Below are 72,089 nucleotides of genomic sequence, written 5' to 3'. Positions count from 1 at the left end.
GGGCAGGGATTAGAAGAATGGGGGACCTGTTCATCGATGGGACGTTTGCGAGCCTAGGGGCACTGGAGGAGAAGTTTGGGCTACCCCCGGGAAACGCTTTCAGGTACATGCAAGTGAGGGCGTTTGTGAGGCGGCAGGTGAGGGAATGGGTCTTCGTCTTGTTGAGGGATCAGCGATATCGAGGTCTGTGGGTGGCAGGGTCCCTCTTGCTAGCGAGTCATTGAACACCTCCCGCAGGTGCGGGGTAGTGCTGCCGCACATTTTTTATGGCCACCAACGTCCTGCTTAATGGAGTCACTGTGCTTTTGGAGGAGCTCCATCCACTGCTCTGTCAAAGGGTGGGTCGGCGTCCGCGATGGTGAACCCACTCTGTCCACCATGCTCTGCTCCGTCTCGTTCGCATGTTTGAAGTCTGGGTCTTCCTTCCCCAGACTTCACTATTGATGTTTTTTCGGGTCCATGGCTGATTTGCAGGCATTTCCTCGGTTGGCTGTTAGTTTAGGATGAGGGTGTTTCTTTTTGTTAATTTGATGTCTGCTCTGCGGGATAAAAGAGCCTGAGTTCAGGATCCCAAGAGAGAGCCACCTTTAATGCTGCTGTTCAGCACATCACCACTACTGGAAGTCAAAATAGATGCAAATAAGGGAAATGTTAGTGAGTTTATTTTTAATTCGTTCTTGGGATGTGGGAGCCACTGGGCTGGGCCAGCATTTGTTGCCCATCCTTAATTGCACTTGAACTGAGTGACTTGCTCGGCCATTTCAGTGGGGGGGCAGTTAAAAGTCAACCACATGGCTTTGTGGATCTGGAGTCACATGTAGACCAGACTGGGTAGAACAAAGTCTTGCTCAATGGAATACTGCTTCCGGAGAGTATTTAACTTGTGAATATGACGAGTGCCGGGATTTGGCGAAGTGAGGGAAGAAATTCTCTTCTGGTGCTTTACAAAACAAGGAGACAGCGGGACCTGAGAACGGAAGCCTGGAGATGCAAATTCGATGAACAGGCAGATGATTGGTTGGTGAGTTTTAGCATTTTAAACGAAGGCAGTTGCTTAAACTAGGACCACGAAAATATAAGAACTGTATTAGTTTAACTAGTTAAACTATTTAATGCAACCACAAATGAAGAGTTTAACTAAGTCTTTGGTCTGAGAAATGGCAGAGTAGGTTTTTCCGTAGGTTGTCAATCAAGGTCATCATCTAAGTCCCCTGTCACAGAACTTGTTGTGACCTCTCCCTCTGATGAGCTGTCACACATACCACGCTTTCATTCTGACGTGGGCTGCAGCCACTTGTTGCCCAGCAACTTCCCACATGCAGAGCGCCAGTCGACACTGGTCTCTCCAGCACCCTATGGCTGAGATTGTGGGATAAATTCCCAGTGCTTCTTCATTACAGATGCCGTGTTGCTCTCTTCCCCCTGGGTGCACTGTCTAGAACGGTGACAGTTCCTGGATATCTGAAAGCCCCAAATCAGAAGGGGAAGAGTTTGGGTGAGGGGGAGGTGGTGGGGAAGAATGAAAGATACCCATGGTCACCATGGATATCTTGTTCATTATGTCAGATAGAAGGAGGCTGAGGAGGGAGTTGTGAAATGCACTTAGACAGTAACATATTGCCATCCTGAAAGGTCTTTTCATAGAATTTACAGTGCAGAAGGAGGCCATTCGGCCCATTGAGTCTGCACCGGCTCTTTGAAAGAGCACCCTACCCAAGGTCCACACCTCCACCCTATCCCCATAACCCAGTAACCCCACCCAACACTAAGGGCAATTTTGGACACTAAGGGCAATTTATCATGGCCAATCCACCTAACCTGCATATCTTTGGACTGTGGGAGGAAACCGGGGCACCTGGAGGAAACCCACGCACACACGGGGAGGATGTGCAGACTCCGCACAGACAGTGACCCAAGCCAGAATCGAACCTGGGACCCTGGAGCTGTGAAGCAATTGTGCTATCCACAATGCTACCGTGCTGCCCCTGTCTGAGTGTTGCTGGATGCAATGAGTTCTGTTGCCGTCAGCACCATCTCCTATGTCAGGTTCAGTGAATGACGGTCACTGCTGGTTCTCTGCGGCTCCCTGCTATTGTGCACCACTTTACTCTGCAAGAGAGAGGGAGGAATGTCCGTTGTTGTGTTGGACTATGTTTGAGTGATATGCCTGCTGTAACTGAATATCTGGAGCAACGAGAAGGAGGTGCGAGACTGGTATCAGTGGAAGCTGTGTGAGTTGGAGCCTTTGAATGTTAAGTGGCATGGAGTGCTGATGTGTGAGTAATTGAGGTATGCAAGCAAGCAGCTTGCGAGATTGGTGGTGCGGTGGAGAGGAAATGTCATGTGAAGGTGCATTCTCTGACTTTGATCGTCAGGGTGAAGTCTTGAAATGTCACGCAACAATGCTGCCAGGTGCTCAGGGCCAGACTCTAGGAATTGACCTGCCTAGAAATCTGCTCCCATTCCCTCTGGAGAGGCCTGTCTTTTGTACTCCATGGCTCCTTAAGGAAACACCATCTCTATCCTCCTGTTACTAAGCCTCCAGCACTGCATCAGTGAACCACTGTGCCTACTCTTCCCTGGTGTCCCATTTCCCTGGTGTAGGATTGCAGCACTGTCAGTGAGCAGCAGCCTTTTGTAATTAATTGCAGCTCTCCTTAAGGGGGGCAGACTGCCTTTAAGAGCTGGAGGCTAACTGCATCCATGCTAGCTTGTTAGGCAGCAGCCCCCTTCCCCCCCTTGTGCATTCAGCCATGCAGGGATTTGAATCACAGTGGGCTGCATAGTGGGTGGGGGCATAGTGGTTGTATTACTGGACTAGTGATCCAGGGATCTGGAGATATAAGCTCAGATCCCACCATCGTAGGTGGGGAATTTAAATGCAGTTAATTAAATAAATCTGGAATGAAAGCCATTATTTGTAATAGTGGCCAAGAAACCTCCAGAGCCCAACTAATGTTCTTTAGGGAAGGAAATCTGCCATGCTTACCAGTCTAACATCTATGCGACCCCAGACCCACAACAATGTCGTTGACACTCAATTGCCCTCGTACGCCACTCAGTTGATTCAAAAAGGTGGCTCGCTGAAGGAATCTTTAATTTATAAGGATCTTAACCTGTCGAGCTACGCCAAGTTTGGGGGAAGCTTAGTTGATTAATCAAGTCCTGGCGCAATACGACAAGTTGTAAGATTTGTACTATTTGTAGACTGTGTTAAGTTGTTCGATTCCTTGTATTATTCGACTGTGTATAGTTGAAGGAATTTGTATCATCTCTGCTATTTGGTTATCAGTAGCACTTTGCGAATACTGGAACTCAGCAGAAATTTGCAGTATAAACTTCTCAGGTGCCAAAAAGAATTGTTTTATTTGTAGTCGCTTGATTACAATTTGAAAGTCATTTAAAAGGCAATTCGTAGACAATTCGAAGCTTTCAGAGAATTACAGACATTATCTTTCTTTGCTTAGGCAGACAGCTCGAAAGTAACTTTTAAAAGGTCAAAGTCTGGCAATGAAACATGAAGAGAGAGAGAAAGCTAATCTTCAGCTAAACTCAAACTCAAATTCAAAAGTGGACTAACATCACTGACACAGACTGTTAAACTGACAGAACCCCCAAAAGACATCTCTAAAATGGAGACTATAAAGGACAAAACTGACTAAACTAACAGAAAGACAACACAAAGACATCTTCGCACAACACACACCCCCAAAGACAATACACCCAAAGACAACACACTTTCAAAGACAATACACTTTCAAAGACAACAAAACCTAAAATGGCGGGGAGAAACTTTTCAGTTATACACTTTCATATCTGTCTTAAGTCGTCTAATTACACCCCAATATAATCCTAATTGGTTTGGGTTAGACTCAAACACATTTGATTTGATGGCAAGCCGTCCATCTTCAATGTGCAACATCAGCTTTTCTGACCCAGCTGTTATCTGCATTGTGAACAATGTTGCTGTGTATTCAGTCCCTGTCCTTGACAATTAGCACAAGCAGTGTCAAATTATCTTGCAACTGTGCTGTTTTAATGTCACACTGTCTTTGAAAATATGCATTTGCCAGAACAACGGACCTCAGTAAAAGTGAATTATGCTGTATAAATGGGTATTTAAAACTGGGGTTCAACATTTATGCTTAAACAGCTATCTTTTACCTATACTAGTTGTATTTGAAATACTTGGCTTCTACAGTCGGCCCTTTGATAAATTGAAAAATTGAGATATATCAGAAAATATTAAAATACATCATTAATGCGATAGGATAGGTAAAAGCGCAAAGAATCATTGCAGTTTTAAACAATAAAATGGAATTAACATTGCAACAGGCATTTCAAAATAATTATTATAATTAATAAATTAATCAAATTTAATCACATTGATAATTAATAATAACTTCATGTAAAATTATTATACCATAAAAGTTGAACATATGATCTAGTAATAAATGGTAAAATGATTGTCAAAATGGACATCCTCTGGATTATGCACAAAAGCTTGTTGAAAGGGTTAATTTTCTTAGAGACAAAAAGAGGCGTATAGCTTGGAATGATTCCATTTGCATCTTTAAACTTTTTTTTTTGTCACTCAAATGGACTGGGAGTAAAAGTTGGATTGCTGCCAAATTCCCGTTATCAAATTTCTTTGAACGATATGTTCTTTTGGCTTTTAATCAAAGATTGTTGTTTTTTTTTTTAAACCAGCTTCCACATTGTTTGAAGTTTTAATTTCCAGGCTAATTCCAAACATTTATTTTAAAATATCAAATACAATAACTTATTAAATATATAACTGAACAAATCTTGTGCTGTATCTTGATTTTCTGTAGATGAATTTGTCGATTCTGTTAAAGGAAACACAGCTAACAAGATATGTTAATTTCTTTAAATTAATAAAGCAACGTTCAGAATAATGACAGTTTTCTTAAGTTGACAGTTCTTGGCAACTTTTTAGCGATACATTGAGGTTTCTTTAGCTGCTTTGCTGGCAGCCGTTCTCTTCTGAGTAAGTTCTCTTTTTCGTTTGGAAATTTTCTGTCCCAAGTAAACATCTTTCTGGGCAATTTGTGCTTTGTGAAAGCTAGCTTTGTGACTGTTAGTACTGAGGTGGTTCAAGACCACCTGTAAGTCTTTGTCATGATCATCTTTATTGATGGAGGTTATCAGAACATCATCTTCATATTGGATAATGGTGGAAGGCCGAACAGGCAGTTGCCTGAGATGATTCTGTAAAGCCATGTGGTAAACAGTTGGGCTATTATGATACTGTTGTTGATTAACTGTAAAAGCAAACCATGGTTGTAGTTGCTTAGCCAGTGTTGCTGACCAGAAGCCATACTGGGTGTGTCTTGTTGGTACGTGTTACATGGTTGACCACGAGGTGGAGATGTATTGTAGTGAACATTGTCTACTTCATTATAATCTCTTGAATCCATCCGTTGTTTTTGATAGCATTTTGCCATCCAGTGTCCTACTCTACCACAGGAAAGACATTGTGGTATTTTCTTACGTGATTTTAATGGAGCAAGGGTACATGTTTGCTCTGGCGCTGGTGGTGAAATTGTAGTTACTGCTGATATTCCTGCAGGTGCTGCAACAGCCGCCACTGGAGCAGCAGGTAACATGGGCTGGATTTGAGCAATAGGCTGCATTTGAGCAGCTGCAGTGTTAAAAGTTGCCTGATTGTGCAAACCACGATCTATCTGAATGCATCGGTCAACTATGTCTCGGTATGTGCCAGCTGTGGCCCAAGCTGGTAAAACCAAATTCAAGGCAGCAGAAACTCCAGGTTTAACACCGGCTATAAAAGCCGTTTTTAATGGACTTAAAGTGCTTGCATCCCATGTGTCATTTTCCTGGTCGAGTGTCATCCCTGAATATTCCATCCAAGTACGTAAAAATCTTTCCTCAAAATCCTGAATATCTTCATCATTTTTTTGAAAGCAAGCTGTGATCTTAGACCAATTGGTCCTCGGGGGGCGAAATTGTAACAGCCAATTCTTGATTGTTCGCCAACCAGCTTCTAAATTTTGCAAATCGTCTCCAAGGGCAACTTCTACTTCATTTCTAAGGGTTGAACTTATACGAGTACCTAGCATGATAGTCAGAATTTGTACTCCATCAAATGGGTGGAGACTGTAAATGGCTTGTAATCTGTGAATTCCATCCCATGTGGTCTTACCACCCTTTTTAGGGTGTGGAAGACCCTTGGACCATTCGTCAATTTTAGAAGGATCAATTTGTTCATGAACCCATTGGTGGTCAAATATGTTTCTAGTGATAGTTTCACCATCTTCTTCTATTTTTTTGCTTCCAACTCTAACCCGTTTGCGTTTTAAAGGGGCTAGTCGAATTGCTTTAGTATTTTGTATTGTAGGAACACTATCTTCGTCTGATTCATCCGACAGAGAAAATGATTTATTTTTAACAATTGATCTCGGCTGTGCAATTGCCGATTGTGCCACTAGGTGGGTGGCTTGGACTGCTTTCTGAGTTTGTTCAATCTTTTGTACAGAAAGCATGTTTGTCAAAGAATTGCAATGTTCAGTCACGCTGGTTATATTTCTTTCTAAAACACATCTTTCTTTCACTAACTTGCAATTTTCAAGTTCAATTCGCTCAGTTTTTAATTGCAATTGTCGGTATTTTGACTCCACTTCAAAGACTTGATTTTGGAATTCTGTTATTTGAAAAGATAACTGCTGGAGTTCAGAGGTTTTATTTTGCAAATCTGTTCTAATTTCATCATAATACTCAAGTTTGGATTTTGCATCTTGCAAATCTTCAAGAACTGCACTTAGTTGGTCTTTAGTGGACTGAAGCTGATGATCACTTTTATTTTTAACAATGATCTCTTGCTGACTGTGTATCTGTCCCGTAATTACCAGGGACCATTTTACACGTTCTGCACCGTGTAATCGTGTGCATTTCCCCATGCTCTCTTGATATTATTGAAGGACCACTGTCCTCTGGGGATATCATACTTTGATTCAATTTTTTTTGAGGTTTCACATAGGCTAAAATGTCTACGAGTGAAAGATCTCCAACCCCCAACATATCTTCAACAGAAACATCTGGTATTCCAGCACCCCCCCCTTGGATGTAGTGGGGAGTAATTTTCTGTCTGCTAAAGGCTCTGAATCTACACTTTGATTTGGATCAGCCATAACTTTTCTTGATCGCTGACTGCCGTTTTATTTTAGTTACTGCAGTGACTAATCTTCCAGTCACGTCTGATAGTCTGACCGACTGGCACTTGATTTATTTAACACAGTCTATAAAAAATGTTCTTTTCAAGGGTCGAAGTACTGATTGATGCGGCTTTAAGACTTTTAATGGGTGAAAAAGATATTTCTTACCCCAGTCTAGCCGTGGGTTCCGGCTGTCTTCTGGGCCTCCTCCGATTATCTCCGAAGCTTCCCGAAGGTTCCCGACCTCCTCCGATTATCTTCTAAGCTTTCCGTCGTCACCTGGGCCTCCGAAGGTCGTTCAGTACTTCCCCCCTCCTGCCTGACTCGCCAAAATGAAGGAATCTTTAATTTATAAGGATCTTAACCTGTCGAACTACGCCAAGTTTGGGGGAAGCTTAGTTGATTAATCAAGTCCTGGCGCAATACGACAAGTTGTAAGATTTGTACTATTTGTAGACTGTGTTAAGTTGTTCGATTCCTTGTATTATTCGACTGTGTATAGTTGAAGGAATTTGTATCATCTCTGCTATTTGGTTATCAGTAGCACTTTGCGAATACTGGAACTCAGCAGAAATTTGCAGTATAAACTTCTCAGGTGCCAAAAAGAATTGTTTTATTTGTAGTCGCTTGATTACAATTTGAAAGTCATTTAAAAGGCAATTCGTAGACAATTCGAAGCTTTCAGAGAATTACAGACATTGTCTTTCTTTGCTTAGGCAGACAGCTCGAAAGTAACTTTTAAAAGGTCAAAGTCTGGCAATGAAACATGAAGAGAGAGAGAAAGCTAATCTTCAGCTAAACTCAAACTCAAAGTCAAAAGTGGACTAACACCACTGACACAGACTGTTAAACTGACAGAACCCCCAAAAGACATCTCTAAAATGGAGACTATAAAGGACAAAACTGACTAAACTAACAGAAAGACAACACAAAGACATCTTCGCACAACACACACCCCCAAAGACAATACACCCAAAGACAACACACTTTCAAAGACAATACACTTTCAAAGACAACAAAACCTAAAATGGCGGGGAGAAACTTTTCAGTTATACACTTTCATATCTGTCTTAAGTCGTCTAATTACACCCCAATATAATCCTAATTGGTTTGGGTTAGACTCAAACACATTTGAGTTGATGGCAAGCCGTCCATCTTCAATGTGCAACATCAGCTTTTCTGACCCAGCTGTTATCTGCACTGTGAACAATGTTGCTGTGTATTCAGTCCCTGTCCTTGACAATTAGCACAAGCAGTGTCAAATTATCTTGCAACTGTGCTGTTTTAATGTCACACTGTCTTTGAAAATATGCATTTGCCAGAACAACGGACCTCAGTAAAAGTGAATTATGCTGTATAAATGGGTAATTAAAACTGGGGCTCAACATTTATGCTTAAACAGCTATCTTTTACCTATACTAGTTGTATTTGAAATACTTGGCTTCTACACTCGCCACTATCTTCTCAGGGCAATTAGAATGGGTCAGCAATGAATGAGTGGATAAAATGTAGACATCATGGAAATGATGTGTTGCCAATCTCAAAAGGAGCAACAGTGGACAGGTTATGGGTTGTGACCTCCCTGTAGAAAAATGGGTGCATACCAATTTTTGACCCCTCAAAGTTCCAATCAATGCCCCATTTTTAATCTCCCCGCCCTTTCCAAACTCTTTATATGTGTTGTCTCCATTCATCTCTTTAACAAGACGTAGGAGCAGAAGTAGACCATTCGGCCCATTGAGCCTGCTCTGCCATTCAATGAGATCAGGCATGACTGATCTGATATGATAATCCTCAACTTCACTTGACCCCCTTATCCTCATAGCCCTTGATTCCCTTACCGATTAAAACTCTGTCTATCTCAGCCTTGAACACACTTAACGACCCAGCCTCTACAACTCTCTGCAGTTAAATATTCCAGAGATTCACGTGCCTCCGAGAGACGAAATTATTCCTCATCTCTGTCTTAAATGGGCTACCCCTGACTCTTGAGATTATGCCCTCTGGTCTTAGACTCTCCCACAAGGGGATATCTATCCTATCAAACCCCCTGAAAATCCTATATATCTCAATAAGGCTGCCTCTCATTCTTCTAAACTCCAATGAGTACAGGTCCAAAGTTCTGTTCTTGTTGAGTATAGAGACTTAACAAGCCAAAGTCCAGAATGCTATCTTCTGTGATTGTGAATGTGAAACATTATCCCTCATTGTACTCCGCAGTCTCCCTGTGATGTTCAGTAGAGTTTATAATACACTCTCCTCCATTTATATTTCAGTGAGTCTGCCCTTACTTGGGTGCAACCTGTTACAACAAGTGAAAGAATCCTATCTTCTGGAGTTTCTTATTTCTAAAAAACAACTCTTGTGGAGGGGAAAGGAGTAGTGATTTGAACCAAATCCACCTAGCAGGATTGGATGGGCCACCATACCTTGGTAAGTCTGTAACAAACCCAATGAATGAAGAGACAATCCCCTTCTGTTTAGTTTGGCCATTATGTTTAACCTGTGCTTTAACGCGATCTTCCCTCTTTGGAAGATGCCAGAATAATTCACTGCTAAACTTTGATTTAGGCTTTAATTGCCCAGTAGATTTATTGGACTAAAAGAACAAGTGAATAGTCAGTGACAGGACATATATCCTTACAGTTTTTATTGAGCTTAGCTAGCTTTCTGTCTCATAATAAATACCTGATATATGCTGTGCTAAACTATAATTTTCCTACATAAGCAAGTCCCTTTTTTTCTACCAAGACTATCTGGGCTGCCTATCATTCTGATGGTTACAGACAGATTCACTGATTTGAGCAGGATAAGCTAATAACTTTTGAAAACTAGTCACTGGGAACGTCACAAGAATGACTTTAAATTCAGGAAAGCTACCAATAAAACGCTAATGGTTTCAATATATTAATTAACAAAGGTACTTTTACCCAGTCACTGTTCTATTGTCAGTTGTACGTTGCAGTTTAATAGAGCCATTCCGATCCTTGAACCTGTTCCATCGTTCAGTAAGATCATCGCTGATCTGATCTTAACCTCAACTTCGCATTCCCACCTACCCCTCATAACCTTGCACCCCTTTCTGACCAAGAGTCTATCTACTTCTGCCTTAAAGATATTCAAGCACTCTTTTGAGGAAGAGAATTCCACAACCCCCTGAGAGAAAATGTTTTTCTTCATCCCTGCCCGAAGTGGGCTACACTTATTTTGAAACAGTGGATGGGATTTTCCGGCCCCCTCCACCACCGGGTTTGTATGGTCCTGCCGAAAGTCGATGGAATTTGGCTGCACCACCAAAACCCCCACGGAGGGTCCTGCCACGACGAGGCCAGAAACGCCAGGCCAGCCGCTCTGAGTTCTAGATTCTCCCACCTGAGGAGACATCCTTTCCACATCCACACTGCCAGGCATTTCAAGATCCTAAATGCTGTATTTACGAAGGCTCAAGGCTTGATTCCTGATCTCTGCTGAGCCGGTGAATGTCAGCTGTGCTGGAGGCATTTAGCCAGAATATCCAATCCAAATTACGAGTGCCAAGTGTGTGTGTGTGTGTTAGAACCGTGGAACCATAGAAATCCTACAGTGCAAAAGGAGGCTATTTGGCACATTGCGTCTGCACCGACCCTCTGAAAGAGCACCCTACCTAGGCCTAGTCACCTGGCCCTATCCCCGTAACCCCCAGTACCTCACCTAACCTGCTCATAATAATAATCTTTATTAGTAACACTGCAATGAAGTTACTGTGAAAATCCCCTAGTCGCCACATTCCGGCGCCTGTTAGGGGAGGCAGGTACAGGAATTGAACCCGCGTGGCTGGCATTGTTCTGCATTACTAGCCAGCTATTTAGCCCACTGTGCTAAATCGGGACAGATTTCTGTGAACAATAGCACAACTATTTATTATCTGATAACTAAATGCCATAGCATGGTCATAATTAATGATCTGGAGTTCTGGGGCGCGATTCTCCGATCCCCCGCCGGGTCGGAGAATCGCCGGGGGCTGGCGTGGATCCTGCCCCCGCCGTGTCCCGAAGCCGCCGCCACCAGAGATTCGGTGGGGGCAGGAATCGCGCCGCAACGGACGGCAGAGGCGGGAATCGCACTGCGCCGGTCGGCGTGCCCCCGCCGATTCTCCGGCCCGTGATGGGCTGAAGTCCCGCTGCTGAAATGCCTGTCCTGCCAGCGTGGATTAAACCACCTTTTGAACGGTGGCGCGGGCGGGCTCCTGGGGGGGGGGGCGCGGGGTGATCTGGCCCCGGGGGTCCCCCCACGGTGGCCTGGCCCGCAATCGGGGCCCACCAATCCGCGGGCGGGCCTGTGCCGTGGGGGCACTCTTTTTCTTCCGTTTTCGCCATGGTCTTCACTATGGCGGAGGCGGAAGAGCCCTCCTCCCCTGCGCATGCATGGGGATGACATCAGCAGCCGCTGACGCTCCCGCGCGGACCCGCGTCGCCCAGCGAAGACCTTTTGGCCCCGGCTGGCGTGGCGCCAAAGGCCTTTCCCGCCAGCCGGTGGAGCGGAAACCGCTCCGGCGCGGGCCTTGCCCCTCTAGGTGAGGGGCTAGGCCCGCACCTTTGGGGCGGCCCAATGCTGGAGTGGTTCCCGCCACTCCATTACGCCGGAACCCCCCGCCCCGCAGGTAGGGGAGAATCCTGCCCCTGATTTGTATTTCCAGTGCAGCAAGCTGAGCGGTAGTGTGATAATGAGTGTTCGCAGTTTATCATTGTCCAAGGTTTGTGACCTTTTGTGTTTTTCTACACATGGTATCTTATGATCTGACTTGATGAAGCAGATACATTAGTTTCTACTTTAAAACTTGGCACTAAACATTTTAAACAGTATAAATTGTGCATAAATGCTAAAAACAAGACTCGTTCTTATTTAAAAAATACTTTGCAGGGCAATTTTCCTGCAGCCCATCTGGTATAATTAATATAAACCCAAAGAATGATCTGTAATATTATTACGCTGTTAGTTTCAGGGTGGTTAGTACTTTATTCTCATTATCAGATAATGACCCCCTATTGCCCCTCAAAGTTCTGTATCTTGTGTAACATTTTGATTCCAACATGCTTCCTACATAAATCCAAAATAACAGAGGAGGCATATTTTGCGAAACACAACAGTTAATTTACAGGCTGTCAAGTGTGTGATATGAACAGTGCACATCTGCATCAAACTTGCAAGTTTTTACAATGGAACAGACCAAATCTGTAAATCAGAAGAGCCATCTGCTCATCAGTATAAAACCAATTTGATCTACGATCGGACATTAAAGTCACGGAAGCCAATAATTCCATCATAATGCCACAATATTAAAATGAGGAAAGAACGAGACTGTGAAATAGGAACACGCCAATCTTATAGTAAAATAAATGTTCCCCATTCTTAATATTTTCCAAAATTGAGCATGTTTCTGTTTTCTCTATTCCTGGCCTTTTAACGTTGTCTGCAAAAGTCACTGGATTTTGTTGGGATATGGTTCATGATTTTAGATACCCTTGAGTTCCACTTTCTAACCTAAGTTGCTGATTTTCATGTCTGAATCTGGAAGGTGTTTGCTGATGTCTATTTAGCCATGGAGGATATTCAGCATCCAAATTCCCTCATGCACGAGTCACTGGAGTAGTGAGCAGTAGTGGTAGCCCAGTCCGATTACCCCCTAGCTCCCAATATAGAGTTCAGTTGTAACAGCCCAATAGCTCATGTAGTTTATGAATTACTGACCAGTTTGAGATTATGTTGTTGTTTGGGCAAATGGTTAATTCATGATCTATCATAAAGAGTGAATTCAATTTGTTAATGAATGACTATGACTTGCATATGTACATGCATAGAGATTGTCTGGCTACAGTTTGCTGTATTGGTTCACATATGCAGATTTTACCTGCTTCATTTGGCAGGTTCTTTGCTGCTTCATCCATATAGCCATGTTGTTTAGTTTGCTATGATCTTGACCAGTGTATTCAGCTTTATTTGGCTGGGTTTATATTCTGGAGGTTGGTAGCAGGAGTCGGGAAATTTCCCAGTTCGACCTGCCCACCTTGGGAGAAAGTGCCTGCAAATGTGATATTTTCGTTCTGGGGAGGGGTGGGAGGGGTGCACCCCCCCCCCCCCCCAAAACTCCCCATGCCCTCTTTATACAAACTTGCACCCTTTCACCAATCCCCCCACTGGCTCCTCACACCCCCATACTGAGCTACGCTCCTCAACCAACCCCCGATGGCCCCTCATATCTCCATGCCGACTTATGCACCTCCACCCAGACCCATCGGCCCTCCACCCACCCCCAAAGACACTCCATTCCAAATGATGAAACTCCCATGCCCATTCACCCAATATACATTCTGTAAAGTAAAAGTAAAGTATAGTCACCATGGTCCGAAATGACCAGAGGCTGCTTTCCCATTTGAGGGGGAGAGCTGACTGGTGGTGATTTAACCTGAGGATCACTGTACCTCAGGTGAGGGGCAAGGTTAAGAAGGCGGATCCTTCATTAACAACCTCCGCCAATAGTGGAATTGAACCCACTCTGTTGGCCTTGTTCTTGATCACAAACCAGATGTCCAGCCAACTGAGCTAAACTGACCCAAGGACCAATGAAACTTATAGTAACAATGTCATGTGTGAAATAGCTTTTAAAAAGACAATCATCCACAACTTTCTTAATAAAATTTATTTTACTACAGCCCTATAAAAGTAAAAATCAATCAGTATCAGTAGCAGAAACTGCAAGCACTTGAAACCTCTTTATCTTGTGTAAATAAACATTGAGCAATTGAGAAGTAGATCTGGGAGAGAAAGCTATCAATAAAGCAATGTGTTCCATTGAGTAAAGTTATTTCAACAGACAAATGGATATCTGGGCTTTCAGTCAAGAATACATAATGAGGCTGTCTCTACAAGGCACAAGTCAGAAGTGTGAGTGAATACTGTCCACTTGCCTGGATGAATGCAGCTCTAGAAACACTCAAGAAGCTCGACACCATCCAGGACAAAGCAGTCCACTTGATTGCCACAAAATCCACAAAGTTTGCACTCTCCACCACCGACACATGGTGGCAGCATTGAGTATCCTACAGGATACACTGAAGGAACTCACCAATGCTCCTTAGACACACTTTCCAAACCCACAACCTCTGAGATTCAAGAGGGCAGCTCACCACCACCTCCTCAAGGGCAATTAGGGATGGGCAATAAATGCTGGCCTAGCCAGTGACACCCACATCCCATGAATGAATTTAAAAAAGAATCTCTGAGGGCTTGTGAACCATGATTCTATAAAATGCTGGCCCGATTCCACGAGAATTTCAGGGGAATAGAAGATGCCTATCTCCTGGTCACCGTGGGAGTTCAGGGCGCAAGCTCGCTGGTTTCACCACCCGCACCCTTATCCCATGCTGATGAAAATTGGGGGTGCTGGGAATGGGATCCTGGAATCGGGTCCCGGCCACCATTTTTAAAGGATCGCATAGTTTTCAAGGTTCACGCAGCCTATTGGCTTCGCCAATTATGTAAATTAACAACAGTAGGTTTCCAGGGCCAAACCCTGGAAATGGCTGTCCCACTTCATGGGCGGAATTTAATGTTGCCAACTCGGATTGCACCTGAGGCGAAATGGTGGGAACCCCATATTGTTTTCTCCAGGAGGCCCAATGCTATTGAAATTAAGTCCAGCATTTATTTACCTGGACAGCGAGGGCTTCCCACTCATTTAAGACGTCAGGCGGACAGAACCCTGACCCTGAGATCTGCCAGCCTATCAAACTCGGCAGATCTCCAGTACTGACAGTGCCACCTGAAGCAGTGGCTATTGCCAGTAATTTCTATTTGAAATATTTTTATTAAGATCTTTACAATTTGTACACTGTACACTCATTTAAGATAGATGCAACGGTTACAATTTACAAGTTATTTTTTGGTGTTGCCCCCTCCCTTGCCCTTCCTCCTCCCCCTCCCCCCTCCTGCCTGCCTTCTTTTGCTGCTTCAGGTTCTTTCCTTTACCGTGGGTAGTTGTCTGGTGCTTATGTTTGGGTCGTGCCCTCCTTCTCGTTCCTCCCCCCCCTCCCTAATGTTTGGCCTCCCCTCTCTTCTTCTTCCCTCATCCCTTCCTGTTGTCGGCCTGTTTTTGAGGGTCCTCTTTCATGTGGCCTTGTGTTGGGCTCTCTGGACACGTCGCCTTCTGGCCACCCTTGTTGTTTCCTCTGGTCCTCCCACCCCCCTTTATTCCGCTCCCATTTCTGGCTGGTCCCGTGGAACCCATGCATTCTCCCCCTCCCCCGCTCTATTGGTTGTTGGCTTTGAACAGGTCTTGGAACAAGTTGGTGAATGACCCCCATGCTTTGTGGAAGCCATCCTCTGACCCTCGAATGGTGAACTTGATCTTCTCCAGGTGGACAAATTCCGACAGGCCTGCAAGCCATTCTGCAGGTGGGTGGTGCTGCTGATCGCCAGCCGAGCAGGATTCTCAAGCAGGAAATTAGGGAAGAAAAGGCATGGGTGCCAGCCCTCTTTCCCATATGTAGTTCTGGCAGGCCTGATACCCTGAAGATTGCCACTCTAGGGCACGGCTTCACCCTTACCCCCACAACCTTGGACATTGCTTCGAAGAAGGCTGTCCAGAACCTGACTAGTCTGGGGCAGGCCCAGAACATGTCGGCGTGGTTGGCCCAGCCTCCCTGGCACCGTTCACATTTGTCCTCCACCTCCGGGAAGAACCTGTTCATTTGGGTTCTTGTCCGGTGTGCTCTATGCACTACTTTCAGCTGCATGAGGCTTAATTTTGCACAGTAGGGGGTGGAGTTGGCCCTGCACAGTGCTTCGCTCCAGATTCCCCACCCTATTTCAGTCCCTAGCTCTTCCTCCCATTTTTCCTTTGTTTCATCCAGTGGGGAGTGTGTCCTTTCTAAAAGTCACCTGTATATGTCCCCGCAGTTCACCCTCACTAGACCCCCCACACACAAACACCATGATCATTTCGTCTATGGCCTGGATAAAAGCCTTGGGGATGAAGATCGGTATGGATCTGAACAAGAAGAGGAACCCGCAAAGTACGTTCATCTTGGTCGTCTGCACCCTCCCCGCCAGGGAAAGCGGGCGTACATCCCATCTTATTAGGTCTTTTTTACTTCCTCCGCCAGACTGGTCAGGTTCCACTTGTAGATCCGGATCCCCAAGTAGCGGAATTTGCTTTGGGCTATTTTAAACGATACACCCTCCAGCTCTGTCCCTCTCCCACTCGTCCCGTAGCAGGAATGGTTGGTCTGTCCCACCCAGCCTTCCTTACCCACAGTCGGCCCTTCTCCCTCAGGTGTATCTCTTGGAGGAAGACTATGTCGGCTTTCATACTTTTCAGGTGGGTGAAGATTCTGGATATTTCACTGGGTCGTTAAGTCCCCTAACATTCCAGGTGACTATCCTGATGGGGGTTTCTGTCCCCCCTTTCCTGTGGGATCAACCATACTTACTTTGTGGATGTGCCCCTGCACTCCAGGGTTTCCATTTGTAAGGGATCCATCCAAAATGGTGTCAGTCATCATTTTCACCATGAGGCTGGACCCCTGAACTCCGTGGTTTCCCTTCGTTTAGGGCCACTCCAAAGTGGTAGCTTACGGTGCCATATTGTTCCATCTTTCCAAACTTGACCTATTGAAGCCAGTCTAGAGCCCTACCCCCCTTATTGCTGTGTTCCTTCCCCCCGGTTTTGATTTCCCCTACTGTCCCCCTCTCTGCCGCCTCTCAAGCACCATCCCTGTGTCTCCCCCTTCCTGCCAGATGCTCTCTTCCTGTTGGGAGATGCGTCGTGGCCCCCCCTCTCTCTCATGCTTCCTGGCTCTAGCTTTTCCCGCTAGTGTGATGGCCCCTCCTCCTGGAGTTGATCTGACTCCCTCCCACGCCCACTCTGTCGGTATCCTCTCTGTCTCCTCCTCACTCTCCCCTGCGATCTGCTGCATTCGCCCTTTCCTTCGTATGAGCTAGTTCCTTTAATCATAGCAAGGGAGTGCTGTCCTGTGCAAAATTGGCCATTTCAATCGCATTCTGTGTCTTCCGCACCGCTGCCTCGTTTGCTGTTTAGCTAATCTGTTCATGTGGACGAACCTCGTCCGCCTCTGCTGGGGTCATAAAATAGTGCTCTTTGTTCTGATATGTCACCCAAAGCCTGGCTGGGAATAATATTCCAAATCTTACATTGTTTTTGTAGAGGTTGACTTTGCGTGTTTGAGCTCGGCCCTGCGCTTCGCCAGGTCCGCCCCAATATCCTGGTATACCCTTATCTTGCGTCCCTCCCAGCTGCTTGCCTTTGACTGCTGAGCCCAGGGCAGCTTGGCTATTATCGCCCTCGGCTACTCCCCGGCCCTGGGCTTTGGTTGGAGAGACCTGTGGGCTTTGTCGATTTCTGGCAGCTTGGGGAAGCTGTCCTTTCCAACCAGGTTGCCCAGCATCTGGGACACTTAATTGGTTGGGTCTCTGCCCTCAATTCCCTCTGGCAGGCCCACCATCCGAATATTTTTTCACCTGGATTGATTCTACTGGTCCTCGACTTTCCCTTTCAGGCTCCCCTGGGTTGCCACCAACCCTGTCCGGGTCGCTGGTTTCCCACAATCTGTGGCGGCCGTGGACCTCTTGCCTTGTGGGTCCTCTGACCCTCTTGCCCGCTGCTCCTGCCCCTTTTTCACAGGTTCTGGCTTCCCTGTGGCCTCTCGAGTTACTGCTTCCTGGCATTCTTTTATTCTCTGTTGTCTTTGTGGGTGAGGGGTGAATTCAGCCGGCCTAAATTCAGCCAAAAGTTCCTATTTTACTGTTTTCTGGAAGAGAGCCACCTGATCTGCGATTGCTCAGCACATCTCTATCATCGGAAGTCCCCGCTGTTACCAGTAATGCACTGAAGCGTTCACCAGTGATCAACTTTGGATTCCTGGAGATAAGTAAGTGTGGAAGGGATGGGGATTGCAGGGAAGTGGTGAGAGGGGAAGGATATCAGATATCAGATTCAAAGGTGGGATTTTTACATGCGCACCCCCCCCCCCCCCCCCCCCCCCCCAACCAAACCCCCTATTATTGATGATTGATGTCAGGTCCCTTGTTTGGGAACTTGGTGCATGCAAATGATTGCCTCCCTCACTATGAGACCTTGCCGGTGCCTAACTGGCCGGCTTTATGTACCCTACAACTACACATTGTTTAGAGGTCCCCCAAACCCTTAACAGAGGCGCTCATATTCTGCAAGGTCCATGGGGAAGTTAATTGTTCCCACCCCATAAGGTACTTGCAGGATCTAACACATGAGCAAGATGTGTATGAAAGGGAAAGGAACTTCCGAAGTGATACCTTGCAGGAATAACCACTATTAGAAGACGCACCTGGGACCAGGATCCAGACGGGATGCACCAAGAGGGAGCCTGATCACCTCGACTCCTTATGGGTGGTATGTAGGTCCAAGCCGTGAGTATTGATACCCTTTGAAGAACAGAATTTTGATACTCTGTGTAACAGAACTTCTGATACCCTTTATAGTGGTGTTTTGATACTTTGCAGTTGTGGTGAACGTATTATGGCAACCATTCACCACTGTATTGCAGTGTACTATGTTGTTGCCCTTGTGGGCTCCACCTATGGACCATTGTATTGTATTACACCGTTTGCATCATGTTGGTGCCCTTGTGGGCTCCGCCCCCTTGAGGGGAGGTATATAGAGCAGCTGCCTGTCGGCGGCTCTCAGTGCAGAGCAGTATCAGGCAGGCACTGTTCTAGTTGATTAAAGCCACTGCACACTTCAACTCTCTGTCTTGTGGGAATTGATGGTCGCATCAGCAGTAACCTGGTCAGGTACAAAAAAGGGATTGTTGTATGATAATTTAAGAGTTTTGTCTGTCACGCTAGTTGACCCAAGTTTGAGGTGCAAAACACTTCAGTATCTTTCCTTTGTATTCTAGAATTCCCACCCGTTCAATTTAAAGGCTCCAATGACATATGTCCAAATGTTCACTTTTTTGTCCCCTGATATTTGAACTCGTCATTATATTGAACAATTTGCCGAGATCAATGTTGCCATTTAAAAAAAATCTGTCAATACTAGGTTACTGCGGTATTGATCTGTGTTAGAACTGGTGAACAAAGCTCCTCAGCACAAACTCAGAATCACATCTGCTTTTTAAACTTGTGTCCTCAGTTAGCCGCGCAATGATTGATCTTGTGGTCTCATTACAAGCCTGAAGTCCATTTGATCTGATTTGTGGTTAGGTACACACCATTTCATCTACTCTGTGGTTAGTTGCCTGGGTAGAGTTAGAATCTGTGCATTCTTAAAAGCAGAAAGTAGTGATGAGAGAGACATGATGATATCTCTCCATGTCTCCGATATCGCTGTGGTCTGCCCGTCGCAGCTAGGGGCCGGTTTCGCTCAGTTGGCTGGACAGCTGGTTTGTGATGCAGAGCCACAACAGCAGTGTGGTTCAATCCCCGTACTGGCTGAGGTTATTCATGAAGGCCCCGCTTTCTCAATCTTGTCTTTCACCTGAGGTGTGGTGATCCTCAGATTAAATAATCACCATTCAGCTCTCCCCCTCAAAGGGGAAAGCAGCCTGTGGTCATCTGGGACTATGGTAACTTTACCTTTTTTTTTTACTTATGATAAAAATAAATAGGTAAATGGGGTTGCACTATCACAGTGATTGATTTCAGCATTTGTTGGCCTTTACCCCTTCCTCCAATGTATCTAATTTGGCCATTACTTGCTAATGAATATTTTCCACTTGTGCAAATTAATAGAAGCATATTAGGAATTTAAGTTTACGTTTTTCTCTGAATGAACCTAATTTAATCCTATTTGCTCTTTAAAATGTTTCTCATGAACTATGGTAAGTCCCATGCATCATGTCCCATGCCACCTAATGACTTGCTGCACATTTGGATCTTTGTTAGTAATTTGCTATTGAGTGAGCTTCTGTCAAGCCTTTGGAGCAACTACCCAAAGGATTCCAGGCATTTTCCCACAGGAGGTGGTAGGAACTACAGATCCATTGGAAAATCTAATGGTCCTATTGTTTCATGAGAACTATTTCACTTAATCTTTGGATTGTGCTAACTTGTGGATTGTGCTATTCCTGATTGGACAGCTCTGATGGTATCCCAAGCTTGTGGGATAATGAATAGAGATTGAAGGAAAAATGGAAAAGCTCTGTGCGAGAGGCATTTGAATGTGAAAAGGCTCCCAGATCTACTACTCATCTGGGGAAAACAAACAGGCTGTCATTGCTCCATGAACTTGCTAAAATGCCAAATGACTCCTCTTAATTCCAGGATAAAAGCAATGCTGGAATCTGAAACAAAAAATGAAAATTCTGGACAATCTCAGCAGGTCTGACAGCATCTGTGGTGAGAAAGTGGAGCTAACGTTTTGAGTCCGGATGATTCTTTGTCAAGGGTAGAGAGAACTGCAAATAGGATAAGATTTATACTGTTCTGGGGTGGTGTGGCGGGGGTGGGGGGGGGGGGGGGGGGGTGGGGTGGGAGTGGTGGTGGTGTTGTGGAACAGTGGGGCTGAATAAAGGGCTCTCGATAGGTGGAGATTGACGAAGATGTCATGGACAAAAAGGGAATGTAACTGGTGGTGATAATGACCAAGAAGGGTGCTGAGAGTGGCGCATTGAGATCAGAATGTGTCAATGGCAGAACAAATGTAAGCACTGTGTCAAAGAAAACTTGGAGCAGGGAAAAGATGGCCCTAGTTGTCTGGGGTGGGAGGAGAGGGAAAAATGGATCGATGGAAGAAATGGACATAAATTGATAAAAATATAAATGGGGTGAAGGTGGAGGAGAGAGTTAGCAATCTGAAGTTGTTGAACTCAATGTTAAGTCTGGATGGCTGTAATGTGCCTAATCGGAAGATGAGGTGCTGTTCCTCCAGTTTGCGTTGGGCTTCACTGGAACATTGCAGCAGGCCAAGGATGAACATGTGGACATGAGAACATGCCTCTTAATTCCAGCTCAACTATGATGATGTGCCTACAAACTGGTTCAAGTTGAAACAAGTCAACTGGTACAAGTCAAAGTCTGCTGATTGAATACCAGTTCCCACAGGACAAGTGAAAAATCCCAACCAGTTTCCAGTTATAATCACCGCTCACCTTTAAATCAGCTGAGATCATTTACTCCCGATTCACACCAAGTAAGACTGGTTGACATTTTCAACTGGTTTGCATGAAGCCAGGCTGAGCAATGAGCTGTGGATAGATATCATGGCACATGTACATAGCTGCAGCCATGAATGCCATTTTCCAGGTGTCTGCATTGAAAATATATAATTCTTGCTGTCCAAGTTTTAATTATGAAGATTTCTGGGTGGCCTCCCTGCAATAGGTAGGCAATCCAGTTCAAAGCTTGATTCCAAATATTAGACCTGACTCCAATTGGGCACAGTTAACCTCTCAAAAGGACACAATATGTGATGAAGTAATGATGTTTTGTTGGCAAATCTCTGTAATCGGGCTTTTAAATTGATCTTCTTACATTTTTCAAATCGTAACGTTAATGTTGAGTACATTTTAAGTGTGTACTGAATGCCCGAGCAGATAGGGTCTCAGTGATAATCAGATAAAATACATGAAATAAGAAACATCTTTTCTTATGCAGTGGCCCCACAATTTACTGCGACATATTGTGAGAACGAGGCAGGGAAGGAGCTTTTGCATCAGTGCACCACAGCGCGAGTCGTTTTTTTTCTCCAAACACGGGAGGGATTCTCCCCAACCCGGTGGGGCGGGGGGTTCTGGCGTAATGGAGTGGCGGGAACCACTCCGGCGTCGGGCCGCCCCAAAGGTGCGGAGGTCTCCGCACCTTTAGGGGCCAAGCCCTCACCTTGAGGGGCTAGGCCCGCACCGGAGTGGTTTGCACTCCACCGGCTGGCGGGAAAGGCCTTTGGCGCCACGCCAGCCGGGGGCGAAAGGTCTACGCCGGGCAACACGGGTCAGCACATGCGCGGGAGCGTCAGCGGCTGCTGACGTCATCCCCGCGCATGCGCAGGGGAGGGGGGTCTCTTCCGCCTCCGTCATAGTGAAGACCATGGCGAATGCGGAAGAAAAAGAGTGCCCCCACGGCACAGGCCTGCCTGCGAATCGGTGGGCCCCAATCGCGGGCCAGGCCACCCCAGGACCCCGGAGCCTGCCCGCGCCGTCATGTCCCGCTGTTCAAAAGGTGGTTTAATCCACGCTGGCGGGACAGGCATTCCAGCAGCGGCACTTCGGCCCATCGCGGGCCGGAGAATCGACCGGCGCGGCGCGATTCCCGCCCCCGCCGAATCTCTGGTGGCGGAGAATTCGGGACACGGCGGGGGCGGGATTCACGCCAGCCCCCGGCGATTCTCCGACCTGGCGGGGGGTCGGAGAATCCCGCCCCACATTCCTGATCGGAAGCCAGCCTGATTGACAGGTTTGGCTCCGTGTTGTGCACTATTATAGTGAAGGCAGCCTCACTATAATAAACAACCAATCCACCACCTGGGAGTGGTCAGCTGACTACCAGCCTCCCGCCCCTGGAAATTCCCTGTTTTTCCTCCGTTAAACCCAGAAATATCCTGTTGGATGTGGGTCAGAGTTGGGCTTGAGATGTTCAAAATGTTAACATCTTGCCTGACTCCAAACGACCCATTTCATGGGGTTAAATTTACTCCTCCTCCTCCCCCCATACTCCCCACAGCTTTGTTTTCAACAACATACAGTGCAGTTGCTTTCAAAATCCTCTCTTTCAGGCAGTAATACAATTAACAAGAAACTGCCAGACAATACATTGATATTTAGTCTTCAAATTGTCCTGCTTAGTCAACTTTAGAGCATCTTAATGCAATTAGAATGGTAAAATCAATCTGTGCTGTTCACAAGTTGAATTTAACAAAGAGGTCATTGATGCATTAAACAGTGTTTAGCACTTACACAACAGGATGCAGTATTGAGAATGTCAAAGCAAGGTTTTAGAATTCTGAGAAGGAAGAATTGTCAGGCATTGTGTTGGTCTTCCGAAACCTATTAATTTTCTTGGAATGCCAGAAAGACTTTGTGTTTTCAGTCTTGACACATATAGACTGACATACACCGAGGAATAGATTCTTGGGCTGATTCCAACATAAAACCAAAATGTTGCTTGTGCTCCTGGGCACTCTGGTGCTGGTTGAATGAAAAGCCAAGCCCATTGAATTCTGAGTGGTCAGCTCATTAAAAAAAAAACTCCATTGTGTGGTTCTTCCATGCATGGGGGACATTATTATACGCGGAGGTGCAGAATCAAAAGGGCCAAATTTGATAAAAGTTCTGTTGCACTTTTAAAGCCGGCAACTTTTTGTTGGAGATTTTGTTGGGAGTTTTTGAAAGCAACTGCACTGTAATGAATGTGATTGGAGAGACTCCCAGAACTGTTTTCTCCACAAAAAGAACCATGAGGTTTTATTGAAGGCCCTGTCCCTGAAAAGAGTGCCAATTTCTTCGAGAAATTGAGGCAGTATAAAGTAAGCAGAGGTTACAAATTGGGTAAATACTACCTCCTCCATGTGCTGCTCATGGCAGCGAATGAGATGAAACCTCTTCCAACTGAGCATTGGGAAGATCAAAGCAATTGTTTTTGGGCTTCACAAGAAACTCTAATCCCTTATCTCTGATGCCGTTCATTTGTTGAGTCTGCGTAAAATGTTGTCATTTTTGTTCAACCTGGAATTGAGCTTTGAATATCACTTCCAATCCATCTCCGCATTATTGGACACCATCTCTACTTCAGCCCCTCTGCTGCTGAAACCCAATCCGTAGTTTTGTTAACTTTCTAGGGTCAAGAGTCCAAAGATGCACAGCCTTTCTGATGCATCATCATAAGTACGATGGAAGGGGCAGCATGGTGGCACAGTGGTTAGCATTGCTGCCTACGGCGCTGAGGACCTGGGTTCGAATCCCGGCCCTGGGTCACTGCCCGTATGGAGTTGCACATTCTTCCCGTGTCTGCGTGGATTTTGCCCCCACAACCCCAAAAAGATGAGCAGGTTAGGTGGATTGGCCACGCTAAATTGCCCCTTTATTGGAAAAAAAAATAATTGGGTACTCTAAATTTATTTAAAAAAAATATATTTTAAAAAAAATAAGTACGATGGAAGGAGTTGGTGTTCGGACATGTAGCCTGGAGTATATCATCCCTCCAAGTCGCTAAGGCATAAAACTTGAGTTTGGAACTGGGTACCCGGATCCCTGGTGCTGTGAGGCAGCAGTGTCGCCACGGTAGCATAAACATAAGATGCAAGATAGTGTAACGGTGTTCCTTTTGATTCCCTTATTTTCCCTTCCTTTATTTTTTACTGTATTCATTTTGATCCATGGTTGCTTAATTGACATGTATCTTTAAGTCAAGCAGCAAAGAGAATGAGGAATCCAAAAAGTTGCAACACAGTAAATGATGCTAGTTTTCGAGCAACAGAACTCAGACTTTGTGGCACCCGAGAGAGGTGCCAGAGGAGAGGTGCCAGAGGACTGGAGGATAGCTGATGTGGTACCATTATCCAAGAAGGGAGGAAGGGATAAACCAGGAAACTACAGGCCACTCAGTCTAATCTCAGTGGTGGGGAAACTATTGGAAATAATTCTGAGGGACAGAATTGATTTGCATTTGGAAAGGCAGGGATTAATCAAGAGCAGTCAGCAGGGTTTTGTTAAAGGGAGGTCATATCTGACCAACCTGACTGAAATTTTCAAAGAGGTGACCAGGTGTGTAGATGAGGGAAATGCATTTAACGTAGTCTATTTGGACTTCAGCAAGGTTTTTGAATAGGTCTCTCATGGGAGACTGATAGCAAAGGTGAGAGCCCATGGGATCCAAGAAAACTTGCTAAATTGGATCCAAAATTGGCTGAGTGGCAGGAAATAGAGGTGTTGAGGTGGTGTTTCTCTGACTGGAAGCCTGTGTCCAGTGGGGATCAGTGTTGGGGCTCTTGCTGTTTGTGGTTTATATAAATGATTTAGAAATGAGTGTAGGAGGGTTGATCAGTAAGTTTGCGGATGATACGAAAATTGGTGGGGTGGTAAATAGTGAGGAGAATAGCCTTCAATTACAGGAGGATAGAGATGGGCTGATCAGATCTTCTCTCTCTCTCTCTCTCGCTATGTCTCTCGCTCTCATGCTCTCACTCTCTCGCTCCCTCTCCTGAAATGCTGTGAGCAGCCATATTTCTGAAACTACAGAGACCTGAATGAATCTACAGTGAAAAACATTACAGACTGAATTTGAAGGAAGGTGTACTTAAAGGCAACCACCTGAAATAAAAACTCTTCATGCTTTTACTTGTTATTTTCATCCCTCTCTTCCCCTCTGTCTTTGTTTGTCTTGTGTGTTAGTTTGCCTTGTGTATTAGTATATGTGTGTATGTTGAGGGTGAGGGGCAAGTTAAAGTGGGGGGGGGGGGGAACTAGGAATTAGATAATAATTAACGAGTTGTATTTGCTGCATATTTCATTATAGCTCTTGTTATAAATAACCAGCAATTGTGTTTAAATTTACAAACCTTGTGACTGTAATTATTGGGCAGCCAAGGGCCAAAGACTTCAGGTAATTTTCTAAGAATTATTGGTTAATTCAATTGTGTTGCAACTGCGGGTCAAGGGGGGCTGAAATTGACCGCGTCTTAGCCCAAGATGTCGTAATAATAGCCACTATCAGATCAAAGAAAAATAAGTATGAGGATTTTTTATAGAGGAGAGTAATAATTATGCATAATATCTGTGAAGAGCTGTTAGAGGGAATCAGTGAATAAAAATTCATATCGATCATTGATGAAAACATTGGATTATCTCTCTGAATATGTATTGAAATGCCTTATGATGCAACATCCGCAGACATGCAGAAGAATTCTGATAAGCCTTTTGCACAAAAAAATGCTCCATGGTTTAAAAACCAGGATGAGGGCAAAGATTTGAATGCAAGAGAGAATGCAGCAGTTATTATACAGAGAACTGGTGCTGTGGGTGGGTGGGGAGAATGGTGTGTGGATTTAAGTGACATTAAGCGACTACATCAACTACAGTAAGAGGTCTTACAACATAGGTTGAAGTCCAACAGGTTTGTTTGCAATCACTAGCTTTCGGAGTGCAGCTCCTTCATCAGGTGAGTGAAGAGATGGGTTCCACAAACACATATATTAGACAAAGTCAATGATGCAGGATGATATTTTGAATGTGAGTCTTTGCAGGTAATTAAGTCTTTACAAGTCCAGATGGTGTGACTGGAGAGAGGGATAATCACAGGTTAAAGAGTTGTGAATTGTCTCAAAGCAGGACAGTTGGTAGGATTTTGCAAGCCCAGGCCAGATGGAGGGGGGGTGGGGGGGTGAATGTAGTGAGGCATGAATTCAAGGTCCTGGTTGAGGCCGCACTCACGCGTGTGGAACCTGGCTATCAGTTTCAACTATCAGCGTTGACAATCAGTGTTATAAGGCCTCTTACTGTGCCCACCCCAGTCCAATGCCAACATCTCCACATTACATCAACTACAGTTGATGTAGTTTATAGTTTAAAAAATAAAAAAAAGGGCAGCACGGTAGCACAAGTGAATAGCACTGTGGCTTCACAGTGCCAGGGTCCCAGGTTCGATTCCTCGCTGGATCACTGTCTGTGCGGAGTCTGCAAGTTCCCCCCGTGTCTGCGTGGGTTTCCTCCGGGTGCTCTGGTTTCCTCCCACAGTCCAAAGATGTGCAGGTTAGGTGGATTGGCCATGCTAAATTGCCCTTGGTGTCCAAAATGGTTAGGCGGGGTTATTTGGTTACGGGGATAGGGTGGAAGTGAGGGCTTAATGTGGGTCGGTGCAGACTCGATGGGCCGAATGGCCTCCTTCTGCACTGTATGACTATGTTCTATGTTCTATATGGATTTCAGCAAAGCCTTTGACAAGGTCCCACATGCGAGACCTGTAAAGAAGGAAAATGCACATGGGATGCAGGCTAATTTGATAAGGTAGATTCAAAATTGGCTTAGTTGTAGGAGACAAAGGGTGATCACACAAGGCTGTTTTAATGACTGGAACCACTGTCCAATGGCGTACCACAGGGATCTATGCTGGGTCCCCTATTATTCGTCATTTATATAAACAACATAAATAACTGTGGGGGGCAGGATCAGTAACGTTTGCAAATGACACAAAGATTGGCAGGGCGGTTAACAGTGAGGTCGAATGCCTTGGGTTACAGAAAGATATAGATGGGATGGTCAAATGGGCAGAAGTGTGGCAGATGGAATTTAACCCTGGAAAGTGTGAGATAATACATTTTGGAAGAGGAATTTGACAAGGAAGTATTCAATGAGCAGCATGACACCAGGAAGTTCTGTGGAACAAAGGGACCGTGGCGTGTTTGTCGAGAGATCTCTGGAGGCAGAAGGGCAGGTTAGTAGGGTGGTGAAAAAGGCATACAGGACACTTGCCTTTATCAATCAAGGCATAGATTACAAAAGCAAGGACTTCATGTTGGAGTTTTATAGAACTTTGGTGAGGCCACAGCTGGAGTACTGTGTGCTGTTCTGGTCACCACATTATAGGAAGGATGTGATTGCACTGGAGGGATGCAGAGGTGATTCACCAGGATGTTGCCTGGGATGGAACATTTAAATTAGGAAGAGAGGTTGGATAGGCTTGCGTTATTTTCGTTGGAGCAGAGAAGACTGAGGGGGCGAACTGATTGAGCTGTGCAAGATTGTGGGGGGCATGGACAGGGTGGATAGTGAGCAGTTGTTCCCCTTAGTTGAAGGTTCAGTCACGAGGGGACACAAGTTCATAGTGAGGGGTGGGAGGTTTGGGGGGATTTGAGGAAAAGTTTTTTTACCCAGAGGGTGGTGACGGTCTGGAATACACTGCCTGGGAGGGTGGTAGGTTGTCTAACATCCTTTAAAAAGTACCAGGATGAGCACTTGGCATGTCTTAATATTCAAAGATATGGGCCAAGTGCTGGTAAATGGGATTAGGTAGTAGGTAAGGTCTTTTCATATTTTGGCGCAGACTCGATGGGCCAAAGGGCCCCTTCTGCATTGTGTGATTTTGTCAAGTGCATCAGAGAGCAGTGTTGAAGCTACTACTTGTTTCTCATTTACAAAGCGGCCTGGATTCAGAGATGATTTTTCAGGCTAGTTAGATGCTTAGCTGACACCAATACCCTGTTGCATCATAAGGCATTTCAACACTGTTACAATCCTAGTTGATGCTATAATTGGAGGAGAAAATTCCAGAATGGAACTTTAGTTCAAAAAACCATCTGCGGGATTCTCTGTTGGCGGGACCCTCTGCCCCGCCGGGAGTGCACGCACACCCGCACAATTCCCGACAGCGTGGGGTGGCCCACAATGGGAAACCCCATTGGCTGCGGGAACGGAGAATCCCTCTGCTGGTGAGGGTGCGCCGTGCAGGAAAATGGGACTGGCGGGACAGGGTATCCCACCCCATAACTTTTAAAAAATAAAACATGGAGGAACAGAGTTGCAGGACCACTAATTAGTTTCAAAAACAAGAAAAAACATTTTTTAAACATGAAAAAATTGGATTATGATACAATACTCTTTTACCCCTCCCTTATTTTCACAAACACACACAGATTTTAAGATTAACACAGATTACAAAGAACATTTTATGCTACAATGGTCCTATTAACACAAAGTCCCTTTAAGTACACAGACTGTCATCAAATACGCACACTCCGCTTTTCACCCAAGTTAGTGACTGAGGATTTCTCCTCAGAATCCCCCAGATGATTGTGACATGGAGATTCCAAACTCCGCCCCTAAACATGGTTTTGAATCTTCTTTCACAAGAATGCTTTCCACTTGTGATTTGCATTCCGAATTCCAATCCAGGTTTTGTAAATGACTCTTTTAAACAAAGTTTCACTCTACTTTTAACAGTGAATCCAGTATCCAGGTTTTACAGCACCCCTTTTCCGATTGCTTTATCTTGACTGCTGTACAAACTGTTCATAATTGCTTTACCTCTCTATTCCCAGGGCACGATCAAACCGAAAAGGGAAAGGTTTCTAAGTGTGGTACCGGGAGGTAACAGCCGAGTGTTTCCCAATGGCTGACCTGATGAGGCCGTCACCAGTAACTAACATTAATTTGGGCACTTAATGATGCCCCACAAGCTTCACATCTGAAATGACTGTCCCGCCAGCTGATTCGCCAGGACCATGCTCGGCAGCTCTCCGCTAATGAGGCGGAGCAGATCTTAAATCGATTCCACAGAGCAAACACCGGACAGCCGGCAGCCATGCCAGCGTGCAGACCCGCTCCACGATTCGGTGATGCTGACCTGGCCTGACTGTTGGACGCGGTGGAGTCCAGACGGGATATCCTGTTCGCCCCGAGGGGCTCGGAGGGTCAGCCACAGGGCAGCCAGCGCCGCCTGGGAGGCTGTGGCAGTCAGTCCGGGGAGTGTCACCAGGAGGACCGCCACCCAGTGCCGCCAAAAGCTCAACAACATCCATCGGCTGCAGGGGTGAGTTGGAACCGGCCCACAGCACTGGTCCTGCCTGCCATTCCCCCCTTCCACCCCCCGATGGCCCTCTCCACAGCCCTGCGGTTACGCAGCACCACCACTGCCCCCCACACACCCAGCACAATATCGCACCTGTGCCCTGGCACACCCTCTCACCCATCTACAAACCCCACCTATGCCCAACAGCGGTGCCTAAAGCCCCCGCCATAGCCCCAGCGCCAAGACGCAATGCCCTCTCTCTGTCCCCGCAGGAGAACCTGTCCCACAGCAGATGTGAACGGGCTCAGATGGTGGCGGAATGCCGAGCATTGGACTCCTCACCCCCTATGTGGAACAGGCGTTGGAGGTTGCAGGGATAGCCGAGGGCAGAGTGGTCACTGACATCGAGCTTTGTCTCTGCCGCAGAGGTGAGTATCCAGCGGCCCCACCCATAATCACCTGTCACACGTGAGCTGTTCATGCCAGAATAATGATGCTTCCCTCCCCCTGACCACATTTTCATTCTCCCACAGGATCTCCACCTGATGGCGCTGACCCATTCGGGGCTGCAACACCCCCTCCATCCAAGGAGAGCTGCGAGGATGTCACTGCCGAGTCACACCTGTCATCCCCACCTTCCACCAGTGCAGAGACACACAGCTCGGTGCGCGAAAGTAGTGGACAGGCTTTTGGGGCAAAAATAGTGAGCACTGCACAGCTGTTGATGCCCATCAGCTGGAGGCAGGAATGTCCAGGGGACAGCAGTCGGAGGGCTGCTGGATCCCAGGACCCAGTTGAGACCCATTCAGATGCTGAGCCTCTGGACCAGATTATCCCGGAGCTGATGCAGAAGGCCATGATATTCAGAGGGGGATGTTAGCGACATTGCAGCAGGTCCATAGCTGATTGAAGGAGTCACAAAGGTTACGGCCGCAGAAGATGGTGCGCAGAAATGTGTGGCACCGAGGGTGGCGACCCTGGTGGAGAGACTGGAGCATGACGTCAGCATCATGAGCGGTGGCGTCCAAAGTGTTGTTCAGTCAGTGACAGCCACGGCTGAGGGTTTCGACTGCATGCCTCAGTCACTGGGAGACCTGTCCCACTCACAGGTGGACCTTGCCAGTGAGCTGTGGAGCATGTCCCAGTCTTAGGTGGACCTTGCTGGTGCACTGTGGAGCATGTCCCAGACACAGGTGTGCATTTCCGGGGTGCTGCGGAGAATGTCCCAAACACAGGTGGCCATTGGCGAGGCAGTGCAGAGCATGGCCCGTTCAGAGCGAGACATTGCTAAGCACATCGACACCATGGTGGAGACAATGGGGAGCTGCCAGGGTTGGCAGAGCCAGGTGATGCAGAGACCTCTGGAGCTCAATACAGCTGCCACTCTGCCCCAAGGTGACCGCCAGCATCCTATGAGCTCACCTCATAGCAGGTTAACATCACCCTCCTGCCTGTATGTGGACCTGCTGACAGTGCCAACACAGGTCCAGCCCCCTGGAACGGTTAAGGACTCGTTGGAGTTTAGAAGGATGAGGGGGGATCTTATTGAAACTTACAGGATACTGCGAGGCCTGGATAGAGTGGATGTGGAGAGGATGTTTCCACTTGTAGGAAAAACTAGAACCAGAGGACACAATCTCAGACTAAAGGGACGATCCTTTAAAACAGAGATGAGGAGGAATATTTTCAGCCAGAGGGTGGTGAATCTGTGGAACTCTTTGCTGCAGAAGTCTATGGAGGCCAAATTACTGAGTGTCTTTAAGACAGAGATAGATAGGTTCTTGATTAATAAGGAGATCAGGGGTTATGGTGAGAAGGCAGGAGAATGGGGATGAGAAAATTATCAGCCATGATTGAATGGCGGAGCAGACTCAATGGGCCGAGTGGCCTGATTCTGCTCCTATGTCTTATGGTCTTATGGATTGATATAATGCATAACCTGATAGGGTGGAACATGTTGATTGGGTGGGGTTGGGTAATTGGTGGGAGGGTGGGTGCAGAGGGAGGGGAGCAGGAAGAGACAGGTCGGTTGGGGGGCGGGGGGAAATGGGTGGTGGGAGAGAAGGGGGCAAGGATGAGGTCCTCCCTGGCCCTCCGAGCATGCCGTACCTCGCCGCTGCCGCCTATCCTCCATCCTCTGGCAACTCCCATCGGTCCTCTTCAGGCTCGCCCTTCAGCCCGTCCTGGTCATGCTCCTCCTCGACCTCCTCCTCTGATGAGACCACATGTTCCTCCTCCTCCACTTCCAGCACATTTCACCACTGCTGTGCCAGGTTGTGGAGGACATGGCAGACCACCCCAAATCCCTTGGGGGTGTCTTGCAATGCACCACCAGAGTGGTCATGGCCTCGGAACCAATGCACCGCTCAATGACAGCCTTGGTGACCACATCAGCCTCGTTATATCGGGTCTTCGCATCGGTCACCGGCCTCCGTACACATAGAATCACAGAATCATAGAATTTACAGTTCATTAGCCACGTCTAAGCCTTATTCCCCAAGAGCCAACTGGTCATCCTAGGATGTCCTTCAAGAACGCTCCAACTGCCTCAGGGTGTAGCTGTCGTGCATACTCCCTGGGAAATGTGCACACACGTGAATGATCTTGAGGTGCTGGTCGCACACAAGTTGCATGTTCAGGGAGTAGAATCCCTTCCTGTTAATGAAGGGCGTTCCCGGACTGTCCAGTGCATGCAAGGCACCATGCGTGCCACTATTACCCCCTGGACCTGGGGCATCCCAGCGATTGCAAAGAATCCTGCTGCCTGGCCATCTTGATGGGCCTGGTCCATGTCATAGTTTATATAGTCAGCTACCGGGCAAAAAAGGCATCCATGACTTCACGGATGCACTTGTGGGCTGTTGGTTGGGTTATGCTGCACAAATCCCTGTTCGAGCCTTCGAATGAACCTGAGGTGTAAAGGTTCATAGAATTTTACAGTGCAGAAGGAGGCCATGGGCCAATCGAGTCTACTCCGGTCCTTGAAAGAGCACCCTACCTAAGCTCACAACTCCACCCTCTTCCCGTAACCCAGTAACCCCACCTAACCTTTAGACATTAAGGGGCAATTTAGCATGGCCAATTCAGCTAAACTGTACGCCTTCGGACTGCGAGAGGAAACCGGGGTACCCGGAGGAAACCCATGGGGATAAAGTGCAAACTCCACATGGTCAGTCACCCGAGGCTGGAATTGAACCCGGTTACAGGAGCTGTGAGGCAGCAGTGCCAACCACTGTGCCACCGTGCCATCCTCAGGGCTATAGTGACCTTGACGGTTACCCGGAGCGGGTATCCTCCTCCACTTGGTGCCAAGTCTGCAAGGACTGTAATACCTTATATACCAATACCTTATAACTACTTTTGTTTTCCTAACAACACCCGTTTCATATGTTATTCTCAAATAAAATGTCAATGGAATTGATTAGGATAGATCTCCTCTCTTGAGACGATACTTACAGAGAGTTATTCCAAGTTTTTTATCAATGATCAAATCCATTATTTTGGTAGGTCTTAATTTCAGGTTAATGGGCTGGGTTGTTTTGATATTTTTTTAAAAACAGGGACATGCAGGCTTATTTCCAATCCACCAGGAACACTTTTGAATTCACTGATGATTGCAGGATGGTTGGAACTGGGAACTAAATATACGTGGTTATAAAGTTTACAGGAGGGTCATGGAAGATGGAAGAGGGGGTGGAGTAGCTTTACTGATCGGAAATACGATCACTTCAATGGTGAGGGAGGATATAATGAGGGGAAAGCATCCAGTGCAAACCATGTGGGTGGGACTGAGGAACAGAAAATAATCCAAAACTGTAATAGGTATAGACCCCTGGTGGCAGTTCTGAGGTGTTAGATTGTAGAAATGCAGACATTAGGCAAATGTGCCACAAAGGAAGAGGCGTATTAATGGGGAATTTTAACTTACACGTAGGTTGGGAGAGGCAGACAAGCACCTGTCAGAAATCTAGTGAATATCTGGAATGTGTCCGCAATAGGTTCCTGCAGCAATATGTTCTGAATGCAACAAGGGGACAGGCAATATTAGATTTAGTTATGAGTAATGAGCCCAATTTAATTAGTAGTCTAATTGTGCGGGAACATATATCAAATTGTGATCACAACATGGCCAAATTGAATATACTGTTTGAAAGTGGAAATCATGATTCAAGTACTAAAATTTTGGAATTGTGTAAGGCTGACTTTAACAGGATGAGACAGAGACTGTCCACGGTAAACTGGGAAGATCTGTTAATGGGTCTAATGACTGCAGATCAGTGGGGAATATTGAAACATTTAACAAGATACAGAGCAAGCATTTTCCCCTGGAAGGAAAAAGCTCCACCACAAAAAAATACCATGGACATCTGAAGAGGTTAGGGACAGCATACAACTAATAGAAAGGGCTTACAAAAATGCAAAACACAGCACTGATCCGGATGAATGGGATAGATACAAAGATCAGTAAAGGGTCACAAAGCAGCTCATAAGAGCTACTAAAAGGGATTATGAAAAGAAACTTGCAAGGGACATCCAAGTCAATAAGAAGAAATGTTATCGTTATATAAAGGGAAAACGGGTGGTAAAGAGCAACGTAGACCCATTAAAAGCTGAAAATTGAGATATTGTCAATGATGATGGAGAAATGACAGAAATGTGGAACAATTATTTTGCCTCCGTATTTACAGTTGAAAAGGAGGATAACTTGCTCGAAGTCCCGAAAGAATTAATAGTTGATAGAGGACAGGGACTTAATACAATTAACGTTAAGTACAGCACCAGTAACTAGGAAATTAATGGAACAAGCGTTGCAAATCCCCAGGATCTGACGGTTTACACCCGAGAGTGTTAAAGGAAGTAGGGGAGCATATTGTAGATGCCCTAACTATAATCTTTCAGAGTTCCCAAGGTTCTGGAGTAGTCCCTCTGGATTGGAAAATTGCACATGTCGCTTCACTTTTTAAGAAGGGTGAAAAGGGGAAACCAGGGTATTATAGACCGGTTAGTCTAATATCTGTGATGGGGAAATTGCTGGAGTCTATAATCAGGGATGGGATAACTGAACACCTCAAACAATTTTGGTTGATCAAGGTGAGCCAACATGGATTTGTGAAGGGAAGGTCATGCCTGACAAAGCTCACTGAATTTTTTGAAGAGGTGACTAAGTGGGCAGGGGACTGTTTATAGATGTTACTTCTACAGAAGTGTGGGGTTATCCATTTTGGACCAAAAAAGGTTAAAGCAGGGTACTTTCTAAATGGGTAGAGGTTAAGTACAGTGGATGTCCAAAGAGACTTTGGACTTTGCATAGATCTATAAATTGCCATGAACAAATGCAGAAAATAATCAAAGAAGCTAATGGAATGCTAGCTTTATATCTGGAGGATTGTTGTATAAAGACACAGAAGTTATGCTGTAGCTATACAAAACCCTGGTTAGACCCCATTTGGAGTACTGTGAGCAGTACTGTGAGCAGTTCTGGGCACCACACTCTAGGAAGGATGTATTGACCTTGGAGGGAGTGCAACGTAGGTCTACAAATATGATACCTGGACTGCAGGGGTTAAGTTACGAGATGAGATCACACAAAATAGGCCTGTTTTTGCTGGAATTTATGCGGTTAAGGGATGACCTGATCGAAGTCTTCTACACATTAACAGGAAAAGACAGGGTAGATGAAGATAACCTATTTCCACTGGTTAGAAATTTAAAAAGAGGGCATTGTCTAAACATTCGGGCCAGACCGTTCAGGAGAGATGTTAGGAAGCATTCCTTCATCAAAGGGTGGTAGAGATTTGGAACTCTCTCCCACAAACTGCCGTTGAAGCTAGAACAGTTGTTAATTTTAAATCTGAGACGGATAGATTTTTGTTCAGCAAAGAAATTAAGGGATGTGGGCCAAAGGCAGGTATATGGAATTAGGTCACAGATCAGCCATGATCTCATTGAATGGTGGGACAGGCTCGAGGGGCTGAATGGCCTACTTTATTCCTATGTTCCTATGATTTTGTTGTGATGACCTATGGCCTTTCATAGATATCCGTAATCACACTTTGTGCCTTCTGATATCTAGTTGAATCCCTGTGGTTTATTGGTTTTTAAAGATGAGTAGCACCTCTTTGTAGGTGATTAAAGCTGCATTTACTTTGTCGCCTGTGTCTTGGCACAGTTAGTTAACTGAGTTGTTCTGCCCCATTCAATTTCAGAACAAATAATTTGCTTCCAGTAAACTCGTTGTGTGTTGAAGGTCAAACATACCCTTGAGCACTGGGCTAGCTATGGCATTTTGGCCCCTTGCATAGAGTGGTGTTATCATGACATATGAAATTGATAAATCTGTGCATGATCATCTCAACCATTGCCCTTTCTTTTTTTAAATAAATTTAAAGTACCCAATTCATTTCTTTTTCCAATTAAGGGGCAATTTAGCGTGGCCAATCCATCTCTCCTGCACATCTTTGGGTTGTGGGGGTGAGACCCACGCAGGCGCGGAGAGAATGTGGCAACTCCACACAGGCAGTGACCTGGGGTCAGGATCGAATGCAGGTCCTCGGTGCCGTGAGGCAGCAGTGCTAACCATTGCATCACCGTGCCGCCCCAAACATTGTGCTTTCTGTTGACAACCAGAAAGAGCTCTGTGATCAAAATCGGATTCTTTGCCACTGGTTTAAGGAACATTTGGCAGCTTCCTATTAATGTGGCTACCGAAGACCTGAATATCAGTAGCAAACAGCTGAAGAGTAATATTAAAGTGGCTAACTTCCTCTGTTGAGTTGCGTGGTACTAATGTTATCTCTAGTGAATACTTCCAGGAAGTAATTATTTAGTTGGTTAATTATATTTAGTTTATCCTCTATTTCAACCTCATTTAGATCCTTGGGGGTTCTCAATTCTATTTTGACAATTCTCCTGCTGTTCTAATATTAGAAGAATCTTTTGTTATTGCACCTGGTTCCCACAGCTGTTTCTTCTCCCCTTCCTCCTCGCTTAGATAATGCAGAAACCTGAATGTGGGCAGAACGCTAATTATGCTTATTAAGTTACACACTTACTTTCAACAGTAAACTCCAAATTTATGAAGTAAATATTTAGATTGCTTTGTGTTGAATTATTTGTGAAGATATTAAATTTGTTCCCTCCACTTACTATTTTTCATTATTTACGTAATGTTAAGAATTGAGGAAAATGAGGAAGATTGCATTGAAAGTTGGACAGTCTAAATTCATCACAAAAAAATAGACTTGCTAAAGGGCTATTGACAAGAACCCTTGTCAAAGAGGGCAAAGGAAATTTCAGCCTTCATGACACCAAATAGATTTCATCAATTTAAAATTATGCCGTTTGGAATGAAGGACGCACTGGCAATATTTCAAAGACTAACGAATAAAGTTATTCATGGACTGAGTCACTGTGCAGTGTACATTGATGATTTTGTTGTGGAAGTTTGGAAGAACATCTGCAACACATAAAAGAACTTAAAAGGAGCTAATCTAGGCACTATTTTGGCAAAAAGTGAATTGTCTAAAGCTCAAATTTCATCTTTAGGATATACCGCGGGATTCTCCCTTCTGTCTCCCTGACCTTCAGTCTTCAGTTCGCAACATAATCTTTCAGAAATTCAGGAGTCGTCCTTCAGGATTGGAAAATTGCTCATGTCAACCCGCTCAAGAAGGGAGAAGGAGGAAAGCCAGGGAATTACAGACCAGTTAGCCTAACATTTGTGGTAGGGAAATTGTTGGAGTCTATAATCAAGGATAGGGTAACTGAACAACTTCACAACTTTCAGTTAATCCGGGACAGCCAGCATGGATTCATGATGGGTAGGTCATGCCTGACAAACCGCATTAAATTTTTTGAAGAGGTGACTAACATAATGGACAGGGGAATGTCTATGAGTGTTGTTGACATGGACTTCCAGAAGGCATTTCATAAAGTACCACATAAGAGACTGTTAACCGAGGTAGAAGCCCACGGAATTGAGAGCAAATTATTGACATGTCTGGAAAATTGGTTGAATGGCCGGCGATAGAAAGTAGGGATGGGATAGTCGGGATCTGACTAGTGGAGTTCCACAGGGATCTGTGTTAGGGGCTCAAATGTTCACATTTTTCACTACTAACTTGGATAATCGCATCAAAGTCATATATCCAAATTTGCTGATGACATTATGTTCGGTGGCATTGTAGACTTTGTAGATCAGGGATTTTCAAACTGCGGGTTGAGGGCGGGTGTCGGGAGGCTCGCAGAACGATCGGTTGCGGCGTTCCCAATCCAGGAGAAGCGGGCAAGACCGGCTTTTAAATTGAGACTGCCAGCCACGATCAGCTTTTAAACAGAATAATGCAGTCTTCCGGCCAGAAGCGGCAGCAGAGAGCTGCTCACGCACCTGGCATGTATACCGACGTCAAGCGCCCTGTACGTCCATGTTTTTAGAGTGAAATCAGGAGAAAAAAATCCTCAATTTTCTAACTACAAGCAGGAAAGGCAATAAGACTGTGAAGAACTGAAAATGGATCGTTTTTAACAAAGAAAAAACTGAAATCAGGAACAAAGCAGCATACAGATGGTTTCTTAAGATAGGGCTTTGTTAATTGTGCTGAAGCAAATCAGAATGCAAAACTCAAGTATGTTATAAGCAGAGAAGTACCTCTTGATTTTTTTTCAAAGGATAGAAATATAAAAAATAGGAGCAGGAAAAGGCCATTCGGTCAACCTGCTTTGCCAATCTTTATGATCATGGCTGATCATCCAACTCAATAGCCTGTTCCCGCCTTCCCCCCCATATCCTTTGATCCCCTTCAAACTAAGTGCTATATCTAACTGCTTGTTGAAAACATACAGGGCGGGATTCCCCGCCACGCCACATTTCTGCCCCAACCGGCCATCAGGATTCTCCGTTACGTCGGCCGGTCAATGGGGTTTCCCATTGTGGGGCAGCCCCACGCCGTCGGGAAACACCCGGGTGCCAGTGAAACGGAAAATCACGCCGGTGGAGAATCCGGCCACAATGTTTTTCACTCAACTACTTCCTGTAGTAACGAATTCCACAGGCCGACCACTCTCTGGGTGAAGAAAGTTCTTCTCATCTCTGTTGTGAATGGTCTATCCCGTACCCTCAGATTGTGACCCCTGGTTCTAGATACACCCACCATCGGGAACATACTTCCTGCATCTACCCTATCTAGACTTGTTAGAATTTTATAGGTTTCCATAAGATCCCCCCTCATTCTTTTGAACTCCAACGAATACAATGTTAACCGAATCACTCTCTCCTCATACGTCAGTTCCGCCATCCCAGGAATCATTCTGGTAAACCTTGGCTGCACTCCCTCTAGAGCAAGAACATTGTTCCTCAGATAAGGAGACCAAAACTGCACAAAATATTCCAGGTGTGGCCTCACCAAGGCAAGCAGCAAGACATCCCTGCTCCTGTACTCGAATCCTCTCGCAATGGAGGCTAATGTACCATTTGCCTTCTTTACCACCTGCTGTACCTGCATGTTTACCTTCAGTGACAGATGTACGAGGTCACCCATTTTCATTGCATGTTCTTCTCTCCTAATTTATGGTCATTCCGAGAATAATCTGCATTCTCATTTTTGCTACCAAAGTGGATAACCTCGCATTTATCCAAATTATACTGCATCTGCCATTCATTTGCCCACTCACTCAACTTGGCCAAATTACACTGAAGGATCTCCGCATCCTCCTCACAGTTCATCCTCCCACCCAACTTGGTGTCATCTGCAAATTTGGAGATATTACATTTTGTTCCCTCATCAAAATCATTAATATATATTGTGAATAGCTGGGGTCCTAGCACCGATCCCTGTGGTACCGCACTAGTCATTGCCTGCCAATTTGAAAAGACCCTTTAATTTCTACTCTTTGTTTCCTGTCTGCCAACCAGCTTTTTATCCATCTCAATACACTATCCCCAATCCCATGCGCTTTATGTTTACACACTAATCTCTTATGCAGGACTTTGTTGGGATGCAGCGAGAACTTAAATCATCAGCTGAATTACTTAACAGTACATAAATGTGACATTGAATGACCAGGCGAGTGAGGTTGTGAGGACCAAGCAGGCTCATCTATCGCATTAAAGGTAAGCAAAAATTGTATGTCGCGAAGGTCGGCTGGCATGAGCTGCGAAGGTCAGCCGATATGGGTCGGGAAGGTGGGCATGGCTCGGGTCATTAAGATTGGCCGGGTTGGGTCTCCAAGGTTGGCCGGGGTGGGTCCCGAAGGTCGGCCTGTTAGTAAAAGTGGGTCCCACACAAAATGTTTGAAAAACATTGATGTAGAAGGACAGGTGAATGGGCAAAACTGTTGCAGATGGATTTCAATGTAAGCAAGTGTGAGGTTATCCATTTTGGACCAAAAAAGGTTGGATCAGGATTCTTTCTAAATGATATAAAGCTAAATTTAGTTGATGTCCAAACAAGTGCAGAAAGTAGTCCAGAAGGCTAATGGAATGTTGGCATATGTGTCTAGAGGACTGGAGTGTAAGAATACAGGGATTATGCTGCAGTTAAACAAAACCCTAGGAGTACTGTGAGCAGATCTGGGCACCACACCTTAGGAAGGATATTTTAGTCTTGGAGGGAGTTCAACCAAGGTTTACAAAAATGATACCTGGACTTCAGGGGTTAAATTATGACGAGAGATTATATGTTTTCTCTAGAATTTGAAAGGTCAATTGGTGATCTGATGAAAGTCTTCAAGATTTTAACAGGAAAAGACAGGGTAGATAAACTCTTTCCACTGGTTGAAGATTCTCGAACGAGGGGACATAGTCTAAAATTTAGGGCCAGACCATTCAGGAGAAATGTTGGGAAGCGCTTCTACACTGAAAGGGTGATAGAGGTTTGGAACTCACTTCCACAAATGGCAGTTGATGCTAGATCAATTGTTCATTTTAAATCTGAGATAGATACGATTTTGTTAAGCAAAGATATTAAGGGATATGGGCCAAAGGCAGGTATATTGAGTTAGGTCACAGATCAGCCATGAACTCATTGAATGGCAGACTAGGTTCAAGGGGCTGAATGGCTTACTCCAGGTCCTATGTTCCAATGTTTGAAGAACCAGTTTCTCTCTATATTCACAGAGAAACATTACTTCTGCCTGATTATGTTAGTTAATGTGAAAAAAATTACTGAACTATTTTCCACACTATTCACAGCAATTTGAAAAGAAAACATGGTAATTTGAAAAAATAAAGTTGCCTTTCCCATTCTTTCTATCAACTCAAACGGTTTATCTCTTTCTATTTTTAGATTGTCAAATTGAAACAAAGGATCCTTGCCTTGTCTTGAACCATCGCTACCAATTCAGGCTTTCTTCGTCAAATGATTAAACTACAAACTATGATATAAAAAATAAACAGCTCCCTTTCTTGTATACGTAGTGCAGTGGTTATGGTATTGAATTTATAACCGAGTGCTTGTGAGTTCAAATCCGTGCGTTACCTTGATATTGGTCAATATAACAAAATTCATTCCTCATTTGGGATGGGAAAAGATAGAGGAAACATTGGTGGTGGCTCTTGATTGCACATTTAAAACTGGACTCAATTTATTTTACCTGTTTTATTGATCCAAAATGCATACTTAAACCCCTGTGTTTTCTTTGTGATATGTAGTTCTCTTGCAGTTATAGACACAACGCATTTTACCTGAAATAGATTTTCTTGGCACGGTGATAATGAGTATGTAGTTCTGAGTACATTGCAGTCTGATTTTTAATCCAATCGCTCACCCCCTGCTCCAAGATTGAACATCAAATATAATTAGCACCATCATTTTTAAAAGGAACTATACAGTTAATTATTAAAAAAATTTTTTTTAACCACACCTCCAAATCATTTCAACATTTTCATTGTGTATGAGTGAAAACTCAATTGCCATTTTGCTAATTTTGAAAATGAATGACCTTGTAGGTGTTTTTTATGAAAGTCTTTTCTGAAATGTGCGTATATGTTCATAAGGTGGCAGCAAAAGCCCACACATAAACCTCAAAGAATTCATTTCTCTGTACCTTCCCGACTTCACGTGCTGTCATGTTGACGACAGGGCCCGTTTGTATCATAGCTGATGCTGAAACTGCTGGAAAGCAAACTTCTTCTCCAGTGTGACTTTCAGGTCTCTCTTATTTTTAACTCTGTTTATCTGTATTGCCTGTCGTACAATCAAATTATTGTGCCAAACTCAGTATACAAGGAGATGAAATGGTTTCAAAGAAATTATTTGTGCTGTTTCATTGCATTGTTGTTAGATTGTCTACTAAAACCACAATGAACAAAAATGTAAGTCCATTATGTTTTAAAACAGTTTTGTACAAAACAGCTTGCAGTTTGTATTTTGCAGGTTGACTGGCTTCAGTGTGGATCTTAAAAAAACAATTGCAACATTGATGCAGCATTTTGCAGTGTTGAGGGATCATTTCTAATTTCACATGGCATTACATTTCTTTTCTCCAGTTTTTTTCTGTCATGTTTTTTCTCCTGAAGGCCCAGAATCCTGCCTGAGATGCTGGTAACAGGTACCGCGCCCAAGTAAATGTTCTTCGTACCTGTGGCCGGGATTCTCTATTCAACGCCGCTCCGATCAAGATTACCGATCGGGCAGGAATGGAGAGTCAAAGGAGAAACAGGTTGAGCGCCAAACCCGTTGCAATGCTTAGACCCTCCCACTGGCGGCCTCGGTATGCTGTCCGCCCCGTGTCAGCAGGTGTATCCATTTCCATTTGATTAACAGGCTGGAACCCTACCATTGTGCACCAACCCCCACAGCGGGAAATCCTTTGGGCAGGCTTTGGTGCAGACTTGTCCAAGCCTAGCCCTGACACGGTGGACACTGAGGTGGATAAAGGGGTCAGTGCATAACTGAGATGCCCCCCAAAGTCTATCAAAAAGCATTCTTCAACCCCTCAAAATGTAAATACCCCCCAACAAGAAGGCCCCCCCAACAAGAAGGGGCATCCTGCCTCCCCCACCACAGCATGCTCACACAAGGGTCCTACCATTCACCATGAAAGTTTGATTTGACCTTCGAAAATGCAACACCTCACACTTATCTGTATTGAACTCCATTTGCCATTTCTCGCCCCACTTCCCCAGCTAATCAAGATCCTGTTGCAAATTTTGATAACCTTTCTCACTGTCTATAATACCACCAAGTTTCATGTCATCTGCAAACTTACTGCTCATGCCTTGTACATTCTCATCTAAATTGTTGATATACAACAAACAGTAATGACCCCTGAGGCACACCACTAGTCACAGGCTTCCAGTCCGACAGCATCCTTCCACCGTTACCCTCTGCTTCCGACCATCAAACCAAATGTATATCCAATTTGCCAGCTCTCCCTGGATTCCATGTGAAGCTCTCTCTGGATTCCATGAGATCCCCCCTCAGTGACACCCCCATCACATCCCCTCAACACACCCGTATCAGAAATCCCCAACAGACCCCCATCAAACCCCAATCAGAGACCCCCATCATATCTGCCATCAGACCTCAAACAGAGACCCCCAACAAAGACCACTTCAGAGATACTCCAGATCTCCCCAATCAGACACCTCATCAGGGACCCCATCAGACCCCCAAACCGAGACACCTATCAGAGACTCTCGTCAGAGACCCCCATCAGAACCTGATTGAAGACCCACATCAGAGACCCTCCATCCGTCCCCCACCGGAGACCCCCATCAGAAACCCCATCTGACCCCCCCCTCCCACCAGAGAGCTCCCAACAGCACCCCCATCAGAGATCCCTCAATAGGGTCCTTCAACAGCCAGTTGCATCAGCGAGTCCCATCAGCCACCCCATCAGAGACCCAATCAGACCCCCCATCAGAAAACCCCAACAGAGCCCCCCATCAGAGCCCCCCACATCAAAGAACCCCATCAGAGACCCCCATCAGAGAAACCCATCAGACCCCCCCATCAGAGAACCCCAAAAGAGAACCCCAACAGACCCCCCAAACAGAGACCCCCATCAGAGACCCCCATCAGAGACCCCCATCAGAGACCCCCATCAATGACACCCCCAAACAGACCCCCCATCATATCCCCCAACAAGAGACTCTCATTAGTGACACCACCAACAGAGACCCACATCAGAGATCCCCAACAACCCCGCATCAGAGACTCCCATCAGTGACACCCCAACAGATACCCGTATCAGGGACCTCCAACAGACCCCATCAGAGACCCCATATTCGACCCCATCTGACCCCCATCACACCCCAATCAGAGACCCTCATTATAGACCCCATCAGACCCCCCATCACATCCCCATTAGACTCCATTATACCCGCCATCAGACCTCAAACAGAGATCCCCAACAGAGACGCCCATTCAGAAACTCCCTAACAAACCCCTCATCAAGACCCAACAGAGGCCACTATCAGAGACACTCCAGACCCCCCAAATCAGATCCCCAACCGAGACCTCCAACAAAGACCCCCACCAGAGACACCCCATCAGAGACAGGTGTATCCATTTCCATTTGATTAACAGACTGGAACCCTACCATTGTGCACCAACCCCCACAGCGGGAAATCCTTTGGGCAGGCTTTGGTGCAGACTTGTCCAACCCTAGCCCTGACACGGTGGACACTGAGGTGGATAAAGGGGTCAGTGCATAACTGAGATGCCCCCCAAAGTATTATCAAAAAGCATTCTTCTGATCCCCCATCAGAGACACCCAACAGCCCCTGATCAGAGACCACCCATCATAGATCCCCCATTAGAACCCGATTAGAGACCCCCATCAGAGATTCCCAACAGGGGCAACATGGTAGCACAGTGGTTAGCACAGTTGCTTCACAGCTTCAGGGTCCCAGGTTTGATACCCAGCTTGGTCACTGTCTGTGCGGAGTCTGCACGTTCTCCCCGTGTGTGCGGGGGTTTCCTTCGGGTCTCCGGTTTCCTCCCACAGTCCAAAGATGTGCAGATTAGGTGGATTAGCCAAGCTAAATTACCCTTCGTGTCCAAAAAGGTTGGGTGGAGTTACTGGGTTATAGGGATAGGGTGGAGTGTGGGCTTGGGTAGGGTGCTCTTTCCAAGGACCGGTACAAACTCAATGGGCCGAATGGTCTCCTTCTGTAAATTCTATGATTCTAGGAACAGACCCCATCAGAGAACTCCATCAAAACCCCCCGATCAGAACCCGATTAGAGACCCCATCTAGGCACCCCTTCCATCCCCCATTAGACCCCATCAGAGACCCCCATCAGAAACCCCCATCAGAGCCCTAACAGTGCCCCTCCATCAGAGATCCCTCAACAGAGACCCCATCAGTCACCCTTAGCAGAAACTCCCCATTAGAAACACCCATCAGAGACGCTCCCATCAGTGACCCCCATCAGAGACCCTCATCACAGACCCCGAGCAGAAACCTGGAGCAGAGACTCCCCCATCAGACCCCCAACAGAGACCCCATCTGAGACTCCCATCAGAGGCCCCAGCGGAGATCTCTTTTTCTCAGCAGAAAGCACTTGACTCTTTTTGACATGGTGAGAACCTGTCAATCATAGTAAGAGTGTTTATAAACATTGTGGTTAGCATCAAAGCAGAATAATGGAGATGTACTCAAGCATGAAGGGAAGGCGGTACATGGGCACCATGGTTAGCACTGCTGCCTCACAGTGCTAGGGACTCAGGTTCAATTCCATCCTTGGGTGACTGTCCATGTGGAGTTTGCATGTTCTCCCTCTGTCTGCATATTTCGTCGGGGTGCTCTGGTTTCCTCCCACAGTCCGAAGATTGGCAGAGTGGTGGATTGGCCATACCAAATTGCCCCTTAGTGTCCAAAGGTTAGGTGGGGTTTCAGGAGGTGGGCCTTGGTAGGGTGCTTGTTCAGAGGGTCAGTGCAGACTCGATGGGCCGAATGGCCTCCTTCTGTACTGATGGGGGGGGTTCTCTAATGGGCTCTGATTGGGGTGCCTCTGATGGGGGGGTTCTGATGTGCGTTTCTGTTCGGGTTGTCTTTTGGGGGTCGTATGTGATTCTGATGGGGTGTCTGATGGGGGAGATCTGATGGGGACTGGGGGACAGTGGGGGGTGTTGTGTCATCCTCATGCATGCGTGCTGGGGGGGGGGGCTGATCTGTTATTCCCATGTTGGAGGGGGAGGACGGTGCCCTTACTTGTCAGTGGGGTGGGGGGGCAAGTTTTTTGGGGGAGGCGGCCCACCGCATACTGCCCGCTCACGATGGCGGCCTGTTACCGGGATTCCGATGGAATCCGGACCGTTCTCCCCGTGCATAAATTAGCATGGTAAAGGGGAGAGAGTCACTTACTAGGCCCCTCTCCTGTCGCCAGCAGAGACCAGGAGCGATTCTCCGCTGGTGGGAGCACTTTTTTGTCCTCAACAGAGAATCCCTATGTAGAGAAGTGTACGTCAGCTGGCTATTTACTTACAACAAATGTTGCAGCTGAATGTAATATTTTCTCAATGTTCACACAGCCAATTTTGAACACGTGGCATTGGATACTAAGGGCTGGATTCGCTGCTTTTGAGACTAAGTGTTGACGCCAGAGGATGAACTGTGGCGTTTTAAGATGGAACAATCGGCGCCAAACCCTCACCCACCCTGTGACCGGTGAGGGGCTGGCAGCTGCGCCAAGTTAAACTCCCGGCTCCCACGAAAAAAAAACAGCTGGAGAATGGCCGGGTCCATTGCCGCGCATGGCGACAACCTGCAGTGGTCGCACCATAAAACCGTTCGCGGACCTGACCTACCAAATACTGCCCGCCTAGCCACCCTCTGGCCACACCCCACCAGTCCCCCCAGCCCTCGTGAAAGTCCCCCCCCCCCGTCCAGCAGCACGGTTCCTGGCCGACTGTGGCGGCGCTGGACAGAATCCGCAGCCGCCACGCTGGGCTCCCGACCACTGAGACCACAAGTGAACCGTGCCATTGGGAACTCGGCCCCTCGGCGGCAGTGAATCGCGGAGGCCCCTGAGAATAGAGGGTCAGGCCCGCTAATGATAGGCCAATGGTGCTTAAACGGCGCATGGCGAGCGATGCATTTACGCCATTTTCGTGGTGCCGGAAGATCCCGATTTGGAGACATACCTACGCCTACTGCGATTTTGGTGTCTGAGGCTATTTTCTGCCCAATTGGGTTTCACGATTTCGGCATCGGCCAACAGTGAATCCCGCCCCAGACCTTTTCTGTCCATGATGCGACTGCAGTCCCTATTCTATCCTCGTCAACTCACAGATAGGAATTAAAATTCTCTTGAAAAACAGAACATTTTTTAAAAGGTGAGGTGTTAGCAAATGTTGTTATTCATTGGAATTTGGGGGTTCTTGTACACAAACCTCAAAGTTAATATGGAGGCACACAAAACAATTAGGAAGGCAAATAGTATTTTAGCCTTTATTATTAGGAAATTGGAGTATAGAATTAAGGAAGTCTTACTGCAATCTTATAGGGCTTTGGTGAGATCACACTTGGGGTACTGAGTACAGTTTTAGTCTCCTTACCTGAGGAAGGATGTCTTACGGTGGTGCAATAAAGGTTCACTAGGTTAACTCCTAGCTTGTGAGGATTGTTCAATGAGTAGAGATTAAGTAGAATGGACCTGCACTATCTGGAGTTTAGAAGAAAAGGAGATCTCATTGACATGCAAAAAATTCATTGAGAGCTTGAAAGAGGCAACACTGAGAGGTTGCTTTCAGCTGGCTGGAGAACCTAGAACAAGAGGCCATAGTCTCAGCATAATGGGTCATCCACTTAGGACTGAGATAAAGAAAAGAAGTATTCAATTTTGTAAATCTTGGGTATTCTCTACCCCAGAGAGTAAGTGTAATGACTAAGACCAGGCCTTTGAGATTGACCAATTGGAATACGAGTTCCCTGATTAGTGGCCCAGAAGTATATCTTCTCTATATCCTCTGCACTCCCAGTGTAGATAATAAGCTGACTGCACATGGTCGTACTGCTGTTGGTTTTGTTAATAAAAGGAATTCTGGTGAAGGGACTTCTGCCTCCGCCTCCAGTGGCGACGAGGAAAACGGAACGACCCGAAGGAACCTGCTCATTATCAGCCACCACATATTGAGGGTAAGCCACTGACAGGTAAAATGCCTTTATTTGGAAAGTTGCATTCTTTTGACCCTGCAGTGGAAGACTGGGCCCAATATGTAGAGCAGATGAAGTACCTTTATTGAGCGAACGATGTAGTTCTGGATGAAAAGCAATGGGTCATTCTCCTGACCGCGTGTGGGCCGGCAGCTTTTGCCATTACGCACAGTCTCACTTTTCCGGAGGCACCGGACATGAAAACTTTCCAGGAATTGATGGACTTAGTAAAAGAGTACTATGACCCTAAGCCACCTCTGATCCTGCAAAGGTACCGTGTGTTTTACTCAGCATTCTGAGACACGGGGGAGTCAGTCACTAATTTTTTGACAAGATTAAGGCGATTAGCAGAGGCTTGTGAATTTGGCCTGACGCTAAATGAAATGCTCCAAGACTGGTTGGTGTGCGGAATAAATAATTTAGCAATACAAAAATGTCTGTTAGCAGAGGCCGAGCTGGATTGCAAACTAGCATTGCAGCTGGCTTTGTCCTTGGAAAAAGCAGCGAATGGAGCACATAAGTTACAGGGTACACCGATGGAGGTGGTGCAACTGAGTTAAGGGACTACCGCTGGGGATGCGCAACTGCATAGCTACCCTCAGGAACGACTCGGATACTAAGGAACCCAGGCCCACTCGCAGAACTGCTCCCAAGCAAGGGAAAATTAGGACCAGACAGACGGCAGCCTCTGCAGTTTTCCGCCCGGCAAGATATTGTTGCCAAAATACGGAGCCAGAGAGGAGAAATAGAAGCCCCAAACCAACATTTCGGAGAAGCACACGTCGGCTGCGGTACAGGGGAATGCATACCCTAGAAGCCCCCTACCTCTGACGAGGAACAACTAAATTGTGCAACGATGGTTGAATCAAAACTCACTAAATTAACCATAAAGGCCTTGTGTGAACAGAGCCGTGGTTTGCACTATGTTTAATTTGTGTCTTGACTTCTTTTTTTTTGTACTGTACAATGTCACTTTTTCTATATGCCTAAAATACCTCAATAAAATTGTTTGTTAAAAAAAAATTAACCATAAAGCTGAATGGTGTCCAACATTAATGGAGGTCTATGCGGGAGCAGCTGTATCAGTGATAGGCAAAACAGTATTTAATAAAATTCGCACTGGACTCCAACCCTTATTCCTAACCAGGACCTCGGCAAAACTGAGGACATACACAGGGGAACCACTGAGGCTGTTGGGCACAACACGTGTACCTGTGGCTTATGGAGAGCAACTGGTTAGGCTGCCTTTAATGGTAGTGAACGGTTTGGGGCCAAGCTTATTAGGATGAAACTGGCTAAAAGAGATCCAGCTGGAAAATGGTCACCTGAGGGAAGTCCTGTGCAGATACCCAGAGGTTTTCTGAGAAGGGCTCGGAACAATAAAGGGAGCAAAGGCGACATTACACGTAGATCCAGAGGCAGTCCCAAAATTCGACAAGCCCGACCAGTATCCTTCGCGTTAAGGGAGAAAGTCGATACAGAAAGCAAGAGATTGGAGTGTGAAGGAATAATAAAACCGGTCCAGTTTGCAGAATGGCAGCCGTGGTGCCTATTCTTAAGCCGGACGGCTTGGTCTGCCTCTCTGGAGACTTCAAACAAACAATTAATCGCTACTCAAAACTGGACAAATGCCCAAAATCCCCAGATTTATATGCAAAGCTGGCAGGAGGACTCTTATTTTCAAAGCTGGACATGAGCCACGCATATCTACAGCTGAAGCTGCATCAACACCCTGAAGGGCCTTTTTCAGTACAGAAGATTACCCTTTGGGGTATCGTCAGCCTGTGTGATATTCCAGAGGACAATGGAGAATATATTACAAGGGTTACCACAGGTTGCCATTTACCTGGACAACGTCCTCATTATGGGAAAATCAAGGGCAGAACACCTGCAAAACCTGGAAGAAGTCCTTAGGAGGTTTTCAGCAGCAGGCTTGCTCCTAAAGAGGGAAAAATGTGTTTTTCTAGCACCTCAAGTAACTTATCTGAGGTACAAGGTTGACAAGTCAGGGCTACACCCTTTGGAGGATCAGGTGAGGCTGATAAAAGATGTCCGGCCCCCACCACAATCCAGGAGTTAAGATCTTTTTTAGGACTGTAACGTACTATGGAAAGCTCATACAGAACAGGGCTTCCATCTTGGACTCCCCAATTACTAAAAAAGGGGCAAGCCTGGGAATGGTCCACCCGCCAAGCCAGGGCTTTCAAGAAGATCAAACAACAGCTCGCCTCAGAAAACGTCTGGGCACACTATGACCCCAGGAAAGAGTTGGTGCTCACTTGCGACGAGTGTCCATATGGTGTTGGGGCAGTTCCGGCACACAGGGCAAAACGGACAGGAACGGCCTACAGCGTTTGCCTCCAGGACTTTAGCAACAGTAGAGAAAAAGTACACCCAAATTGAAAAAGAAGGACTGGCTGTGATCTTCGCGATGAAGAGATTTCACCAGTACTTGTATGGGTGGAAATTCACCATAATCACAGACCACAAGCCATTGCTGGGCTTGCTGAAAGAAGACAAAGCGGTGCCACCAATAGCTTCGGCCCAGATCCAACGCTGGGCCCTACTTCTGGCAGCACATCAGTACCAACTGGAGCATGGCCGGGAACCCGGGTGGCACACACCGACACACTAAGCAGGCTGCCATTACCGGACACCCCATCATCATTGGTACCCAGAATAGAAGAAATGGCGATGACACTACATTTCCTGGACACCCTCCTGGTGGCCACAGAAAACATTTGTTTGTGGACGCAAAGGGACCCAGTTTTAGCAAAAAACACATGGTGCTATCAGGGGAGATGTAAAGACCAGGCCAGCCGGAATTCCACCCCTATTGGAGCAGAAGTGAGCAGATCACTTTTGGAAGACGGGATACTGCTGTGGGGAGCACGAGTAATAGTTTTATGTCAGGGCCGTCGAGCCTTACTGGCCGAACTACATCATGGGCACCCTGGAGTCTCAAAAATGAAGATGCTGGCCAGGAGCTATGTCTGGTGGCCGGCCCTGGATACAGACATCGCGACATTGGTAGGTCGGTGCCAAGAATGGCAACGAGGCCAGAAGGTGCCACCGGCAGCTCTCCTGCACCCTTAGGAATTGCCGGGCAGACCATGGTCGCGACTTCATGTCGATTTTTGCAGGCCCGTTTATGGATTAAATTTTTTGTGTGATAGTAGACGCCCATTCCAAATGGCTGGATGTCTACAAAATGAACTTGGCAAATACAACAGCAACCATCACAAAAATGTGCACATTGTTTGCAAAAACGGTATCCCGGAGGTGTTATTTTCATACAATGGATTGGTTTTCACCAGCCAGAAGTTCACAAAATTCATGAAGTTAAATAGCATTCGGCACATCAGGATGGCACCATACCACCTGGCATCAATGGGTTGGCAGAGATACCCGTCCAGACCCTAAAAGTTGGGTTGAAAAAACAGTCAGCGGCATCAATAGACACTGAACTATTCAACTATAAGACAACCCCAGATTCCACACTGGGAATAACACCGGCGTAGCTACTCATGGGCAGATGACTCCGAACCAAGCTGAGCCTACTATTCCCAAATTTAGGTGTAAGTGTAGAAAAACACCAAGAGGCCCAATGCAGGAGCCACGACAAGTCGGCGAGAAAGGCAGTTCAACGCAGGTGAAAAGGTATGGGTCAGAAATTATGCGAATGGCCCCACATGGGTAGCAGGAATGGTCAAGGCAATAGCAGGACCTGTGTCGTATCAGTTTTGTGTGGGAGAACACGTTGTAAAGAAGAACCTGGACTAGGTGCAGGCCTCGGATTCATTTCGTCCCCCGCAGCTGACTCAGACTAGCATACCATGGAGAGCCCTCCCCGACAGACTATTCACGCCCCTGGCGAGGACATCGGTCTCTGATATGGACACCATGGATGATGCTGCGGCTGTCCTCCTGCCGCTGGAGGAAGGGGGTGAACCGCCCCGCAGGTGCTTTCATCGGAAAAGACGGGCGCCTAGCCGTTATACCACCCCTATGTCGGAAGACAAAGTGGAGGATTCGGACCCGGCGCAGAAACGAAGTAAGAGACCCGTGAGTCACGAGGACCACGGGGGCTCCTACATTTTTGAGCAATAAAGGAATCAAGGGATAATTTGGGGGTGGAAAGAATTTCACCCATGACTTTAATGAATGGCGGAGCAGACTGTTGGGCCGTGTGTCCTCTGCTGCTGCTGCTTTTTCTTATGCTCTTAAGATATCTCTCAAATATGGAATTTTATTTTTCCCAGTCAACTCCATAGTCTTACTTGGAAGAGAAGTTACCAATTTAAATTCATTAATATACTTTATTTCAGTCATAGCGCAAAATAGGAATTGGAGATCATGACCAAGCAGAACTTAACAGAGAAAAGTTTATTAATCTTAGTTTTTTTTCCTGTCAACATCGTTACTCCAACGTTGTTATAGAGTTGACTAATTGACAGCAAAGTTTGTTGTCAGTTTTCTGTTGACCTGTTTTGTATTTTTCTTACTGCTTCCCTCTATCTCCTGAAGACACTGAGTGGGAGACTGTAATGTGGATACCATCAGTTGTCTTGTGGCCATAATTCATGTAGGTTTCAAAAGGGCGTTCAATCATATTGGGCATTATAATGAAGCTGGATCCTGTGCTCACTCGACGATGCTTGACTCAATGATGCCTGCTAATGTGCATTTCCAGCAGACATTAATAGATAACATTTGAGAGCCGGAACCCGAGTTGATATTAACTTTATTGTTAACTTTACTTTCTCTCCACACACTCACTGTCCAGTTAATGTACAACCGCTGTTCCTCTGGCTCAAACTTTAATATTATGTGAAGAGGAAAAGACAATCAAGCTCACTCCTTACAACAAATGAAATATAATTTGTCTCCTGATCTCTTTGCTTATTGAAATCACCAGGGAGAGGTAATTACACTTGGGTGAAGCATACTCGACTTCTTTTTTTAAATAAACGTTTCATTGAGGTATTTTCTTTGGCATTTTAACAGCAACAGAATCAACAATATAAATAACAAGAGAAATATATACATAGTGCAAATTCCACCACCCTCTCCCGCAGGTCTTGCCATTACTTACCCCCCTACTTACCCCCCTAACCTATGCTAGCCTAACCCCCCCCCTTCTGCTGACGATTAGTACTCTGCGAGGAAGTCGATGAATGGTTGCCACCTCTGGGCGAACCCCAACAGAGACCCTCTCATAGTGAACTAATTTTCTCCAGGCAGAGGAAGCCTGCCATGTCTGAAAGCCAGGTCTCCGATTTCGGGGGCTTTGAGTTCCTCCACACCAGCAATACACGCCTCCGGGCTACCAGGGAAGCAAAGGCCAGAACGTCCGCCTCTTTCTCCTCCAGGATTCCCGGGTCCTGCGATACCCCAAAAATCGCCACCCGTGGACTCATTGCCACCCTCGCATTTAATACCGCGGACATGGTGTCGGCAAACCGCTGCCAAAATCCTCTCAGTTTTGTACATGCCCAGAACATGTGGACATGGTTCGCTGGCCCCACCGCACACTTTGAACATCTGTCCTCCACCACAAAGAATCTACTCATCCGGGCCACCGTCATGTGAGTCCGGTGAACAACCTTAAATTGGATCAGGCTGAGCCTGGCACATGTTGCGGTAGCATTGACCCTTCCTAATGCATCTGCCCAAAGGCCCCCCTCCATCTCTCCTCCCACTTTCGCTTCAGCTCCTCGGTCTGCGTCTCCTCCGAACCCATAAGCTCTTTATCTATGTCCGAGACGCTCCCCTCCCCGATCCATCCTCTAGAGCCCACCCTATCCTGAACCCCCTTAGCGGCAGGAGTGGGAAGGTTGGTACCTGCCTCCGCAAAAAAGTCCCGTACCTGTAAATATCGGAGTTCATTCCCTCCAGCCAGTGCAAACTTCTCCTCCAACGCCCTCATACTCGGAATGCTACCTTCCAAGAACAAGTCCCCCATCCTCTCTATCCCTGCTCTTCGTCAAATACGGAACCCCCCATCCATCCTCCCGGGGCAAACCGATGATTGTCGCAAATTGGGGACCAGACCGATTCCCCCTCTGCTCCCACATGCCTCCTCCACTGCCCCCAGACTCTCAGGGCTGCCACCACCACCGGACTGGTGGAGTACTGCGCCGGCGGGAACTGCAGGGGCGCCGTCACCTGGTGCCCCTAAACTTGTGCCCTTACACGAAGCCGCCTCCATACTCACCCAAGCCGGCTCCCCCCCACCAGCCACCTCCTCACCATGGCTATGTTAGCCGCCCAGTAGTAATTACTGAAATTCAGCAACGTCAGCCCACCATCCCCCCCGACTCCGCTCGAGCATTGCCCCCTTCACACGCGGGGACTTGCCCCCCACACAAAGCCCACAATAATCTTATTGATCCGCTTAAAAAAGGACCGCGGGATGAAGATGGGGAGGCATTGGAAAATGAAAAGAAACCTCGGGAGGACCGTCATTTTTACTGACTGCACCCTACCCGCCAGAGACAACAGGAGCGCTTCCCACCTCCGGAAATCCTCCTTCATCTGGTCCACCAACCGGGCCAGGTTCAATTTGTGTAACCTGTCCCAATCCCTCGCCACCTGAATACCCAAGTACCTAAAACTGTTCCCTACCACTCTGAATGGGAGTTCCCCCAGTCGCCTCTCCTTACCTCTCGCCTGCACCACAAACAACTCGCTCTTCCCCATATTGAACTTGTAACCCGAAAACCGGCCGAATTCCCCTAGGATTCCCATCTCCCATCCCCTCCATTAGGTCTGAGACATACAGCAGTAAGTCATCCGCATACAACGGGACTCTGTGCTCCATCCCCCCCCCGAACCAACCCCTTCCAGTGTCTGAGGCCCTCCGAGCAATTGCCAGTGGCTCTATCACCAGCGCAAACAGCAGTGGGGAGAGGGGACATCCCTGTCTCGTCCCCTGGTGTAGTCTGAAATATTCCGAAGTCGTCCTATTTGTCCGTAAACTAGCTACCGGAGCCTGGTACAGCAGCCTAACCCAGTCAACAAAACCCCTCCCAAACCCGAACCGCTCCAGCACCTCCCATAAGTAATCCCACTCGACCCGGTTGAACGCTTTTTCCGCGTCCATCACAACCACCACTTCAGCTTCCCTGCCTTCCGGGGGCATCATAATCACATTGAGCAACCTTCTTACATTGGCCCCCAGCTGCCTACCCTTAACAAACTCTGCCTGGTCCTCCCCTATAACGTCCGGTACACAGTCCTCAATCCTAGAGGCCAGAATTTTGGCCTTGAGTTTGGCATCCACATTTAACAAAGATATTGGCCTAGAAGAACCGCACAGCTCCGGGTCCTTGTCCCTTTTCAAAATGAGCGAGATCATGGCCTGTGACATCATCTGGGGTAAAACCCCTCTTTCCTTGGCCTCGTTAAAGACTTTCAGCAGTACCGGCCCCAATATTCTGGAGAACTTTTTAGAGAACTCGACTGGGTACCCGCCCGGCCCCGGGGCCTTCCCCGACTGCATGACCTTCAAGCCCTCCACTATCTTCTCCAGCCCGGCCGGGGCCCCCAGCCCTTCTACCAGCTCCCCATCCACCTTCGGGAAAGTCAGCCCATCCAAGAAGTGCCTTATTTACTCCGGCCCCCCAGGGGGTCCGATCTATACAACCTACTATAAAAGTCCCAAAAGGTCTTGCTCAACCCCTCCGAGTCCCCAACTAAGTTCCCATCCCCGTCAACCACTTTCCCTATTTTCCTAGCTGCCTCCTTCTTTAAGAGCTGCTGAGCAAGCATCCTACTGGCCTTTTCCAGGTGCTTGTAGATCGGTCCCTTCACCTTCCTGAGCTGCTCCACTGCCCTTCCTGTCGTTAACAAACCAAATTCCGCCTGCAGCCTCCGGCATTCCCTCAATAGCCCTGCCTCTGGAGCCTCCGCACATCTCCTATCCACTCATAGGATCTCTCTTACCAGTCGATCCGTTTCTGCCCTTTCCGTCCTGTCCCTGTGAGGCCGGATCGAGATCAACTCCCCTCTCACCACTGCCTTCAGCGCTTCCCAGACCACCACTGCTGAGACTGCCCCCGTGTCGTTTACCTGCAGGTAGTTCAGCTTTGTCCGCCAACAGCCCCACATCCAATCTCCATTGCGGGTACTGCTTACTATCCATACTGACCTGCAGGTCCACCCAGTGCAGAGCATGGTCCGAGATCGTAATCGCTGAATAACCCGTGTCCACCACCCCCGCCAACAGGGCCTTGCCCACAACAAAGAAATCTATCCGGGAATACATCTTGTGAACGTGGGAGAAGAAAGAAAATTCGCACACTTCTGATCCTTTTTTCCATAAACCAATGCGAGGAAAGGGTGCCAGCTGCCTCAGCCTACAAATCTTCCGATTAAAACCGACGAAAAGTCCGGGGGATAGGTCCAAAGGTCCAACCAGAGCGGGAGCCACCAAATGTGCGACTTACTCCTCCATAGCCGCCACCGGAAGTCCTCGCATGCTAGACTTCGAACTGTAAACTTCCTTTGGATAGTATTGCCATTGCTGAATAACATTTCTTAATGGCTCATAGACTATTCAATCACTTACACCTAAATTTACCCTTATAACCCTCAATCAGATTTTGAGTCAAATGATCGGCTGCTTTTAAATTAGGTATTGATTCAGCAATTTTAAAAGTTGTACAATTTTTGCTCAAAATAAAGGTATAGATTGCTCTGGCTCAACACTAACGCTGCGCAGCGATGTTCTAGCCGTTTAAAGACCTGAAATCAAAATAGCTCCCTGAGGGAGGCACTTTGTTCACAGATTTTGTGTTTCAGAAGAACCAAGGTGTACTTTGATACACAACAGCAACAACTTGTAGTTACATGGCATCTTCAGCACAGAAAAACATCTTATCACAGAGACGCAAAGAGAGCAGGGATTCTGAATCAAAGAAGAGATATTAGGAGAGATTGACAAAATATTGATCAGAGATGGATTTTAAGAAGGGGAATAAAAGAGTAGAGAGAGGTGGAGAAGCGGAGGAGTTTTGGGAGGGAATTCTAAAGTATATGGTTTAAGTTCCTGAAGACATGCCTGCCAGTGTTGGAAGAAAGGCTGGATCGTGTCTCATTTTTAAGTCGCCGGATGACGATGCCATTGCTGTAAACTAACTTTATTAGATCAGGTGACCCCAAGAAATACAGAGTCTACTGTATTGTCTCGTACTGGAGTCCACTATCATAATTAGCCTATCATCGTGACATGGGGAGGGGTGGCATAGTGGTATTGTCACTGGACTAGAGACCTAGAGTAATGCTCTGGGGACCCAGTTTCAAATCCTGGTAGTGCAGATGGTGAAATTTGAATTCAATAAAAATACAATCTGGAATTAAAAGTCAAACGATGACCACAAAACTATTGTCGATTGTTGTAAAAACCCATTTGGTTCACTAATGCCCTTTAGGGAAGGAAACCTGCCATCCTTACCTAATCTGTCCTACATGTGACTCCAGATCTTCGGCAAAGTGGTTGACTCTTAACTGCCCCTCAAGGGCAATTAGGGATAGACAATAAATGCTGGCTCAGCCTGCGACACCCACGTCCCATGAGAGAATAAAATATATTTTTTTTACCAAACAAAAAAGCTCCAGATAAATTTCTGTTAGAACAAAATGGGCTGTGAGTATAATCCACTCAGGTATGCAAAGTCTCTTATCTATTCTTTCGCACTCTGTTTTGATCAGTCTTTTACTCATCTCTGTACCTCTGTGGGGTTTTTTCACAGTTCTTACACTGGATGTTGTGAATGCTGACAGAGGTGATTTTGTCGGATCAGGGGCTTTCTCCGGCTCTCTGTCATGTTCACTGCTCAGATAGTTTTCAAGACTCTCGGGCCTTGTCTGGTTATCTGTTGCTTCACTGGTGGATTCTGGTTCTTGACCTTCATCTCCACTCTCTGGTTCAGAGCCGGGTCACGTTTCATTTGCTTTCCGCAGGGATTTCTGGTTTCTTTAGATTTTTGGATCTTTGGATTTGGATTTGTTTATTGCCACGTGTACCGAGGTACAGTGAAAAGTATTGTTCTGCGTACTGTCCAGACAGATAATTCCATACATGGAAAAAAAACCAGAAGGCATACATAAATACACAATGTAAATACATAGACACAGGCATCGGGTAAAGCATACAGACTGCAGTACAACACAGTACAGAAGATGGTCGAAGATATCAGATCAGTCCATAAGAGGGCCATTTTGGGAGCCTGCTAACAGCGGGGAAGAAGCTGTTTTTGAATCTGATCGTGCGTGTTCTCAGATTTTTGTGTTTCCTGCCTGATGGAAGAAGTTGGAGGAGTGAATAAGCCGGGTGGGAGGGATCTTTGATTATGCTGTCCGCTTTCCTAAGGCAGTTGGAGGTGTAGACAGATGGGAGGTGGGTTTGTGTGATGGACTGGGCGGTGTTCACGACTCTCTGAAGTTTCTTGCGGTCCTGGGCCAAGCAGTTGCCATACCAGGCTGTGATGCAGCCAGATAGGATGCTTTCTATGGTGCATCTGTAAAAGCTGGTAAGAGTCAATGTGGACATGCCGAATTTCCTCAGTTTCCTGAGAAAGTATAAGCACTGTTGTGCTTTCTTGGTCGTAGTATCAATGTGTGTGGGCAAGGACACATTGTTGGTGATGCGCACGCCTAGGAATTTGAAGCTGTCAATCACCTCCACCTCGGCCCCGTTGATGCAGACAGGGGTGTATACGATAGCTTCCTTCCTGAAGTCAATGATCAGCTCTTTAGTTTTGCTGACAGTGAGGGAGAGATTGTTGTCGTTATACCATGCCACTCGGTTGGTTCTCTTTCTCTCTCCTGGACTCTGACTCATCGTTGTTCAAAATCCGACCCACAACGGTCTCCTGTACTGTAGTCCGTTTGGAGGCTGCACTACGTGAGACCTTGGTTCGCCTGTGATTCCTGTGACAACAGCAAGATTCCAGATCCCTTCCTCCTGAATCTTCATTGTCTCCCCTACGTTTAGTTCAGATCAAAGGACTGTTTCTGCTGCCTCAGTTTGACCAGGTCCTGCACATTGAAGTACACACAAGTGCATGATCCAGAGATGGTGGTTGCACATAAGCTGAACATTCAGGGTGTGAAACCCACTCCTCCTGATGTAGGGCACTCCCTGACACCCCAGTGTGCGCAAGGTGACATGCGTGCCATCTATTACTCCCTGGACCTGGGACACCCAGCGGAGAATCCTGTTGCCGGGCATCCTGTTGGGCTTGGTCCAAGTCCAAGTTTAAATCGTTAGCTGCCCAGGCAAACTACACGGATGCACTTGTGGGCTGTAGCTTGTTAAATGCCGCACAAGTCCCTGCTCGAGCCCTAGAATGATCCTGAAGCGATGATGTTCAGGGCTGCGGTGACCTTGGCGATCACCGAGAGTGGGTATCCTCCCCCTCCACGGGGTGCCAAGTCGGCAAGGACATTGCACAGATTCCCCACTGTCTCCTTGTTGAGGCCGAGCCTCCTATGGCACACACTGTCCGTTATTTGCTCGAAAGACCAGCGTGTACATCTTGGGTCATCGCCGGCCTAACATCATGACGGCCTCGCCTGATGTGTGGCCAGGTCCTCAGGGTGTGGGGCGGGGCCCTGCACATAGGCCACCGCCTCAAGCCTCAGTTGACTGCTGCCACTCCCATCTCTGGCGTCTGGCCACGTGGCCTTGCACTAGCACCCTGAGGGCAGCTTCCGCTGGATCCAAGGTATCATCCATAATGTAAAATCTGTAAGGGTTGGAGAGGACAGACAACTGGGGCTGGCTTCCACCCTGGGACCCTCAAGTCCCCCATGACTACCCCCCCCCTATCCCCTATCATCCCTCATGGGTGCCATCCAACCCACCCCGCCCATGCACCCCTGGTCGCAGCGGGGGTCACTAGGCACTGGTACCCCAGACCCTGTACCCAGACACCCACTGGAAACTTTACCTGGACTGAACACAGGTTCCCGATGTCGTGCACACACCCAGCCTTTGGTTGTGGGAACGTCCCCAGTGCCGAGGCCCAGCACCTGGATGTTTGGATGTTGGCTGCTGCGTCTGTGGTGTTGAGACCTCCAGTGTTCAGGCAAAGTGTCCGGATCTCATGGTCTGATTGGGATGTGAGACAATAACTCCCACCTGCGACATGGCAATCCCGCCCGCGGGAATCCACTTGTGAGCTGTGAAGTGCTCATTTTACTACGATTGCCACTTCCGTATTCAGCCGCGTGGACAGAAGCCGCCACGGTCAGTGGGAGTCGTGGCTGGTCGATGGGACTGATAGGTGGGAGCTGGCATTGCCCCCATTATGGGTATGATCCAGGGGGTGGCATGGTGGACCTGAGGATGCTGAGACACCCATCCCCTCATCAGCCCAGGGTCGACCACCCCAACTGATGGTGGCCCACAACCCCGAGGCCGACCCCCTGCCGCGCACCCCCAGTGCTCTTGGGGTCACTGCCCAGGATCGAAGATGGCTACTCACCTCCTCGGATCCCCACAGCAGCCATTCTGCCAGCTTCACGTGTACTAATTGGCGCCCACGTGACCGCTAGCTGGGGAGGCGGTTAGATCATGGGAAGCCGTTAGATAGGGGTTGCTGTTAATTGTCTGGAGGTTGGCTTTAGAAACCTAGAAAAAATAGGAACAGGAGGAGGCCATTCTGCCCTTCAAGCCCACTTCTCCATTCATTATGATCAGGACTGATCATGCAACTCAATTGCCTAACCCCCCCCCCCCCCCTCCCCCCCATATCGTTTGATCCCTCCACCCTAAGTGCTGTATCTAACTCCTTCTTGAAACCATACAATGTTTTGGACTCAACTACTTCCTGTGGTAACAAATTCCACAGGCTCACCACTCTCTGGGTGAAAAAATTTCTCCTCATCTCTGACCTAAATAGTCTACCCCGTATCCTCAGACTGTGGCCCCGGTTCTGGATTCACCCACCATCGGAAACATCATTCCTGCATCAACCCTGTCCAGTCCTGTTAGAATTTTATAGGTTTCTATGAGATCCACCCTCTTTGTTCTGAACTCCAGCGAATATAATCCTAACTAATTCAATCTCTCCTCGTATGTCAGTCCTGCCATCCCAGGAATCAGTCTGGTAAACCTTCGCTGCACTATACCTCGATTGCGAGAACATCCTTCCTCAGAAAAGGAGACCAAAACTGCACACAATATTCCAGGTGTGGCCTCACCAAGGCCCTGTATAATTACAGCAAGACATCCCTGCTCCTGTACACGAATCCTCTGGCAACGACGGCCAGCATACCAGATGCCTTCTTTACCTCCTGCTGCACCTGATGCTTACCTTCAGTGACTGGTATATGAGGACACCCAGGTCTCATTGCACATTCTCCTCTCCTAATTTATGGCCATTCAGATGTCAGCCTTCTTGTTTTTGCTACCAAAATGGATAACCTCGTATCTATCCAAATTATACTGCATCTGCCATTCATTTACCCACTCACTCAAATTGTCCAAATTGCACTGAAGGATCTCTGCATCCTCCTCACAGCTCACCCTCCCACCCAACTTGGTGTCATCTGCAAATTTGGAGATATTGGGCTGGATTCTCCGCTTGGATGACGAAAACAGCTTCTACCTCGGTGTTGCCAGACTCCTAAACGACCCTCTTATTGACTGACCTGATTAATACTCCATTCCTGTGTGCTTCACCTGATACCTGTGTTTATGTATTTACATTGTGCACCTTGTGTTGCCCTATTATGTATTTTCTTTTCTTTTAAAGTACTAAATGATCTGTTTGAGCCGCTCGCAGAAAAATATTTTGCACTGTACCTCTGTACACGTGACGATAAACAAATCCAACCAAATCCATCCATTATTTTGTATTCGGCGATCAGACGGAGAATCCCTTTTTAGGATTGAATCGGAGTTGTTGGGGAGTACGGCGCATGCCGTTGGGATGGCCTCAGGACATTACCAGAAGGCCTGTCATAATATACACCAGTATATCATGGTGCAGACACACATTGATGGACACACAGTGGGACCAATCAACGTACACAGCATCGCAGCCAATCATCAGTGAGAGCACACGCACTATAAAGACAGGGGACAGGAGAGTTCCCACTCATTCGAGTAGCAGCTAGCTCGGAGCACAGAGCTCACAGTCAGCAACACAGACATTCATCAGGTGCTGAGTGCATCAACTGGTTAGGACAAGGCAAAGGTCTTTAGTTAAAGCTGGTATCGTATTTACCCACTGTTCAAGTATGTTTAAATAGTTAACCTTTTAATAAAGTAGTGTTGCACTACTTCAAGTGTTGGTGACCTGTATGTGATCCAGAACACCCAACACATCATGATACCAGGAGTGGTCGCATACTAGCACTTCTTAGACCTACCTGCAAGTGATCTGCCTTCCGCCAGCATTCCGTCATTCTGCAACATGGACAACATCAGTCTGCCGCTGCCGCTCCGCGTTGCCGGCAACCTCAGGGCCAACTGGAAGATTTTCAAACAGCGCTTCCAGCTCAACCTCAAAGCCACGGACAGGGAGGGCGCCTCGGACACCAGAAAGATTGCTCTTCTCCTCTCCACGGCCGGGGACCATGCCATCCATATTTTCAACTCTCTCACCTTTGCAGATGACGAAGACAAGACGAAGTTCAAGACGGTTCTCCTCAAATTTGACACTCACTGCAGCGTAGAGGTGAATGAAATGCTACGTGTTCCAGCAGCATTTGCAGGGTAAGGACGAACCTTTCCAATCCTTTTTAACGCACCTCCGCATCCTTACGTAATCTTGCAGCTACGGGCCCACCTCTGACTCCATGATACGCGACCAGATCGTTTTCGGTGTTCAGTCGGACCCCCTACGTCAGCAGCTCCTTAAAGTAAAGCAACTCACCCTAGCGACTGCCATCAAGACCTGTGTCCTACATGAAAATGCCACCAGTCGGTACTCCCATATAAAAGCGGCTGAAACGGAACAGCAAGGTCCCCACGAGGTGGAAAGGGTCCAAGTGATTGAACACCTCCAGGGCCTCAGCCTGGATGAGGGTGGCCATTTTGTGGGCTTTTCGCGGACTCCCGTGCTTGTACGCACCAAACGAGGGGACGGCGACATGGAGGAATGTAATGCACAGGCGCGCACCATGCAGGACCGCACCGCGCATGCGCGGTGGTGCAGCGAACGTGCTGACATTTAAAGCGGCAATGCCCCGCAAAATCTCGACAATGCCTACGATGTGGAAGTCTTGGCCACTATGCTGCCTGCTGTCGAGCAGCTCAGCCTTCCAATTCATATCGCTTCAGCCAGCCTCGCAGGAATGTTCGGGCAATTCAACCCACGGTCACCGAGTCCGATTCCCACCTCCCACACAGTAGTGACAGCGAGGACCCAAAGGCACCTTTCTGAGTCGGTGTCGTAACGAAAAACAGGCTGTCCCCGAAGCAAAGACACCAGCCGCTGTTGGTACACAGCATCGATCCAGACGATGAGTGGTGTGCCACCCTGACGGTCAACCAGAATTCGCTGACCACCTCAGTGACTTAATTTGTGAACTTTGCACTAATGGACTCTCTGGTCTGTTCTGTTCTTCCGTTTAATCGTTTACGTGGTTTGTATATAGCGTTCATCTCGTTATTTGTGTGACACACTGTTTTTTCTGCACCAGGCACTTTCCCATGTAAATAGCTTAGTTTTATGTACATAGTCCTGTAAATATTTTGCACACACGTAGTCAGGAACATTCACCACACACTATTTATTGTCACGCAGGCACATTTTTTTTATATAAAAGGGGGGATGTCATAATATACACCAGTATATCATGGTGCAGCCACACACTGATGGACACACAGTGGGATCAATCAACGTACACAGCACCACAGCCAATCACCAGTGAGAGCACACGCACTATAAAGACAGGGGACATCAGAGTTCCCGCTCATTCGAGTAGCAGCTAGCTAGGAGCACAGAGCTCACAGCCTGCAACACAGGCATTCACCATGTGCTGAGTGCATTAACTAGTTAGGATAAGGCAAAGGTCTTTAGTTAAAACTGGTATCGTATTTACCCACAGTTCAAGTATGTTTAAATAGTTAACCTTTTAATAAAGTAGAGTTGCACTACTTCAAGTGTTGGAGTTCTGTATGTGATCCAGAACACCCAACACATCAAGGCCCTCCCCCGATGCTTCACCCCTGATGGGTCAAGGATTCATGACAGCGCGGTTCACTTGTGCTCTCAGTTTTCGTGAACCTGGTGTGGTGGCTGCGGACTGTGTCCAGCGCTGCTACAGGCTGGGGGGGAGCCATGCCGCTGGTTGAGGGGGCTTCAGCGATGGCTGGGGGGACTGGTGTGGGTGGTCTGGGGGTGACGAGGGGGTGTCCAGGGGGGGCACTATCTGGCAGGTCGGGTCCGCGCGCGGCCGGCGCCATTTTGTACGGCGTGACCACTGTAGATCATCACCGTGTGCATGCGCAGCCACGGACCCGGCAATTCTCCGGCCATTTATTTTGTGATGGCCATGTGTTTTACGTGGCGTGGCTGCTCGCCCCTCACCGGTCGGAAAGTCGGTGTTGAGGCCTCGCCGATTTTTTCATCGTAGAACTGGGCACTTCCTCTGGACATCGGACAATCCACCCCAAGACATTTTGTTCCCTCATCTAAATAATTAATATATATTGTGAATAGCTGGGGTCATAGAATTTACAGTACAGAAGGAGGCCATTCAGCCCATCGAGTCTGCACTGGCCCCTGAAAGAGCATCCTACCTACGCCCACACCTCCACCCTATTCGCGTAACCCAGCAACCCTGCCTAAATTTTGGACACTATAGGGCAATTTAGCATTACCAACCATCCTAACCTGCACATCTCTGGACTGTGGGAGGAAACCGGAGGAAATCCATGCAGACACGATGAGAACGTGCAGACGCAGCACAGACAGTGACCCAAGCCAGGAATCGAACCCGGGTCCCAGGCGTTGTAAAGCAATAGTGCTATCAACTGTGCTACTGTGCCGCCTATCGAGTCTTAGCACCGATACCCGCGGTGCCACACTAGTCACTGCCTGCCAGTTTGTTTTCTGTCTGCCAACCAGTTTTCTATCCATCTCAATACACTAGCCCTAATCCTACGCGCTTTGATTTTTCACGCTAATCTCTTTTGCGGGACTTTGTCAAAAGCCTTCTGAAAGTCCAAATACACTACATCCACTGACTTCCCTTCATCAATTCTACTAGTTACATACTCAAAGAATTCCAGTAGATTTGTCAAGCATGTTTTCCACTTCATAAATCCATGCAGACTCTGTCCGATCCTGCCACTGTTTTCAAAGTGCTCTGCTTTTAAATCTTTGATAATGGATTCTAGAAATTTCCCCACTACTGGTCTATAATTCCCTACTTTCTCTCTACCTCCCTTTTTAAATAGTGGAGTTACGTTAGCCACACCCCAATCTGCAGGAACTGTTCCGCAGTCTATAGAATCCTGGAAGATGACCATCAATGTATCCACTATTTTTAGAGCCACCTCCTTCAGTACCCTGGGATGTAGATTATCAGGCCCTGGGGATTTATTCAGCTTTCAATCCCATCAATTTCCCCAACACTCTACTGATATTGATCACCTTCAGTTCCTTCTTCTCACTAAACCCTGCATTCCCCAAAATTTCTGGTATCTTATTTGTGTCCTCATTTGTGAAGAGAGAACCAAAGTATGTATTTAGTTGCTCAGCCATTTCTTTGCCCCATATAATACATGCCCCTGTTTCGGTAAAGGATCTATATTTGTCTTCACCAATCTTTTTCTCTTTACATACTTGTAGAAATTTTAACAGTCAGTTTGTATGTTCCCTGCAAGCTTCCCATCGTTCTCTATTTTCCCCTTCTTAATCAATCCCTTAGTCCTTTTTTGCTGAATTCTAAACAGCTCAGACATGTTATATTTCTTGAGCAATTTATATGCTACTTCCTTGGATCGAATACTATCCCTAATTTTCCTTATAAGCAATGGTTTGTCCACCTTTCCCATTTTACTTTTGCACCAGACAGGAATAAACAATTGTTGCAGTTCCCCCATGCGCTACCATTGCCTATCCACTGTCATCCCTTTAAGTAGTCTTACAACACCAGGTTAAAGTCCAACAGGTTTGTTTCGAATCACTAGCTTTCGGAACACAGCTCCTTCATCAGCTAAATGAGATTTTCATTCACCTGAGGAAGGAGCTGTGCTCCGAAAGCTAGTGATTCGAAACAAACCTGTTGGACTTTAACCTGGTGTTGTAAGACTTCTTACTGTGCTCACCCTGTTAGACGTTTTAGTTGCTGTGATATGAAGAGTCTAAAGTTCTGTTCCTTTTTCATCAGCACACATTTATTTCATTCCAACAGACTTTGCACAAAACTCTGACTACACATCACCTGACAGAGGCCACCTGAAGCCCCTGTACATATCAGTGTCAATTAATGGATACTTAACATAAATGAGACAACTAATTGCAATGTCTCTTAACCCATTACTTAACAGTCTCCCCTTCCTTGGAGAAAAAAAAAAATTAGGTGAAAACAAAATTTCAAGAAACTCAAAAACACACACATGATTCCCCCCCCCTCTCCCCTTTTTCAGTTTTGTTTTTTTGTTTGGACAAGAAAGAAAAAAAAAACAGTCACAGAAACAAGCACCCTTCATTAACAATATCCAAAAGTTTCTGTGAACTTGCACCTCTTTTTGTAAAACAGTCTGACAGTTGATAGCTACTGTCGACCCTTTTAATTTTTGTTATTTCCCCTCTGTCCAACATCTGCTTCAAACTTGCGATGTCTATCCATAACCTCTTTTCATTGACACTTTTTTTTGAGTGCACATTTTCCCACAGGGATTTATTGTCAATGTGACAGTCAATAGGTATATTACCCAAATCCCCTAATCCCAAAATTTCTGTCAATATCTGACTTAGATAAAAGGCCATATCCACCGCCTCTACAAGGCTTAATGTTTCAGCAGCCAAAGTGCTTTTTAGCACTCTCCTTATTTTCTTTGTTTCCCACACAAGTGGGCAACATTTACCATTGTCCCCCAAAAGGAAAATTATAAAACCTCCTGCGCTTGAAACCCCATCACATAAATTTGCGTAGGACGCATCACTATAAACTATGAGTTTCAAGCGCCTCAGGTCACCTAAAACCGGGAACTTCAAAACACACTCCTGCATTTTTAGTTTGGCCAATGCTTTATTTGCTCTTATTATGTCTTCCACTTTGGGATCATTCATTTTTGTACTCAACTCTAAGACATCAAAACTCACGTCCGGTCTAGTCTGTCTACCTAACCAGTTCAGTTGCCCAATTAAACTTTGCAGTTGCTCTTTTTCTATCTTTGAAACCATTGCGTCATTTTGTGAAACTCGGCCACGACTAATTGCTATTGGGTTGATGCTTTCCAAATAAGATTGCTGGCGTAAAGTTGCCCCTAACTTAGTCTGTCCAAATTCACTCCACCTATGCAATTCTTGCTGTTTAGCATCTTTGATAACTTTTTCATCTAATTTATTTGAAGCCACCAAAATCTCACGTGCATGTGGGCTTCTACACCTATTAGTATTCGTAGTCTTACTCATGTTCCGAGATCTTGATAAACTACATCCCCTCTCCCGCCTGGTATCTCATTCTGTCCTGCTACTGCTTGATCTTTCCCTTCTGCTGTGGGATGTTCTTTCAATAGTTCTTGATCATTTCCTGCGGACCTGTTCACTATCCGATGTACTATCTGAACTGGCACTGCGTTTCTGTGCCCTCCATTTTTGAACTTCGTTTTCCCAATCCATTGTCTTGACTCCATCCCCTGAATGCTGTACATTCAATCAATGTTTATACTTTCCAGTGGCCTCCCCTGCTCTACTAATAACAGTTGCATCCTTCCATTGACTAGACCCTTCAGGCAAGTATGTCACTTTGGTACCAACTTTTGGCAGTTGCCCTTTCTGAAAAATGGCCTGTTCTAATTCATCAGAAGTGTTGTGTTCCTCTACAGAAACCCTGTCTATATCAGTTAACTGGTCCTCATAGTTCTGTCACACATGCGTACCAGATGACTCTGGTTCCTCGTCATGTCTGTCTGCTCTGTCTAAATTTGAAAATTTGTAATCTGTACCCATTATCCTTGATGAATGTACCCTAACAGTTTGATTACCATGTTGCAAAATAATTGTTTTGCCATCTATGCCTATGCTCTTCCCTGGGCCTTTCCATTCATTAGAATTGTCTCTCTTATAGTATACCATGTCTCCTTGCTGAAAAACGGCATCTGATGGCCGTACATTATGTCTTAAAGCTCTGCGAATTCTTTCAGAGACTTCTGCTTCCAAAAAAGCTTTTCGACTGCTATGTAATGCATTTAAATGTTCGGCAAAACCAGAGCTAATTGTAGTCCCCTCCCAAACTGGAGGTTGGTCATCCAAAATGGACGGAATTTTAGGATTTCTACCAAACACTAATTGATAAGGACGGTAGCCCCCAACCATATGCAATGAATTCTTTGCATGTACTGCCCATGCTAAAGCTGAATTTAGCCTGCAATTTGGTCGATCTGCCAAAATTTTCCGAAGCATGTCATCGATGACAGCATGATTTCTTTCACAGACACCATTACTAAATGGGCTTTCTGCAGCGTATTCATAACTCTGATATTCAGAGTTATGAAATAAAATGTTTTCTCTCTCAGTGGATGAAGTTCTTATATATATTCATTAAAGAAAGTAATTGTGAGGAAGATATAGAAAGGGAGTTCAGGAAGTGTTCACTCTGTTTTTCTATCAGCGAGTGTTGATACCATACAGAATAGTTCAGAATAAGAAATTAAGTGATAATAAATTAAATGTCAGGAATGTTCTCACAGGCGTTTAACTGTTAAATTTATTTGAAAGAAAATAGATTTAATGGTATTGGATTTGACAGCCTGTTAGAAGTAAGTCATTTCAAATAGTGGCTGAACTGTTCCGTACTGATGGTGCGTATCACTGTGTGATACACGTTTCTGTAATTTGAGAAATGTTTAATGTCCAAAAATTATCTTACATTTAGAGCATTAATATGCCCATAATTCCTGGTTCCAGAGCGTCGTATCTAGTGGCTACTCCAATGATGCATTGGGGAGTCCCTCTAGGATGTTCTAGAAAGTAAGGGCTTACCTGGGAATTGGCCAGAAGTATTAACTTTCTCTGGACAATTGCTGGGCTGGGAACCATCCGACAGAAGTGATTTAAATCATTACCTTTGGATGGTCCTGCCAGTTATACCCTGATAGTTACTCTGGAGGAGTTAGAGAAAAAAAAATCACTTCCAACTCCACAGTAATTATTTTAAAAATGCAGACCCAGCCACGCATGGGACATCCTTCAGACACATGATCCTTCAGCGGATCCACAATGCCATCCCCACCCCTGACCCGACACTGCCCCCCATCCCCCGACCCAATTCCCCCTGACCCTACCTCCCCCCCAACTTGACTCCTCCACCGGTCTGACCCCCCCCAAACTCTGGTCCGACCCCCTGAAAAATCTGGTCCGACCCCCCCCACCCCCCTCCCTCTGCCCCCCCTCCTTCCGCGGTTGCCTGAACCACTGATCTTTTAATTTTCCCTTTAAACACCTCCTTTCTGACAGAAATTGCCTCTCTGCGCCCCAGTTACTCCACACTGCTGGGGGCGTGCTTCACTGCTCCTGTCTCACCCTGCCTGAATGAGGAAGGTTGAGTGAGACAGGGGCGTTGGATTGACAGCTTGGGTAAATCTGTTCGAGAATGGCAACCGCTGGAGGTTGGCACTCCGAGGAAGTTACAGGTGTTGCTAACTTTTGGTTGGTTCAATTGGCTCTGTTTTATAACCTTTGCTTTCGAGTCGCCAGGTATCTTTATGATACCGCCACGAGGTTGAAGTTCAAGTAATGATCAAAACTCAATACACCGATTAGTAATATTCAAATCAAAGCACATTTATTAGACACAGTAATCGCTACTCATGCACAAATTCTACGTCGAAGCTACTTCTACGACTAACGGGCCTATACTTAGCTTCGGACTGGCCCACCAGGTTAGGGGAACAAATGGCCTTTCGTTCGGCTTCTGAGTCTGTGGGATTCGAAGTTGGTACGGATTGGTAGCTAGGAGCGCCTATCTCATAGCGAGCGTTGACTTAAGACTTACTGGATATCGGCGGCAGTTGAACCGATCACGATCAAGGTTGGTTCGCGATGCTGAGTGACCCGGTCAAAAGAATGATTTAAACTTGGGGCTTAACTTTATAGTCCCCAGGGGCTTCCCGCATTTCGGGGCGGACCCTGTACCTGGTTCCAAGTGATTGGACTTTGTTCCAATCGCATGGTTCGATTTCTCCAATACTGGAGCGGTTCCCTGATCGATGGGCGGTCTTGAGGTGTCCGTTAACCTCTTTTGTGTTGGCTCCTGCTGGCGCCGGGGAGTCTGGCTTAGCTTTGTTTGTCCCAAATGTTGCGATTGTTCCCGGGGATCGCTCATCAGTATGTAGATGGCTGCTACATTATTATGCAGATGGCTGCTTGTATCGAAGCTGTCTGTTTAATACATAGTAACTTGCACCTGCTAGTTTCTGCCTGTGTTGGCTGAATTTCCCTTCAGCCTTTGCTGATCTCCATTTTACATTGAGAGTTGGCCAACTCAGGTGGCTACACTGCCTCCTTGTGATCCTAACGCGAAGTGTGAAGGATCACATAACTGCGTTGCTTTCCATTCCCTGACCCGGCGAGCACTCTTCTATGGCCTCTACACTGACCATAACTATGCAAAAAATGTTTTAATGACAATTCTGAGGGGCGCTATGTCAAACAGAGACATGCATTACAAAACACAAAAATGGGAACCTCTAACTATCCTTAATATACGACACTCACTCAAACATTTCATCACACTAACTTCCTAAACCATACAAACAAAATCATAACAGTTTTATACACATTTTCTGGCTTGGCAGTCAAGCTCAGGATTGTACAATTGCTCAGGAACATTCCTTTATTTACAACAAATCGCAAACGAATGCTCTTTATTATAGATCGCGGGGGTCGGGGGTCTGGTCATATCCAAAAATAGGGCATCTTATTTTATATACCAGGGTGCGAGCGCGGTAGGCTGTCTGTCTGTCTGCCTGTCAATCCATATATCTATCCTTGAAATAAAATGTTTTCTCTCTCAGTGGATGAAGTTCTTACATATATTCATTAAAGAAAGTAATTGTGAGGAAGATATAGAAAGGGAGTTCAGGAAGTGTTCACTCTGGTTTTCTATCAGCGAGTGTTGATACCATACAGAATAGTTCAGAATAAGAAATCAAGTGATAATAAATTAAATGTCAGGAATGTTCTCTCAGGCTTTTAACTGTTAAATTTATTTGAAAGAAAATAGATTTAATGGTATTGGATTTGACAGCCTGTTAGAAGCAAGTCATTTCAAATAGTGGCTGAACTGTTCCGTACTGATGGTGCGTATCACTGTGTGATACACGTTTCTGTAATTTGAGAAATGTTTAATGTCCAAAAATTATCTTACATTTAGAGCATTAATATGCCCATAATTCCTGGTTCCAGAGCGTCGTATCTAGTGGCTACTCCAATGATGCATTGGGGAGTCCCTCTAGGATGTTCTAGGAAGTAAGAGCTTACCTGGGAATTGGCCAGAAGTATTAACTTTCTCTGGACAATTGCTGGGCTGGGAACCATCCGACAGAAGTGATTTAAATCATTACCTTTGGATGGTCCTGACAGTTATACCCTGATAGTTACTCTGGAGGAGTTAGAGAAAAAAAAATCACTTCCAACTCCACAGTAATTATTTTAAAAACGCAGACCCAGCCACACATGGGACATCCTTCAGACACATGATCCTTCAGCGGATCCACAATGCCATCCCCACCCCTGACCCGACACTGCACCCCATCCCCGACCCAATTCCCCCTGATCCTACCTCCCCCAACTTGACTCCTCCACCGGTCTGACCCCCCACAAACTCTGGTCCGACCCCCTGTAAAATCTGGTCCGACCCCCCACCTCCCTCTGCCCCCCCTCCTTCCGCCGTTGCCTGAACCACTGATCTTTTAATTTTCCATTTAAACACCTCCTTTCTGACAGCAAGTGCCATGAATAGGGAGCATTTCTTGCCTCTCTGCGCCCCCAGTTACTCCACACTGCTGGGGGCGTGCTTCACTGCTCCTGTCTCACCCTGCCTGAATGAGGAAGGTTGAGTGAGACAGGGGCGTTGGATTGACAGCTTGGGTAAATCTGTTCGAGAATGGCAACCGCTGGAGGTTGG

Source organism: Scyliorhinus torazame, chromosome 5 (genome assembly GCF_047496885.1).
Source record: "Scyliorhinus torazame isolate Kashiwa2021f chromosome 5, sScyTor2.1, whole genome shotgun sequence".
Lineage (NCBI taxonomy): Eukaryota > Metazoa > Chordata > Chondrichthyes > Carcharhiniformes > Scyliorhinidae > Scyliorhinus > Scyliorhinus torazame.
This window is presented reverse-complemented; position numbering follows the sequence as displayed.